The 52,577-nt window shown below is 34.3% G+C and overlaps 7 protein-coding genes across 8 annotated transcripts; 5 read left to right on the forward strand and 2 right to left on the reverse strand.

Annotated features, from left to right (window-relative positions):
• Window positions 1-707: 707 nt before the first annotated feature.
• LOC105970789 (ubiquitin carboxyl-terminal hydrolase) lies at window positions 708-3,473 on the forward strand. The gene is made up of 3 exons (XM_012995616.2): window positions 708-1,149; window positions 2,636-2,883; window positions 2,956-3,473. Exons 1-3 carry the CDS (start codon window positions 873-875, stop codon window positions 3,256-3,258), a joined length of 828 nt encoding a protein of 275 aa, XP_012851070.2. The 5' UTR covers window positions 708-872; the 3' UTR covers window positions 3,259-3,473.
• Window positions 3,474-4,127: 654 nt separating this feature from the next.
• UBP8 (ubiquitin-specific protease 8) lies at window positions 4,128-10,536 on the forward strand. The gene is made up of 13 exons (XM_012995617.2): window positions 4,128-4,487; window positions 4,953-5,198; window positions 5,652-5,793; window positions 6,199-6,258; window positions 6,337-6,432; window positions 7,220-7,534; window positions 7,784-7,924; window positions 8,061-8,231; window positions 8,478-8,735; window positions 8,841-8,989; window positions 9,084-9,611; window positions 9,702-9,975; window positions 10,073-10,536. Exons 1-13 carry the CDS (start codon window positions 4,318-4,320, stop codon window positions 10,187-10,189), a joined length of 2,667 nt encoding a protein of 888 aa, XP_012851071.2. The 5' UTR covers window positions 4,128-4,317; the 3' UTR covers window positions 10,190-10,536.
• A 2,571-nt stretch (window positions 10,537-13,107) lies between these two features.
• YAB2 (Plant-specific transcription factor YABBY family protein) lies at window positions 13,108-17,881 on the reverse strand. The gene is made up of 6 exons (XM_088817331.1): window positions 17,495-17,881; window positions 15,355-15,474; window positions 14,940-15,063; window positions 14,286-14,334; window positions 14,074-14,149; window positions 13,108-13,710 (listed from the first exon to the last, which is right to left on the reverse strand). Exons 1-6 carry the CDS (start codon window positions 17,561-17,563, stop codon window positions 13,609-13,611), a joined length of 540 nt encoding a protein of 179 aa, XP_088673457.1. The 5' UTR covers window positions 17,564-17,881; the 3' UTR covers window positions 13,108-13,608.
• A 7,054-nt stretch (window positions 17,882-24,935) lies between these two features.
• On the forward strand, window positions 24,936-27,715 carry LOC105975127 (protein STRICTOSIDINE SYNTHASE-LIKE 3). The gene is made up of 4 exons (XM_013000307.2): window positions 24,936-25,389; window positions 26,267-26,542; window positions 26,647-26,814; window positions 27,178-27,715. Exons 1-4 carry the CDS (start codon window positions 25,061-25,063, stop codon window positions 27,575-27,577), a joined length of 1,173 nt encoding a protein of 390 aa, XP_012855761.2. The 5' UTR covers window positions 24,936-25,060; the 3' UTR covers window positions 27,578-27,715.
• An 858-nt stretch (window positions 27,716-28,573) lies between these two features.
• On the forward strand, window positions 28,574-36,169 carry RFC1 (replication factor C1). The gene is made up of 22 exons (XM_013000308.2): window positions 28,574-28,752; window positions 29,048-29,105; window positions 29,253-29,363; window positions 29,859-30,449; window positions 30,524-30,591; window positions 30,831-30,906; window positions 30,993-31,054; window positions 31,156-31,301; window positions 31,551-31,696; window positions 31,783-31,971; window positions 32,065-32,186; window positions 32,266-32,473; window positions 33,098-33,151; window positions 33,368-33,537; window positions 33,818-33,908; window positions 34,083-34,264; window positions 34,358-34,397; window positions 34,724-34,921; window positions 35,030-35,122; window positions 35,221-35,446; window positions 35,651-35,716; window positions 35,823-36,169. The coding sequence occupies exons 2-22, from the start codon at window positions 29,103-29,105 to the stop codon at window positions 35,975-35,977; spliced, it is 2,997 nt and encodes a 998-aa protein (XP_012855762.2). The 5' UTR covers window positions 28,574-28,752; window positions 29,048-29,102; the 3' UTR covers window positions 35,978-36,169.
• Window positions 36,170-37,665: 1,496 nt separating this feature from the next.
• SDH6 (succinate dehydrogenase subunit) lies at window positions 37,666-40,145 on the forward strand. Its single transcript, XM_012999238.2, has 3 exons — window positions 37,666-37,990; window positions 38,790-38,892; window positions 39,764-40,145. Exons 1-3 carry the CDS (start codon window positions 37,802-37,804, stop codon window positions 39,904-39,906), a joined length of 435 nt encoding a protein of 144 aa, XP_012854692.2. The 5' UTR covers window positions 37,666-37,801; the 3' UTR covers window positions 39,907-40,145.
• A 5,356-nt stretch (window positions 40,146-45,501) lies between these two features.
• Window positions 45,502-48,472, reverse strand: LOC105970788 (E3 ubiquitin-protein ligase RHF2A). Of its 2 annotated transcripts, none has more exons than XM_088817332.1 (8): window positions 48,128-48,472; window positions 47,361-47,492; window positions 47,224-47,270; window positions 47,034-47,096; window positions 46,822-46,930; window positions 46,288-46,595; window positions 46,101-46,178; window positions 45,502-45,799 (listed from the first exon to the last, which is right to left on the reverse strand). In XM_088817332.1, the coding sequence occupies exons 2-8, from the start codon at window positions 47,490-47,492 to the stop codon at window positions 45,637-45,639; spliced, it is 900 nt and encodes a 299-aa protein (XP_088673458.1). In that variant the 5' UTR covers window positions 48,128-48,472; the 3' UTR covers window positions 45,502-45,636. The 2 variants fall into 2 exon arrangements, with proteins under 2 accessions (XP_088673458.1, XP_088673459.1); XM_088817333.1 differs by having other exon boundaries at window positions 47,224-47,283; window positions 48,128-48,361.
• Between the last annotated feature and the right edge of the window lie 4,105 nt (window positions 48,473-52,577).

A 52,577-nucleotide genomic window follows, 5' to 3' on the forward strand; every position in this document is an offset into this window, starting at 1 on the left:
TTCGGGTTTGTGTAATGGGCTGGCTAGCCAACATTTTGGTATTGTCTCAGGCCCAAATATAACGATTTTACGATGTTTTAATTATTTCTTGCAATTTTGTGCCGGGCTTGTTGACTCTTTTCATGTTTTAGTAATTACAATCATTCCCTTAACTATACTTTTTTATATGATCAAATTTGCGGTGCCAAATTTAGTAGAATTTTCTAGATTATGTGGAATATTCTTCAATTTGTACCATTTTTATCTCATTCGAGCTCCACATTTGAAACAAGATGATCATAAAATTTGTCTCTTGACTTGTAAATATCATATTGTGGTGCATCAAAAACTGCATTTTTACATAAAACAAGTACAATCTAGAGAACATTTCGCGGAACTAGAAGATTCTGCTGAACTGACACCATCAAAATGGACGTGTAAAAAGATTCATAGTCAAAGGGTGATTGTAATTACCCAATTTTATGGAGTTTTTTTCGTAATTTGACCTTACCTCAGTGGTCACCGTAATTTACCATAAGTACAAGTTTAAAATTCTTGTAACACTAAAAAAAATGGACTTTTTTTAATTTCAAGATGTGGGCTAGCATGATTACAAAATGAAATTCAGCCCATATTAGTTCAAACGTTTTGGCCCAAAATCATCTAACTTAAATATTCCATATGTATTGCATTTTCATTCACAGTATATATAAAATGAAATATAAATTACAATAATAAATAATCGAATAAAAGGCAACATATTTTCTGTTTTTTCCCCCTTTCAAATTCCCCAATTAATCTTCTCCTCCTACAAGTAGAGAGAGAGATACACTGTGAATCGGGGAAATAAAAATTCGAATAAGATTCATAATCATTTAGGGAAACTGTTACAGATGAGAAGGCAAGGCGCTCGTTACGGAGGTGATTCCGGCGGCGGAGGCAGCGGCGGCGGTGGGGGTCACCACGCATACGGTGGCGGTGGCGGTCAAATGCATCAGCACCACCAGAACAATAAGTCTGGGTATTACCAAGGCCGCCACCAGGAGGAGCAGCCGCTCCGGGAGAAGGAAGGAGGAGGCCAGCAGGATAACGACTGGCGGTGGGAAAGAGACGCCGCTCAGACCAAATTGCCTCAAACCGCTATGTCTCCCACGGCGCCGTTTTCCGAAGGCATGTTTCTTCGAAACTCTTTTTGCCCTATTTCGTTTGTTCAATTAGATTTTGGTGGTAATTGGTAAATTAAATTCATAGTTTTTCAGTAATATTTATTTATTAGAAACATATGATAGTATTTGTGTTTAACCGTGATTCTCCAAACACTAAAAAGTTATTCTAGACGAATTGTATAGGCAAATTGTATATTGCATGTCAACAGATCTCTCCGTGCTATGTGGAAATGGCTAGATAATTTCGTCTTTTTTTTTCCTGGAAAGTTAATGTGTTTTGTTGCTAACATTTAATCCGGAGCCTGCAAAAAGAGCTTATCTTGCTTCGGTGAACGAATTCGTACAAGATAATATTAGGACAGGCATTCTTAACACCTATAAGCATCATGTGATACTAGGTATGCGAAGCTGCTCGTGCAGTAACTATTTTGATCCGTTGGTTTCACTCTTATGTGCCATTTTTTCACCTCACATTGGCCGAAAATCAAGCTTTATACATTCCCTGTCCTTCTGCCATAACATTCATGAACATGGATAATTTCTTTAATCTAATTGGAGGGTCACTTTACTTTGATCATTTTTTTTTCGGTTTGATTGGTGTAATTAGGACTACGAAAATTTGGGAGTTTTAGCCTATAGTGACTGACACTATTGTGCGCACCCATGTTGCTGTTTGATTGGCACAAAGAAAACTGTGTCTCGTTTCCGATGCCAGGAAACTATACTATGGACCGACATTCAAAATGATTGCTGAGATGTAATTTCACCAGCTTGTTAACTGAATGTTGTATTTCTTAAAAGTTAATTTTGATCCTTTTATATGGTATTGTTTCATTTTAATAACTTGGTGTGTAACTGTGTATTGGAGGTATGAATATCAAATGATTCATCTCACTAAAACTAAGAGCTTAAAAAGCTTTTAGATAAAGTAGTCATCCAACACTGTGCATCCACGTTGTAGTAAGACTGACGCAGACACGAAATGTATAGACAAGTACGTGTTAAGATATATTGCCTGCTTAAAATCTTGAGATGCTTGGATCTACCATAAGCTCACCCGTAAGCTCTGTGAATAACCCCCTTCGTTTGTCTCGTAGTCAATAAAGACTCTCGTTGTAGCCAGATACTATTTTTATCAAGCAATATACTTACAGGTTTGATGCCAAGTTTGAATTTAGTGTCGATTGTTAGAAAGTCTATCCAGCATATAAGTCTTTATTGTTGAGATGTAGGAAAAAGAGACAAAATATCGTTCTGCTAACACGAACTGACCTTTTCCCATTAGGAATATGCTTGACGATCTTGAGAAAGTAGTCTAATCAATTGCATTTTTAATTTTTACTATGGTTGATAAGCATCTTGTGGTTCTCAAACAGATGTAGTAATCAACAAGAAAATAACTGAAATGGTGACATCATCAATGGAGAACTTAACTTGATGTGGCTGATTTTGGAATTTGAAAATGCATGAACGATTGCAATGATTTACAGGTCAAGGGCGCGAAGCACCTCGATCCTATTACCAGAACCAGAGGATGGATCCTAGGATGCCATCGGAGAGACAAGGTGGAGTAGATCCTAGGTCTCAGTCCCATGAAGATGACATGGATTTGGGCTATGAAGATAATCGTTCAGTTCAGACTTTCGAAAATCTCGAGCAGAGATTTCTTGACGACATCATGAAACTCAGCAAAGAACAAACCGATGCAGAGGACGCTGAAAATGTTAGGCACAGGGAGGTTCGGTTTCTCACCCCTCCAAATGTGTGTGTGTGTGTGTGTGTGTTTTTAATGTAATGTTGTGTTTTGCAGAGAATAAACACGATCAGCACTCAATACGAGGAGCAGTTATACGCCCTGCGGGCCCGCCACGCGAGTCGAAGAGACGAGTTCCTAAGGAGAGAATCTCAAGCAAGGCACGAGCAATACCAGCAGATTATTGTTGAAAACGACCCTCGAAGTTTCAATGCCAATAATGCCCCCGACTCATACGGCACTCACAGAGACCGTGCTCGATTTTCTGGCAACGGTGGTGGGGACCACCACCAGGGGTACGAGGGTAAAGTGCCTTACCCTAGGGGCCGTTCGTATGATACGGGTTCGCGGTACTATTGATTTTTATAGACTATTTTGTAGCATTAGATTTTCTACTTAAAATCTGCTTCTTTTTTTTTTTTTTTGAGAAAGTTAATATATGTTTGTAATGTGATTTATAATTTCCAGCTATGAATTGTCTGTAAACCGGGTATGAAATTAATTGGGCCATGGATTATATTATCCGGGTAGGATTCGGGTCGTTTGATTTTGTGGTATGGATTAATTTTATTGGATACAGTGGAGTTTCCTAATTTGACAAATTGCTGACTAAGTTGTTACAAAGGAATGTTACACAAAAATTATCCATAAGCTGGATTATATTTATTTAAAAAATAACAATAATGAAATATTTGATTTTGCAAATAACAAATTTATTCATTTTTTTCAAATAAACTTTTGTTTTGGAGGTGAAATTTTGACTGGGCATTTTCGTTAATACATCTTGGAATTTAATAATCTCGTCAGATCAGATCGGACGTTAGTAATTAGACAGTGCAGCACCAGCAAAGCACCTTTCAACCCCCCCCCCCCCCCCCCCCCCCCCCCCCCACCCCCAAAATAGTTTCTCAATTAGAAAAGTCTATTAAAATAATTCACTTATTTAAAAGTAAAATTTCTTAAATTTTGTACTATCTTCTTTAAAAAAATTGTCTCAAAATTAGTAACACTCGAAACATTGACACTATATATATATTTTTTTTAATAATAGATAAACTTTATTTATATTTAGACACTATTAAATTTTTGTTTCTCGTGTAAAATAAAAATAAATTAAACATGTTTGAATTGAATTTAATATATAATCAATCAAAAAATGTTAAAAATATGAAATTACACAAAATGAAAGACCGAGGGTATATACGGTATAATCCCATCTGTAAAATAGTAAATATAATTAATTTAATTTTTTTCTTTCTTCGCATGTAATATTTTTTTCTCTGCAAATCCGGCAATCTCTCTCATTCTTCTCTCTCTCTAAAACTGATGTGCACTTCTTCTGCAAATCTCCTCCGCCATTTCTGAACCCGTGTCTTTCTCATTCTATCGATACATATCTAGAGAGAGAGAGAGAGAATCATGGACGATGATGTTAAGAATGATTCCGCAGCAGAAATTTCGTCGAGCTGTTTGCCTTCTGAGCCACGTCAAAGAGAAGAAGAAAAGAAGGAGGAAGAAGAAGAAGAGGAAGAGAGAGAAGAGGCTTCTTCTTCAGATGAAGACCAGAGAGTCTATTTAGTCCCGTTTAGGTATAAAAATTTTCGAATGTCACTCCGAATTTCGAGTTTTTATTTCCTTTTTTAGGTGGAATTCCTTATTGAAGAGAGTGGACTAGCGAACAAATCTGATTTGAATCAAAAAACTCATTTCGGAATCGAATGTTGCTGCCAATTTAACTCGTATCAGCCGCAATCGAAGTTCAATTGAAACCCCAAATCGGGTAGAACTTCCAAAAAAAAATTGAAAGTAGAAAAAAAAACTGATCGCTGGATTTACTTGTGTGTTTACTTCGAAATTCGAACTGATTACGTCATAGATTTTGGTGAATTACTCACTTTTGAAATTGAATTTTGCTGCTGTGTTTGTTTTGCCTTTCGTTTGATTGTATTTTCATGTTATTAATGCTTTGTCATTTTGGGGATAGAAAACCTAGAAAAAATGGAGTGTGTAGATTGGATGTTACTGAGAGTTTTATTAACTTGGTTGTGGTTTAGATGGTGGAAGGAGGCACAAGACCCCTCTTTGTCGGAGGTGAAAAACGGAATTCCGTATGCAGCATGCCCTGCTCCTCCATACGGTGGTCCGATGAAGATATTCAACAATATATTCAATTCAGATATTTCGTTTAACCTAAAGAAAGAAGATGGCTCTTCCAGCAATGGGGAAAGTGGTGAAGTTGGGCTACCGAATCGAGATTATGCATTGGTCCCCGGTGATGTTTGGCTGCAGACACTCAAATGGTTAGTATAGTGAAGAACTCGAATTAGGTTTGCCTTTTTTTTTCAGCTGCATTGCTTAAAACTTTCCATTTTCATTTATATGATAGATTTCGACTTGCAATACACGCAAGACACGCAATATATTGCTGAAAATATAAATGCATTACGTAGTGTGCCACGTGGCTTGGGTATCTCTAGATATCTGCCATGATTCACCGCTTTGAGTTTTGTCGCTTCTCCGGTAATCTTGCTGGTCCAATGTTATCTAGCTTGAGGAATTGTGGACCCCATTTCATTTAATGCAATTACGTCCTCGGATTTGTCGTTCATCTTTCGATGTTTCATTTAATGCAATCACGTTCCTGTCATTAATGTGTTTAGTTATTTATTCGTTTGTGTTATTGCGACTTCTTATTGATGCCTTTGGAATTAAATAAAGTCGACTCATTTTCTATTAATTTATGTGCTTTCCAGGCACAGTGATTTCCGAAGTTCATCTAAGGACAAAAAAGGGTTTTCAGCTGTAGAAGAAGATATGTCAGATGTCTATCCATTGCAACTTAGGCTTTCCGTTTTGTGGGAAACCAATGTACTGGCGGTGAAAATAAGCAAAAAGGTTCGTAATTACTGAGGCGGTCTCATTGTATTGTCTTTTTTTATGATTTATTTCTTTTGGTTGTTTGGTTATTTGTCTTTAGGTTCCACGTAGCATGCCTCTCTCTCATTATTCTATTTAATGTAAGAAAGAACTGATTTTTTTTTAAACAATGATGTGTCGGTATTTTTTAAGGGAACAACCATAAAAGGAAAGTGTATATTTAGCAACTCCTGATCAATTAAAACTTGACAAGCTATCATGGGAAACAACCTATATGAGATCTTCCGTTGAATTCGGAAATTAACACATTGGAATAGGCTTCTTAGCGGAAGACCTATTATTGACGTGCATGCATTGAGATGTTCTTGATCTTCTTTTATTTTCTTTTCTTCCTAAAGTTTCTCGTTTGCCTTAATTTTTCAGGATAATTCAGTTGAGTGCTTTCGAAGAGCCTGCAAGATTTTTAATGTGGAAGCTGAGCCTGTGAGTATAGCTTTACTTTCTTGAATGTAACCTTCATATTCTTTCCACGAAACTGATGATTAACTCCACGCTGTGCAGTTACGGGTTTGGGATTTTTCTGGGCAGACAATGCTGCTTTTCTTGAACGAGAAAAATAAGATCTTAAAAGATTCCCAAAAGCTAACAGAGCAGGATGTAAGTAGATCTTTATGTACAATGCATCATGTGATGGTATACTTCTCAATATTGTTGTGCATCTTCGACTTATCGAGTCTGAAATTAGAAAACTATATTCGTTGAACTCTCCTATTTTGTCTGCTGTCTGCATGGTGAGGTTATCATATTTAATCTTTTGTTCTTGTGAAAAGGTCCATACCGAAGTCCATGATGTGTATAATTTGGTATTAATTGATATGTAACAGGTTGATAAAGATTACTCCTGTAACGAAACAAGGTAGTTAAAATCGGGACTTTAAGTAAAAACGGAAGGGGACTGTAAAAAGCGTAGTCGTAAAATCAGATCGTAAAAGCAGAGGGTTTTACATATCTTGTAAAATTAAATAAAATGCCAAATATCATGTCTCAAGGTATATGAAATATCTCCTAACATAAATAAAACATGTGGTATCTTGTTATCGATTGCTCTTTGGGCTAGGGTTCAGTTTTCCACGAATTTCAGACTTAGTTGTGTTCCTTGAATAAAATAAAACGTTCATTGGAGAGCTGAAAATGGTTGGGTTCACTTGTTTCGAAGAAAAACGATTGGGTTTGGCTCAACCAACTGAATTAATGCAAGTATGAAATCGTTAAAATCCCAATAAAATCATAGATTTTGAAGATTTGTCTCCTAATCTTGAAGGATTTTTGTTGGATTGGGATTCCACTAGCATTTAACAAGGTAGAGGGTAGTGAAATCGTAAAATGCCTTGAATTATGTACTTTTATCTTATTTAACTTCTTTCTATCTTGTTGATTTGTGCAGCTGCCGCTTGAGTTGCAAGTTTATGGATTGTCAGATTCTTTTAGAAATAAAGGACCTAAAAAAGACGATAATGGGCAACTTTCTAATGGTGCTTCATTTCTGATGAATGGTAATTCTGGTGGAAGCAAATCTTCGTATCTTCTCGGGAATTCATTTGAAGCTGGTAGTTTGGGCTTAACTGGATTACAAAACCTGGGGAACACTTGCTTTATGAACAGTGCTATTCAGTGTCTAGCACACACCCCAAAGCTTGTCGATTACTTCCTTGGAGACTACAGGAGAGAAATAAACCCGGACAATCCATTAGGCATGAAAGTACGTTCACATACTTATTAGGACTTAATAAATGACAGGGTCTGAGTAATTTTATCTTTTTATTTTCATCGATGGGCTGCTTTGTCTTTTGCTGTTCACCAAAGATTATCGCCTTTTCGGTCGAGTTAGATTACCACAAGATGTTAGTTGTAGGATGTTATAGATTTCATTCTTTCCATGTGTGTATGATATAGCTTGTGATCTTTATAACTCCATTTCTTAAACAATAGAATTATTTGCTTTTGACAGGGTGAGATTGCTTCGTCTTTCGGAGATCTGATGAAGAAATTATGGGCACCTGGAGCAACTCCACTGGCACCAAGAACATTCAAATTGAAGCTTGCTCATTTTGCCCCGCAATTCAGTGGCTTTAATCAGCACGATTCCCAAGTATTTACTATTCTCTAAGTGGAAATTTATAATTAATCTTCTGTTCCTCTTTTCGAAACTTAATTACCTGACTCCGTGTCTCGTCCATTGAAAGTGAGAGAAGTAAAAATATTCTCACCGTATTTACATACTGTAGGAGGTCCTGGCATTTCTTTTAGATGGTCTACATGAAGATTTGAATCGTGTGAAATGCAAACCGTACGTTGAAGCTAAAGATTCCGATGGGCGACCAGATGAAGAAGTAGCTGATGAATATTGGCGGAATCACCTTGCTCGTAATGACTCTATAATTGTCGATGTTTGCCAAGTAAGTCTCGTTTCTTTAGATTTATTTGCATGATCTGTCAATGTTTATTCCTTTTTTGGATCTTAAATATCTGAAAATAAGAGTTTATTCAAGCACATATCTTCATCGAAAATAATTATATTTGCGATTGGAGTGCTCTATGGTTTATTACACCGCAAACAAAATCTGGATTTTTTTTTTCCGGCAGTTTTTTGTCATCTTTACAGTTACCTTCGAACTATACCCTTACATCGGGTATTATTACAGGGTCAGTTCCGGTCCACATTAATATGTCCAGAGTGCAGAAAGTTGTCTGTTACTTTCGACCCATTCATGTATCTCTCGTTACCTCTGCCATCAACATCCACGCGGACAATGACGGTGACAGTTGTAAAATCTGATGGTAGTACTAAGCCATCCTCGTTCACTGTCACTGTACCCAAGAATGGGAAGCTTGAAGATCTCACTCAGGCTTTAAGCACAGCATGTTCGTTAGGAGTTGACGAAATGCTCTTAGTTGCTGAGGTAACTGCAGCAATTACAGTGCTACGTAAATTTTCCTTCGGGAGTTTCTAAATGTTATTCTATTTCGCCATATTGCTTACTTTTTTTTATGGTGAACATATACAGATTTACAACAACCGTATCATACGTTTTCTAGAAGAGCCGACTGATTCGTTATCTTTGATTAGAGACAATGACCAACTAATCGCATATAGGCTGTCGAAGGATGCTAAGGAAGCCCCGCTTTTTGTATTTATGCATCAGCAGATTGAAGAGTGAGTCCAACTAATCGCATAATTGCATGTCTTTCAGATGTCTCTTGCTAATTTTTTTAATATTTACGCTAATTTTTAAATTAATTATCTACAGAAAATTCATTTGTGGGAAGTTAACACCCAATTGGAAGGCATTCGGAGTTCCCCTCGTAGTAAGGGAAAACATTGCTAACGGATCTGATTTTCGTGAAGTGTATGCAAAGTTACTTTCTCCATTCCTGGTACCTGATGATGATTCTGTCGACAATATTGATTCCTCAAACAATAGTGCAACCGAAGTAGATTCTTTATTAAGTGAGTCGCCTCGGAAATCCGATGAAGAAAAGCCTGTGGAAGGACAATCTGTTGCAGATTTTCAGTTCTACTTCACAAACGAAAAAGGAGTAGAAAAAAAATCTGAAATCGGAATGGAAGAGCTGGTGAAACCCATGTCTGAAAGGCTTTACGTGCTTGTATCTTGGTCGGAAAAGATGGTCAAGCGTCACGACGTACAGCCTTTGACTTCGCTTCCGGAAGTTTTCAAATCCGGATTCTTCGCAAAAAGACCGCAGGAATCTGTATCTCTGTATAAATGCCTCGAAGCGTTTCTAAAAGAGGAGCCTCTTGGACCAGATGACATGTGGTCAGTAATCAGTATGCTAAGTCCTTAGTTTCTACAGATTATTTCTGTCGGACCACTTATTTACCAATCTGCCATTTTCGACTTTTTTAGGTATTGTCCGGTTTGCAAGAAGCACTGTCAAGCCGATAAGAAATTAGATCTCTGGAGATTGCCGGAAATCTTGGTCATCCATTTGAAAAGATTCTCCTACAACCGTTTTCTGAAGAATAAATTGGAGAGTTATGTTGACTTCCCCATCCGGGATCTTGACCTATCCGATTATATCGCCCAAAAAGGCGGAAAATCTTCTAACCGCTATTTGCTTTACGCAATAAGTAACCATTACGGAAGCATGGGAGGCGGTCACTACACAGCATTTGTTCATGTAAGTTAAGCTTAACATCGATCGAGATTTGTGCGTTAGTTGATGTTATATATTTTCTTGGAGTACGGAATTTGAATTATTACTTGTTTCGATGTAGCATGGCGGTGATAGGTGGTACGATTTTGACGACAGCCACGTGTCTCCGATTAGTGAGGACAAGATCAAAACCTCAGCTGCCTATGTTTTGTTTTACAGGAGAGTTGAAGATGCCTGAAAAAAGTTGAGATGAGTAAGTGATTATTGGAAAAGAGATTAATTAATTACTTAATTAATGTTTTTTTTTTAATTATTGGTTATGGATATGGGTACAATAATTTTTGTCTTGATATTTTGTTAGTCTTAGGTAGTGTTTTTTTTTAAGATTTAAAAACTGAAAGGGTGTTTGTTAGTATAGGATGATGATAATGATAATGCCGAAGAAAAAAAATCATTATATAAATTAAATATAGTGAAAGCTGAGGTGGCAGTTGAGAATCTTATATAGGATCATTTTGCTACAAAAAATGTAGCCATTAAATTATTGTAACTGGTCTATTTTATCAAATAGTGGGATTTTTTTTAGGTACTCTCTCTCTCTCTCTCTCTCTCTCTCTCTCTCTCTCTCTCTCTCTCTCTCTCTCTAAATACATATTTGTACCTTTTTAGTTTAAATTCATTTGGCATTTTGTAAGTGATTTGACTGCTGCAGCCTACATGCATCTCGACAAATATTTTTACTGAAATTCAAATAAATATCACTTTATTTTTAAAACTCATCTTTATCAGAATTAATACAAATAAAAATTGATTACTTTATTTCCAAAAAAAAAATCCAATATATATATGTGTGTGTGTGTGTGTGTAGTTTTGAATTGATAACGAATTGTACGAGCAAAGTGTGGTGAGCTTTGTGTTGGTGGAGGAGATGATGATGATGATGATGAAGATGACAGTGAATGAAATGACAGCTGATCATCTAAAGTTAAACCCTACCCCACCCCAACCCCTAAATTCCAATACTACCCCAACTACATGATTTGACATTACAGATTCTCCCTTTTTTTTTTTTTTTTTTATATATATATATTTTCAAGAAATATTTCGGTCTTTCTTTATCAAAAAAGATAATTGATAAAAGAAAATGCTCTTTACGGTTTAAAAAGTGCTATTTACCGTTCAAAACAAAAAAGTGTTTATCTCTCTAAAACCCCTAAAATTTTCGAAAAAAATGCACGAACGCCCAAGTCGGGCGCCGGCTGCATGAACGGACGCCCAAAGTGGGCGTCCGTTCATGCAGCCGGCGCCCGACTTGGGCGTGGAATCAATGTTTGGACGCCCGGTTTGGGCGTTTCCCGGGCGAACCGGCGCCCGGTCCAGGCGTCGGTTCGGCCGGGAAACGCCCAAACCGGGCGTTCGATTTAATTTTCTTTTTTTTTTTTTTTTTTTTTTTTTTTTTTTTTTTTTTTTTTTTTTTTTTTCTGAATTAAAATAAGTTAGTAAATTTAATATAAAATATGTTGTTCAAAACCTTATTATTATTATTATTATTATTATTATTATTATTATTATTATTATTATTATTATTATTATTATTATTATTATTATTATTATTATTAGAACATAATATAATAATAATAATAACATACTAATAACATTCATTATAACATCATAACATAATAATAATAACATACAATGTCAATAGTAATACATTCATTCCAATAAAAAAAAAACAAAACTAAATCAAACACTATTTAGAATATCCCACGTTTCACGTCGACTCCGCAACGCCTTTGGTAGACTACTCTGACCTCCCATATATTGGAAAATGATTATGCTTCCCGTATACTACTCTGACCTCCCATCTATCGTCCGACCGTAGCTCTCCGACAATTTGAAAACCACAGTTTCTTTTTTTGCTACCAGTCCTTCTCGGGCGCGCGTTTGGGTTAGTTGATGGACATTCTCGTTTCTCCCCGTATAGGTCACAAGTCAGAAAAATCTTTTTTTTAGAACAATTTTTTTTTAGCATTTTCACAAAAAGACCTCTGGCAACGAACCTCGCCCAAACCACTACCTCATCCTTCGAGTCAAACAACTGAGTTGTTGTAAAATAATCGGTATGATCAACTTCAATTGTAGACGTATCGTCCTAAAAAAAGCGTAAAAAATTGAAAAAAAAAAAAAAAAAAAAAAAAAAAAAAAAAAAAAACGTTTCAAAGCCAAAAGCCCAACTCGGGCGCCCGAAGGTGCAGTGCACGCCCATGTTGGGCGTGCAAGAGCCAACTGCACGCCCAACATGGGCGTGCACTGCACCTTCGGGCGCCCGAGTTGGGCTTTTAAACGTTTAGCCCATTTTTTTCGATCGAAAAGACGGAATTTTTACCTCGTTGTGTCCGCTATCCAGATCTTCATCCGATGAACTCATTTATGTTCGTATATCACACCAATAAGTATGATTTGTGATGAAATCGTCTTGAGAGCGAATTTTTTTAGAGAGAGAGAGAGAGGGAGTCTTTGAACGGTAAATAGCAATTTTCAAACGGTAAAAAGCAAATCCCTTGATAAAGCCAACTATTAAAGAAAAGTCCATCAAATATTTTTTGGAAGTTAACACTACTTTTACACTTTTTTTCTTTTTTCCATGCAAAGTTTCATACTTTTTTTTTTTTCTCTTTTTAATGAAATTAAGTTGAAATAAAAACATGTATCTATCTATATATATCCAAATGAATTAATACAATGGGTATATATATGAATCCATTTTAGCCTTCACTTTATTCATGGAGTTAAACGTTGAGATGCCATTATTTAATTTATTTTTGTGGGGGCTCAGTTTCTTGATTTGATATGTAACCTTCATCACTAGTACTGACTGTGACTCCTCATTTCTTGAATTGTTCCCATCGTTTCCCTACATACACACACACTCTCTCTCTCTCTCTCACACACACACACACACACACTGAAATATATACACACATTCACAGAGATATAGGCACTGGTCACATCCCTCCAGTATAAGGCAAATGTCTTTAGCAATATATATTTATACACTGAAATATATACACACATTCATAAATAAAAAATGCACATTTGTGTGTGTGTGTGTGTGTGTGAAAATTCAAGAAAGCTTAAAGCATGCACACAAAAATGTGAGGAATTAAACACATTTTATGGTATCATCATTTGCAATCCAATGGAATTTAACCAATAGCTAGGTCATGAATTCTTATACACATAAAAATTAAAGAACAACAATTATCAGGTTGATCATATATATTACATATATATAATATATAGATATAATCCAAACTTCGATCGTCCTCAAATCTCCGAAATTCTTTTACTCAAAATAAACTATAAATTTATTTTTTCCAGGGAAATAAAATTGCACGTTAGCAACCCTAGAGTTGAAGATATGTGGCATTCGGTCCCTCATATTTTTAGTCATTTATGAAAAAAACTATATGTATCGAATTTTGTAAAACTATTTTTTCGTAATTCTAAAATTAGGACAGCTCCAAATGCCACTATCTTCATACTCTTTTCGAACGACAAAATGCAATCTCTTTAGTTTTTTTAACCCTAATTATTATTATTATTATAAGATTATTATATTAATATTATAAATATTATTTGTAAGAATAAATCTTACTAGAAACTATTAGATTTCTTAGTGGCAGCTTCTCCAGAAACTTTAGCTTGCTTGTTGCCATCCAGCTTTAGTCCAAAATGGATATGAGGAAAATGTGCCCACTGCATCATCATCATACAGTACAAATTATTTACAAATTCTTCATCACTTACTGCTCGAAAAATATCGAAAATATAACATTAATTAGTAATTAACTTTCAATATATTAATTAATTTATGATTTAAATGATCACTTTGATCGAATATTAATTCCGATTAATTAAGGAATGCACGCTTCATATTTATAACCTAAAATCAGTACCTTTTCCTATCAACATGATTTTGTACAACCAAAATAATCTGATAGTTTTAACAAAATTTATGCCTATATATTTTTTTGCCTGAATATAATTATTGCTTTTAATTTAGTAATAAATAGCAGATTTAATATTAATTAAGATATATATTTTCATTAGCAGACTTACATTTTTGGCAGCAGTGCTGAAAGCTTCCCTGTGAGTAATCTCAGGGTTGCTTGCTTTTATCCTCTGGATCTCCTCTCTGTAAATATCATTCACATTAATTAATTAATTAATTAAATTATTTTCCTAATTAATATCACAACAAATTAAAATTTCTTCTACTGCAAACATATATAATACAACATAATCTGATAAATCATGAATATTAATCTTACTTTATAAAACGATTATACGCTGACGGAACACGTTGCCGTTTCTCCGGAGCTGTAAAATCACAAATCACATTAAAAAAAATTGATCGTTAACGGAATAAATTAAACAAAACTATTTAATTAACTAATTAATTAGAGGTTCATGTACATGAATTTTCTCTCACTAATAATTAATAAATACATTATTGACTAATTATAAAAAAAATAAAAAAAATAAAGCATTATTGAGTGATATATAATAGAAGTAGTGTAGGCCAATGTTTGAGAGTTAAATATTTTGATGAGATGAGTTGTATAGAAAAGTAAAGTCACAATCACAATATGTAACAGGTCAACAAATCAAGAAATATTGTCAGGTGCTCTTTTAGATAAATACCAGCATTAATTATTTTTTACTTTTGAACATTTCAAAAATAATTAATAAGTGTCTGTAGTAATGTACTAATTACACACAGGCCACTTATAAACAAAACTATGTTAATTGTATCAGTCCAACCAAAAGTCACAACATATTGTTTCCTTTTCTTTCTTTTTTAATTTCACTTTCTTTTACTCTAGTTATTAATTTATAAGAGATCTTTTTTATAGATTAATTTGTAGAGAGAGAGAGATGCATTGTTTTAGAGAGAGAGAGAGAGAGAGAGAGAGATTACGTACGGCGAATGGGAGGCAACTTAGGTTGTTCATGATCAGTATGGAGTAGTGGTCCGAATCTGTTGCACTTTGAAGAAGAGCCACTGTCTTTATTATTGTTAGCTTCTGCTACCAGAGATTGTTGTTTCTGTATGTATATATATTATTGAATCAAAATTTAAAAATTAAATTAAAAAATAAAAAAAAGATTGTAAAAAACTCATGATTCCATCATAAGCTCAGCAACATATATAAATATCAAGAGACAATAAGCAAATTAAATTAAGACATCACTACTAATTAATTAGTACAACAAGATTAACCAGATCTCATATATATATGTGTGTGTGTGTGTGTGTGTGTGTGTGTGTGTGTGTGTGTGTGTGTGTGTGTGTGTGTGTGTGTGTGTGTGTGTGTGTGTGTGTGTGTGTGTGTGTACCTGGAAATCTTGAAGTTGAACAGATTGAAGCAAAGCTCCCATATTAACAGACAGCAAATTGGCACAGTGTCCGCATCTAACAGTAACAATGTTGAACATGCTTCCATATGGAACACTAACCTGCACCCCCATTTAATAGTAATTAATATAATAGATAAAAAAATCCATTAAATTTGATCCGTCAACTGAAACACACAGCAAGATTAATTCAATCTTTATATATGAGCAAAACCCTAGACAAAAAACAAAAAAAAAAGGAAAAGAAAACCCTTGCCGTTGTTAATTTATCGATTAAAAACGACGACGACGACAAAGAAGAAGAAGAAAATTTCAGGGAGAAACTTCATTCAGATTAATTACCACAAGGAAGAAAAGTGTAAAGGGATAAAGGATCTAAGACAGCCTTAAAAAGTGTCAAAATAAAACAAGATGTATGTAATAATTATATGCAATTAGTACAATGTTTTATTTGTTGAATTAGCATATATTTTGGATTAATATATAAAAAACAAAGGAATTTCTTGGATATAAATATATATATATAAAACAAAATTAGCAGCCCTCGATATATCAGATGGGCAATAACCATACTACTCCTATTAACTGTGTTAAAACAAGTCTCCTTAATTATCTCTCTCTCTCTCTCTCTCTCTCTCTCTCTCTCTCTCTCTCTCTCTCTCTCTCTCTCTCTCTCTCTCTCTCTCTCTCTCTCGTCTTTTTTTTCAGTGCGTCTGTCATTTCTGCAGCTGGGTGATCTGACACCCTCACTGATCTATCTCTCTCTGAATGTGTGTGTGTTTTAGAGAGAGAGAGAGAGATAGAGATATGTGTATATATACACACATATATGTATTTGTAGAGAGAGAGAGAGGAGGGAGAAAACGACGTGACTGGAACGGAATTCATCAAAAGAGCATTATGAAGAAGAAACAAAATTTTCATCAATTAGAGATGATCAAATTAAACTACTCTTTTTTTTTAATTTTACAGACTCTATATATTCATCAATTGGATCATCAATTGTTAATCCCAATCAGATCATCATAACGAATTAAGTTTTTTACATTAAAATTTCATATTATATACTAAATAAAAAACCAATCTTGAATAATTAAATTCTTGAAAAAATAATCAAAGTACTTTTTTTTTTACAGACTCTGAATATTCATCAATTGGATCATCATTGTTAATCCCAATCAGATCATCAATCACAAAGAATTAGTTTCATATTAAAATTTCACATTATATACTAAATAAAAAACCAATCTTGAAATTTAAAATTCTTGAAAAAATAACAAAAAAAAGGGGGGGAACGAAGCACTTTTTTTGTGATGATTTTATTGAGATCCCACATAATAAAAAACCCAAAATAGTATAAATTAAAAGTAATGGTGTCAACAGAAGCACCCATTTTCTACACACATACACACACACACAGTGGAAAGAGATAGGTAAATAGTACACAGTGTTTAGTGGGCGTCAGTACGAACAAGAAGAAAGCTTTCATCCAGGGGCGGAAAAAAAAATGAGCAATAAATTGAGGGTTTTAATGTAATTAATTAATTAATTACATTACAGTAGAGACAAAGATAAGCATCAGAAATCCATTAGTATGAACTGATCACTGAAGAACCCTAAAAAGGAACAGCTATGTATTTAATTGGGTAGATCGAACACTAGGGTTCCCAATCTTTGAAATTTTTTAAAAAAATTAAAAAATTAAAAAAATTAAAAAAATTAAAAAAAGTATTTTTCCTTCCCAAAATTAAATGGGGTTTCTGAGATTTCGAATTCTTGAAATCACACAAAATTTCTTGTGTAAATTTTGAAGCTTTAACCTAATCATTTGAAAACAATTAGGGCAAAATAAAAGGACAAGGGTTCGTAAATTTCAACATAAAATATCAACTTGAGATAATTTTAAAGGTTTAATCTTTTGTCCAAATGGAACTAAAATATATAAATATATAGGTCAAAACAAATATAATATTCATTGCTAATTATACACCCAAAAATCCTTAAAATTATGTCCAAGAATTTACAGAAAAAATGGTACTAGATGACAGTAGTTCAATTAGACTTGATAAGTTCAATTATACATGCAAATGAGAATATATACATATACATATATTACATATACCGCTAGAATGGTGTTGCAGAAGTTGCAGTGAACATAACAGACACGTTCGGCGGTCAATTCCGACGACATTTTAGCCGGATCGAAAAACGGGTTGATCGGTGGCCGGAGATCGATCGACTACTGTAGGTTGTTTCTATATGTATAAATTAAATGTTCTCTTGAGGAAAAAGATGAGAAAAAAGGGCTAGCTTTTAAGTAATTAAGCTGGATATAGGTCAAGGAAACAAGCATAAAGCAGATCAAGAACCGAATATTAAGCGAATTCAGCTTCAACTTCAAGACAAGCTACAAACAAGAGAGAGAGAGAGAGAGAGGGGGCATAAAGAAAGAGAGATATATATAGTGCAAAGAGATTAAGGTATATTTCCGGGTGAGGTTATTAGATGTATAGAGATGGGACTGCTCTGGTCGGTATTTTGAGAGAGAGAGAGAGAAGTGGAGTACGAATTTTAGTGGTATTCGTAATGGGGTTTGTGAAAACTGCAAAAAGAAAAGAGGTTTTTCTTCTTTTTTTTTTCTTTTTTAATTCTAAATAATGGAAGTGTGTGTGTGTGTGTGTGTGTGTGTGTGTGTGTGTGTGTGTGTGTGTGTGTGTGTGTGTGTGTGTGTGTGAGAGAGAGAGAGAGAGAGAGAGAGATTATGATTGAGAGAATGAGTGGGTGGGATTGATCTGTTTTTATGCGCAACTATACATATTACTGCAATTTGTGCGCAGCGGACGAGGGGGGCGAGATATTATATTATATATTATTATTATTATTATTTAGTTTGGAATTTTTTTGGGATTAGAGTGCGTGACCTAACTCCCTAGCTAACAACAAAATAGTATACTACCACTCACTCACTTGTAAGCCCTAATTCTAGAGAGAGAAATTAGGTACACAATAAAATCTTGATTACCACATAATTCATTAATCATTTGTTCATTTAAAGTGGTTGTAAAAGGTTTTACTTGTAATAAGCCCTAATTCTAGAGAGAGAAGAAGCTAGAGCGTGATCACTATCTATATATTTGGCATTTAGAATGATTTTAAAAATCTGCCTAGTAAAAATTTGATCTGTAAAATATGTATGACTCCACGTATTTCAAAACTGAAACCGAAACCCGAAAAAAAAAACCAAGATTGTTAGTTAAATCCCATATTCGATATGGCATCATAGTTACGTTGCGACAACAATTGAAGCTAACATAATTGAAGTTACGATGCCACAACAATTTGTAATAAAGGAAAAAAAACCAAATTAATGCTAATTTACTTCAGTTTCATCCATCAAACCTTAAAATAACCCTAATTAGTCATTGTTGACCAGTGACACAATTTTGACCGTGATTTTGACCATCGTTTTGTTGTTGTTAATATGCATTGACCTTTTAATTAAAATTTTCAAAATATTTACGTTTAGTACAGTAATATTATTGTGTTGATCGGTCAACACATCAGAGAAAGAAAAAAACACTCCATCAATGATTGTTGTGTCAATCAAAATTAAAGTTAAATTGTGATTAAAAATCATAAATTGAGTGTGTTTAACGAGTTGAAGGTAATTTTTATTATATATATTAGAGTTGCATTTTCTATAAATATATTTAGGAAATATAAAAATAGATGTCCTTATTGAATTAAGTCTTTGTGTCATAAACCTTCACGTAATTAATCCTATAATTGAAGGATCTCTATAACATAATAAATACGGCGAAAGGTATATTTTGATTCTTGTTTGTGTGGGATTTTCTATTTAATTATTAATTTACATAAACTTTATAAATCAGCATAATTAATTAATATTAAAATGTCCTATAATACGTCAAATATTTTTGAGACGTGACAGATGAGACCCAACAGCGAGGAATTGTACAGATTTGACAGCATACACACTCGCACGTGATATGTTGCACTATATTTATATTAATTTCTTTTAAATCTAATTTATATTCTATTAAATAAATATCTATATATTATAACTGTATTTAATTATTTACAAGACCTATAATTATATTTACATAGATATAGAGAAGCAGCTGAAAACTGATCCGGGCCGTATACACTACAATAGATATAAATTAATTATATTAAATATTATTTATATACATTTATTTATTTTAAAAAGGGAAAGTTGATTTAATATCTGCAAGACCTAAAACTGCATTTTACATAGATATAGAGAAGCAACTGAACTGATTCCGGCCGTAGGCACTGTGCACTATTTCGGTGACTTAAATTCACTTTTTTTACTTATAAGTTGGTGTTTGCAAAAGCTTATTTACGAGCAGAAGTTATGAATTGTGAGTTAATTTCGTTTTAAGTGTTTATTTTTTGAAGTTGTGGGTGTTTACAATTTACTCGAAAATTAAATCAAAGAAAGTGACAACACGTCAATAATTTCAGAAACCATATGATACGTAATGCAACTAACGAAATTAATGCACCACTATTGAGTGATATTTAAGATTCTTCATCATCAAATTAAACAACAATGTTTAATTAAAATTAAAATTAAAATTCAATATTTAATTAAAAATTAAGACCTCGGCGCTAATTAAATTGAGAAATTGTCAATATATAAAAAAAAGGTTTTTATTTTATAATTTAATTAATCCATGTCGGTATGCTCTAATGGGCCTTGACCCAATAGATATAGTTGACGATCTCTTAAATTATTTCAAATGGACCATTTTGCAAATTATACTACGAATTAATGGGCCGTAATCAGTCTCATTAACAACCACCTTTTTAGTTATCCATTGAAAATCATATTTATTTTCCTTTTTTATATCACAATTAATGTTACTCAAAATTCGGAAAAGAAATTAATAAACCAAGTTTGATTCTGTTATGAAATTGCAGCAAGATGAGTGTGAGTTTGACACAAACACCAACAACAAAATCAATTTTCAATTTTTCTTTTTTGGTAGGGATGGCAATTTGCCCGGCCTCTATGGATCCCCGCCCTGACCCGAGATTCCCCGTGTGTATATATATATATATATATATATATATATATATCTTATATATATAAGAAAGAAACGCTGGGTAACCCTACAAAACTCTAATGGTATTTCTTTAATTATTTATTTTTAATATTTTCCTCTACTAATTTTCAACAATTATCAATCTCTTATTTTTCATTAATATATCTCAAATCTTAAGAGATAAAAATAGAAATTCAATTTGTTAAATCTAAATCTATATATTTGGATTATAAATCTTAATATGTAAAGTTTAAACAAACTAATGTTATATAAAATATGAATAATACTACATTATTAAATTTTACTATGTTCGTATACTATATTTTCTTATTATGTATTAAATTGAATTTTTTTTACTCTTGAAATAATATCCCGTGCATCGCACGGGGAAAAAATGCTAGTATTATGTTAAAATGTGATGCATATTTTAATTTATGGAATTTTGTATGAAATTTGAAATAAAATTGCACTTTTTTGGTTTGTTTGTTGAAATAAGTCCTTAAATTATAAATAGATTGTATATTTTTATTTTAAAAAAATGAAATTTTGCGTGACGGATACTTACGGTTACAGGAGGAATTCGAGGATTTCTAGAGCGGGGCGGTAACGGGGATTGCGAAACCCAGCGGATTTCTAGAGCGGGGCGGTAACGGGGATTGCGAAACCCAGCCCCATACGCGCACGATTGCCATCCCTATTTTTTTAAATGTCATTGAAATTAATTTTGCAACAACAAATAAAATAAGATTGTTTTTATTCGAAAAGTACTATTAATTATGATCCAATGACATTTGATGATGTAAAAGGTTTATTTGTTGCTATGAGGACTTTTTAAAATTTAAAGGGGCGAAACTACAATTCCTTATAACATTTGGGGTGTCCAACGCAATTATCCAAACCTTCAACGGACACTTTTCCACAGGGACCAAAATACAAACCCTTAATTCACAGAAACCCCTAACTATTAAAGCGCCTTCTCTTTCCCCAAATTTTTTGAAGGTCGGCGTTTCGAAAATGGAGGTTTCCGGCCGGTGAGAGAGATCGGAAAAGAAAGAAAGGGCTTGAAGCGGCGTCGTTTTGTCGGAAACATGTGGAAATGCGAAAAATCTGAGAAAAAAAAAATACCAATATGATGGTTTAATTATATAGTTTTCAATCTGAATTTCCGTTGCTTCGCTGCTCGCTCTTTCTCCGTTCAATTTCTCCGGTGGGCCTTCAGATTTCCGAACGCTTTCCTCCGCCCCTGATGATGAATGTTTCGCTGAAGGGGGTTTTCAATAATTTGTGTTATTTTTTTAATCATGATTTTTTTAATTCATTTTTTGGTTTATTTATTTATTTTTGTTTTTCCAACATTTTTGTGGTCTTCTTTATCATGGCATTGAATTAGAGATTTTAATTCTTATGATCGATTTTCGTTTGTATAGTCGATGTTTAGTGTAGAAGTCTTGCACCTTGAGAATTAGTGGTTTATTCTGAAACAATGCTTGTTTTAGGATATCGAGTTTTATTTTCCGACATTCGGAGAAAAAAAAGGAATTTGAGTGGAAATCGAGTTCCATGTTTGTTTGCATTGCGTGAAGTAGCCTTTAACTCCATTCATTCTTGTTTTGTCCGTGATATGTGTGATGAATTAGAGTAGAATCGTAGCTGATAATATAAATTAAGTTTCACGGGGAAGCTATGATCGAGTCCTCAAAACATGGATCTTTTGTTCGGTCTGCCACTTATGCATGAGATACTGTATTCAATTTATTCGTTTGAGTTGGTTAATTGGATTCTCCGATAATCAACATTCCGTTTTTTATTTTATTTTTTTGTTAAATAGCTATCCATATTATGATCTGCCACTTTTACGCACTCGAATGAATATCGATGTTGTAATGTATTTGTCGAAACTTATTGTTCATTGTTTTGCCGATGCAGAGTGATTTTGATATTGCAGAGAAGCACACGGAGAAAAGGTTACCTTGTAGAACAAGATATGCCGAGTGTTTGTTTTTTGACACTCGAAAGTTTTGCATAATCGTTCTTTTTGAGCTTTTGTGCGAAGCCAAAGTAAATATAGTCTATACTCTATAGTTGATGTTATATTAGGAATGACAAATTTCGGCCTTCGCATTGGGCTTTCTCATTCGATGGGCCGATTCGGGCCTCTTTTTTTACTGAAAGCCCGTTCAGACACATCACCGTCTCTTATGTGCAAGGTTCTAAATATCGGTTATCGGGTCCGAGGCGGTTAGGGACCGCCGCACGATAAATCGGTGCGGCGGTGATTAATCGGAGATATATCGGAAATAAATCGGTTTTTAGATTTAGTGTAGTATATTTCTAAATATTATTTTTTAATACTTAAAACGTATAAAAAAATTGAACTTGATTCTCTCCTCATCGTTTATATAATCTAATCACATAACAAAAATTTAATATTTAGAATTTGATTCTCTCCTCATCGTTCTAAATGTTTTTATTTTTAGGCCAGGTTCTTCTTACGGGGTCGGTGAATTTGGGTTTGATTGAAAGAGATAATGGGTTGGAATTGAAAAAAATAAAAAATAAAAAATAAACACCCTATTTTCCTTGTAATAAAAAAATAAAAAATAAAAAATAGAAAAAATATTTTTCCGATATACCCTCGATTTGACCTGATATATCGATTTGACCCGCGACAGACCGCCTCGAACCGCCTCACCGTCAAAAAACCGATTTTCAAAACCGCCACACAAATATCATAAAGGTTTATGCCCGCCACTGATATGGCGGTCGATGTATCGGCCGCCACAACCAATATTTAGAACACTGCTTATGTGTAAATTAATTATACGAATGATATATTTGATGTATTTTACCAATGTATAATAGAGTTGAAGTTCGATAAATTAATAATCTTGTTTAAGTAATAATTTCTTCGGGTACTGACTCTCAGTAAACATATTAAATTATTAGTTCGATAATTTAATATTTCACTAAATTAATAGAATTTTGCTAACGTAGTAGTAACTCATGATGCTTTGTTTCTAACTTTGCTTAGAGAACATCGCCCAAGTTGTAATATATACTTCGGATCTTTCTTGTTTTAATCTCCAATATTAATGTATATAAATTATTTATTTTATTTTTTAACAAAAATAATATTTAATAATGCTTTTTTTCATTAGTTTCCCAACAAAAATATAAAATATGGTTTCATTTTCAATATATTTCTGGATCCTATTATCAATCACTTTGGAGATGATAATCAATTGATGCACATTCGGACGATCTATGAGATGCTACACCAGGTGAAAAATATTGGGAGAGTTTGATCATAAATATATACAAATAACCATCCACCAAGTACACACACATACGTGTGTGTGTGTTATTATGTGTAGATGATGGTTGAGAATCATTTGGTGAATTTCACCGAGTGTAACATCTACAAAACCTCGCTCACAACTAACGTCATTCCGAGTCTTGAGGTCAATTATGGAAGAAAAAAACGACAATAATAATAAATAACTAACAGAGTAAACTGCAAAAACTACCCCTGTGTTATCTCGAAATAGCAAAAACCCCCCTGTGATAAATAAACTAGCAAAAACCCCCCTGTGAAATTTAGTCAAAGGCAGAATCCCCCCTAGCTGATTTTTTAGACTTGAAATGACAAAATTGTCCCTCAAAATGTATTTATATATATACATATTATATGTATATTTATTCTTTTTAATTTATTTGTTTAGAAATTAAAAAAAATAGTAAACAACTAAATTGATTATTTTTTAAATAAAATAATTAAAATATTTATAAAATATAAGAATTTATTAATTGCAAGACTCCAGGGGTATTTGTGTCTTTTTATATCAAGTCAACCCTCAAATAGTTCCATAGGGGGGTTTTTGCTATTAAAATAATTTCACAGGGGGGGTTTTTGCTAGTTTATTTATCACAGGGGGGTTTTTGCTATTTTGGGATTACACAGGGGTAGTTTTTGCAGTTTACTCTAACTAACATAATTAGAAAATTTATTTTTCAACGAACAAAAGTATATGGGATTTAAAAATTTCAGATATTGGAAGAAAAAAATATTTCCATTTTTCAATTATCTTAGATTGTAATTGGAATATATAATAATAAAAAAAGTAATTTATGAATGAGAAATGCACTGTTTTCATCCCTCAAGTTTACAATGAGTTCACATTTGGTCCCTCATGTTTCAATATTTGATACTTTTGGTCATTTTCGTCACTTTACCTTTAGTCCGTCAGTTACGGTAGTGATGGACACATGTTTAATTCTGCCAGTTTTAACAGAAAATCGACGGAAATGACTAAGAGTGTTGAATTTTTGAAACATGAGGGACCAAATGTGTTTTTTTTTTAACATGGGGACCAAATGTGGAATCAATTCACAATTTAAGGGGTGAAAACTGTATTTATTTTTCCCAATTATGAATTGATAATATATATGGTACTACAGAGCAGTAGGCAGAAGGTAGTTGTGTTGCAATATGCACCGCACTAATGTGTGTGTGAGAGTTAGGTAACATAAACCCCATTTCCATGCATTTAAATCCTACTAAATAATCCATCAAACCAAACCTCAAACCAAACACTATGAAACCCGCCGGAATATTCGCCGCCGTCTGCCTCCTCCTGGCAGTGTACTGCGCCGTCGACCCGTTCGACCACTCCGCCATTTCCGAATTCCCGGAATTCGAGTCGGTTAAGATTGAAATGCCTGCGTGGTCTTCAATTCCGGTTGATAAAGACCCAGAAAACATGCTCCAGAAATCTGAAATCAAATTCCTGAACCAAATACAAGGGCCCGAAAGCATGGCGTTCGACCCGAATGGCCGCGGCCCGTATACTGGGGTTGCTGATGGGCGGATTCTCTTCTGGGATGGTCAGAAATGGACGGATTTTGCTTACACTTCAGCTAATCGGTGAGTCGGAAAAAGGGGATTTTTTTTTTTTTTTTTTTTGGTTTTGATTTTGTGTATATTTTATTTCCTCGTATTTGATGGTTTAAGGTTTGAAGTTTGAACTACATTAAATGAATTTTTCTAATATGTGTATATAATGTTCTGTTAGTGGTGTTTGGGATTCTGAATCTTAGTGCCATTTGTCATCTGTTTATAATTACTGCCTAATTCTGTTAACGTAGTCGATTTTGAGTGGTTATAATTGTTTCTACGTCGTCTTGTTTTGTTGAAATGATTCAAGTATTTAAATCTGACCAAGAAACAACTGAAATTCGAAAACCCGAAACCGGATACCAAATGAAAACGAGATTCTCTTTCCAATTGCTCTGTTTGCCAAGACTTCTACTCGCAATCGTTTACGTTTCTTGGAGATTTGTGAATTGGAAAAAATGATTTCAAGCAAGTGGAGATGTAAAATCCATCAACGAATGATATGATTCCGAAGTAATATTTCGAATGAATTTGCTAATGATTGCTCTTGTATCTGTACGAGTAAATTATTACGCGTCCTCGATTTCTTGATTGCGTTGGGCTTCTGCGTTTTGTTGATATTTAATATGTGACGAAAGTTTGCTTCGCACGTTTGAGCCTTTCTTGTCGAACCAAGTTGATTGATTGAAATAGAATGTCAAGATTCTATAATTTTATTATCTTCGCTAGTTTCCTCGTAGATTGGTATCCGTATCACTGTGTATATATATATATAAGCATCTTCTTCTCTCTCTATTTTTGTTTCGAAATTGTAGAATCACTTCTTTGTAATTATAGCGAGCGAACCCTATATATATTACTCAAATTCGATTTAAGCATATTTTCCTCGTCCGTAACATTATTTCAGGTCAGGCCTTTGTGATCCAAAACCATCACCGATGAGCTATTTGAAAAACGAGCACATATGTGGCAGACCGTTAGGCCTAAGATTTGACAAAACAAACGGCGATTTGTACATAGCAGATGCTTATTTGGGGCTGATGAAAGTGGGGCCCGAAGGCGGTTTGGCGACATCACTGTCGACCGAGGCCGACGGAGTTCCATTAGGATTTACGAATGATTTAGACATTGATGTCGATGGGAATGTTTATTTCACCGACAGCAGTATAAAGTACCAACGAAGGTAGATAATTTATTTTTTTATAATCTTGAAACTTATGCATTTTAATTAAAAAAATTAAAAAATTATACGAGCGTTTTGAAGTTTGATATGCTGCTTGTTTTCAGAAACTTTCTGCAGTTGGTTTTCTCGGGAGACGATAGTGGAAGGTTGCTGAAGTACGATCCGAGCAAGAAAGAAACGACCGTTCTAATTCGAAATCTCCAGTTTCCTAACGGTGTTTCGTTAAGTAAGGATGGTTCGTTCTTTGTGTTCTGTGAGGGTTCGTTGGGCAGGTAGATATATATAACTCTCTCTCTCTCTCTCTCTCTCTCTCTCTCTCTCTCACACACACACACACACACACACACACACACACACACACACACACACTGTGTGTGTGTGTTTTGCAGTTATACATAGATATGAATCTAAACTTAAGGCCTCGTTTGGTTGGTAAGATTAGCCATAAGTAGTTGGACCTTATTGGATGGTTGATCAGTCCGATAACTTTTCGGAACCTTATCTTAGTAACCAAACGAGACCTTAGAGTATAATACATGGTCTTAGAATCGGGATATGAAGCTAAGCTAAAGAACACATATGTCATAACTTGAGATCATCATATACGTCATAATTTTTGTCCGATTTTTTTAAAGGTTGAGTAAGTACTGGTTGAAGGGCGAAAAGGCGGGGTCCACAGAAGTTATGGCGGTGCTATCTGGACACCCGGACAATGTCCGAACGAACAAAGATGGGGATTTCTGGGTGGCGATTCACTGCAGAAGGTATATGTACTCACATTTCTTGGGGCTGTACCCTAAAATCAGACAAGTGTGGCTAAAGCTTCCGATTTCTGCGAGGCTGCATTATATGATGCAAATCGGAGGGCGACTACACGCAGTGGTGGTGAAATACAACGCGGAAGGGGAGCTTCTGAAGATATTGGAGGATAGTAGTGGGAAAGTGGTGAAGGCAGTGAGTGAGGTGGAGGAGAAAGATGGTAGGCTTTGGATTGGGAGTGTTTTGATGCCTTTTCTTGCTGTTTATCAGTTGTAATATTGTTGGTGAGTTTGGAATTAATTAGGATGATAATTATTTATTTTCGTGTGTGTGTGTGTGTGTGTGTGTGTGTGTGTGTGTGTGTGTGTGTGTGTGTGTGTGTGTGTGTGTTTTAATAAAATTAAATGCTCATAATATTCTAGTTATTGCTAACATTAGGAGTGTGAACGGTTCGTTTCGATCCGGTTGTTGCCTAAAATCGAACTACGAACTAAATGTGTCGCTTTTCGTAAAACTAAAAACCAAATATATCATTTTTTGTTTATCATAATTCGATATAATTCACTTAACATGAATCATCGATACATGACAACATCTGAATCGTGCACATACACACGACTACTCAAATTTGATTCGCTTAACATGAATTGTGGATACATCACGAAATCCGAATTGTGCACTTATATATGACTCCACAACGGCCGACATCTTGAAAAAGAAGTGCGACTCATCCAACACCAATTGTTTAGCTGCTCTGGTGTCACGACCTTGCGGGATTACATCAATTGACATTTATATTGATCATCGAGCCGCTCACAGTCTCACGAGTTGGCGAGCCAACAATCGCCATTCGACTAATCTTCGAGCGGTCCACGGTCTCCATATAAATACCAGGAACCTTCACAATCAACGGTACGCAATTCATAACTCCCGAGCAGTCTCTTGAATGCTCTGAATTCTTTCTCCATCTTAAGCGTCATATAGTTTTCGCTGAGACCAAGCCTCGATGCCCTAACGGCGACATATGTAGTGCTCACACGCGGAATCAGTAGTGCGATGGAGGAATTGCGAGACGTGACGTAGAATTGAACCACATCACCTTCATTAATTGTTACTCCACTTAATTCATTTACAACAAATTCGGTTTTATTCGTTTCAAAAATAAAAGGAAGGAAGTAGTGTTGGGCCAAGCCCGCGTCTAAAGCCCGGCCCATTAGGCTTCACAAGTTTGCGGCCCAAGTTTTAATCTACCAAAAATCAAATTTCACGTCCACGGCAGTAAGTGGGTCCCACCTCTTATTTCCATTGGTGAAGTGGCGCGCGTTTCTTTACAAGCCCTTATTCTCTCTCTCTCTCTCTCACACACACACACTTTTACACGGTGATGTTCCGGGGTTTTGTGTTCGCAGACAACATTGAAGAAATATTTTGATATAATATGCAGTGATTCAGTAATTCATCTCTCTTCTCTCTCACGGAATGAATTTTCTTTGTGTATAATTTAATTTTCGGCCTGTGTATTGGTTGACATTGTAATTCGGTCTGGTTGTGTTCGATGTTTTTCAGTTCATCGAACACAACCATAAACCCTAATCCTTTTCAGTATTTCTCGACATACTGAACCATAAACCCTAATCCTTTTGTGGAAGATCAATTTGATTTGTTCCACCCATGCTCTTGTATCTCCAATTTTGTGCCGTTTTGTGTATTTTTTATGCAAGAATTTTGTGTTGTTTCTTGTTTCAGATGGTACACTGAAGGTAAGAAACTCGCAGGGTGAGGCCAATTTCAAGAATTAGAGATGGTATGTTGGAGATTAATTTCAGCGTCAATCACAAATTGCACATGCAACTGCTTTGTTTGCATATTCATAGTCATAATTGTGTCTTGGTTATCAATAAAGCCATTTTGTTTGTGTTTCCTAATTTTTGATATATATTCTGGACTGCAGTCACAAGATATAAGAAAATGGTTCATGAAGAAACACGAAAAAGACAGTGGGAACGGCAGTGCATCAAATCAGGCAAAGCCCTCGACACCAGAGAAAAGGCCTGGGAAAATGGTTTGTTCATGCAGACCTGATTTCTCGATTTTTGTTCTGCTCATAAAATTCAATTATCCATTCCTAGATTGTTGATATTTTCTTATGGTAGATGTAGAAACTTGACATATATGCATTTGTAATTCGTTCTATTTCTGCTTTTAGAAAGAGTTAGGTCAGTTTTGTAACGAGTGTGTTTCAAATGATTACCTCGAAAATATAATTTGCAGATGAGATAAAATAATTAATTGTAAAAGAAGTATTGACAACGTCCCCTTCCTTTTAAATATTTTGAACTGGTATTGTCGGACTTTCTGGTGTCCCTGGTTTACTTAGCTTTGTATCTGAGGAATGCAAACATTTGGGTGGTAACATGGACACTGCATGAAAATAAAGAATGTCAGATGTTGCTGCCAATTTTTATTTTTATTTATTTTTTATTTGGTTAACATAGAGAAATTAAAGGCTTAGATTAATTTTTTTTTCTTTCTATTTATGGGGAATCCTAATTGCTAGGTAGAAGAAGTTCAAGAATTATCTGGCAGGAGGAAAACAAGCAAATATTTTGCTAAAGATGGACAAGGTGTAAAAGATGAGATGGACGTTGAAGAAGCTCCTGCAAAAAAGACGGCAAAGGAGTTGGTCAGTAATGTGAAGCCCCCAACTGGAAAAAGAACCCTCAAACTTGAGAATGATGACGATGATGATGATTTTGCCCCTACTTCAAGAAAGAGTTCAGTTTCTATTACTCCAAACAAAAAGCTGAAAAGTGGTTCTGGTAAAGGAGTAGCTCAAAAAATTGCTGATGAAACTAATGAAGATGATGGTGAAAAAATAAAATCTAATTCAAAATCCGGTGGAAGTGGTAGGGGTCGTGGTGCAAAAGGTTCTTCCAAAACTTCAAGTATGGCAGAGAGTATGGATGTTGATGAAGTTGATGCAGAGGATGTGGATAATAAGGATGCTGAATCGATGAAACCTGCCGGAAGAGGCCGTGGTGGAAGAGGGGCAGGGGCGGCAGCTGGTGGGAGAGGCAGAGGTGGTGGAGGGAGGGGTGGATTCATGAACTTTGGTGAGAGGAAAGATCCTCCTCACAAAGGAGAGAAGGTAAGAACATTACGGAATTTAAATCTTTCTATGAAATTCCACATGTTGATAATTGTTCATTTTTTCGGTGGCAGGAAGTTCCTGAAGGTGCTGCTAATTGCTTAGATGGTTTGACTTTTGTGATTAGCGGAACACTTGACAGGTGATCCTTCTATCTCATATGGGTTTGTATGGATACTGAATAGTGCTCAGATGTTTGTATTTTAATTGCATATACTCTTTTTACTGCATTAGCTCATACAGTTCCATAAGCATATGTTGGATGTATATCTGAATAGTATATTCTAATTATATGGTGATGTGGTGTCTTCCTATCTTTGTTTGCTTTACCTCTTTTTTGATTCAGTTTAGGGTTGCCATTTCTTTGTTCTGTTCTTTCAGTTTAGAAAGAGAAGAAGCTGAAGATTTGATCAAACGCCATGGTGGACGTGTTACAGGATCCATCAGCAAAAAGACGGTGACTATTTTATTGATTCATATATCTTAATAATGCTATATCCTTGGGTTATTTTATCAGTTTATAGCTTACACAGTTTCTTGCAGAATTATCTTCTATGTGATGAAGATATTGGTGGAAGGAAGTCTGAGAAGGCAAAGGAGCTTGGGCAAGTTCTTCATGTTCATCTTTATGTCGTTTTTGGTGATACTAAGAGCATTCTATTTTTGGTCTTTTGTTGTTAATATTTATCTCTTATCTCCTCTGCAGTACTGCTTTCCTTACAGAGGATGGTCTGTTTGATATCATTCGTTCATCAAATAAATCAAAACCTGCTGCACAAGTTCCAAATAAGCGGGTGGATAAGGTTGCAACACCTGCTCCTAAAAAGAGCCCTCAAAAGTCGGAAAAAACTAGTATGTTTCAATGAATCATAGTCTGGTCTTTTCACGTAGCTGACATTGGGGTTTAAATTATATGTCAAGGCCTTATGAGGTTAAAATACATTATCAAAGTATTCAATCCAAGCAAATTCAATGAATTTGTTCTTATGGTGATTTGAAATCCTTCCCTCAAATCACCCTATCCGAATGCAACCTTAGTTTATTCTGCTTTACAGTGTATTTTCAAAATAAAACTACTGGTTGACTCCATTTCTTTTCTAGAACAAGCTGGATCAGATACAAAAGGACCAGTCTCTGTAGCAGCTTCTCCCAAGCGAAAAAATCAGCCTGCTGCACAAACTTCGCTGCCATGGACTGAAAAATATAGGCCAAAGGTTCCAAATGATATTGTTGGGAATCAGTCATTGGTATGTGTTCAGAATATCCTTTTGGGAATTGAACTTTACGGAGATTCATCGTAAATGCTTTAGTGACAGTATGAGGCTGAATGCAGGTGAAACAGCTCCATGATTGGCTAGTAAGTTGGAATGAACAATTCCTTAACACAGGAAAAAAAGAAAAGGGAAAGAAGCAGAGTGATTCTGGTCCTAAGAAAGCTGTGCTGTTGAGTGGGACACCTGGCATTGGGAAGACCACTTCAGCAAAGTTGATTAGTCAGATGCTTGGGTTTCAGGCTATTGAGGTAAGGCTTTATATTTACCGCCCTCCACCCCCTCCTTTGAAATTATATATGTTTTACCATTCTTGATCTAAGAATTACATTCTTTTTGTTTAGGTTAATGCTAGTGATAGTCGTGGAAAGGCTGATGCTAAAATTCAGAAAGGAATTGGTGGGAGCACTTCTAATTCTGTCAAAGAACTTGTTAGCAATGAATCCCTGAGTCATAAAATGGAACGGTTGGAATTGACTCTTTCCTTTGCATTAGATAGCAACTCAGTAGTGTATTCATGTATTTTTATTTGACTAATGTTGCAGCACTCAACAACAAAAGACTGTTCTTATTATGGATGAAGTTGATGGTATGTCTGCTGGAGACAGAGGTGGAGTGGCTGATCTTATTGCCAGCATAAAAATCTCAAAAGTTCCTATAATATGCATCTGTAATGATCGCTACAGTCAGAAACTTAAGAGCCTTATGAACTACTGCCTACTTCTTAGCTTCCGAAAGCCAACAAAGCAGCAGGTCCGTTCTGATTTTTTGTTCTAGATATGATCTACAAACTCAAGAGTAGAAATGCTTCATATTCGTATGTTCCTGCATTATGGTGTTGGGGCTCGGTGTGATACAATTATTGAAGATTTTGATATGTATATATGCTCCAATTAAAATAGAACACCGTTTTTTCTAGTAAGAGAGGATACACCAGAGTGTCTATCCATTGCACTTTCAGATTTCCATATACCTGAGTCTTGAATGTGTTCTGTGGCCTGGAGAACTCAACATGTTATCTTCGGATCCAGATAATTTGAAAACGCGTCTGATGGTTATCATTGGTTTCATGCTATTTTAATATTTCACCTTAAATAGTATGTCGTTCAACTCAATGAATCAGTTAAAATTACGTCTCCAGGTCTCCAGTTTCTAGTAAAAATGTCATTTTCGTCTTTACTAAAAGTTAGGTGTAATTTGAACTTTGTCTGTTGGTAATTTGCTTCAACCTTTGACATGTGAACGTTTTGGTTGACGTGGAAATGAAGTAAGTGCTCTTGAATTGCTATTTTTGTTTAACTCTGTTGTTGCATATTAAGCACGATGGTTATTATTTTTAGTTAAATCATTAACTTGATATCTCCATGGCAATGGCAGATGGCTAAAAGGTTATCACATATAGCAAAAGCCGAAGGCATTCAAGTGAACGAGGTACTTCCGCTTTCAGGATTTTTTTTCTTGGACCATAACTTTTCTATGAATAATTTTGTTGGCTTCGTAAATAATCTACTTCAGTGTTATTCGTATATCTTCAGATTTTTCTTGTTTTATTTTCTTCCGTCTTGGATTATGAATAGAATGACTATTTGTCCCATTTCATTGTATTTCGATGCATATACTGATCACTATGGTGCGTTCTTATCATAGATTGCACTTGAGGAACTCGCTGAAAGATCTAATGGAGATATTCGTATGGCCATCAACCAACTGCAGTATATGAGTCTCTCGATGTCAGTAATTAAATTTGATGACATTAAACAACGCCTTCAAAGCAGTTCAAAGGATGAAGATATTTCCCCCTTCACAGCTGTTGACAAGTATGATACCTTCAGATGTTTGTATATTTTTGTCAATACTATTGTCATCTGTGTGTAGCTCTTTTGTTCAGGTTTTATTTTATGTCCATATTTTTGGTCTTACATGCTAATTTTAGGGCCCCTAGCTGGGAGTTTGTTTTTGCTTTACGAGTGTGTATATGGAAAAAATGTTTTTGATATGCTAATTTTATCAAGTCATTTGTTAATTTGAGGCGGTTCTCTTGATATGTAAGTTTCTCATTTGAAACTGCTATTTTACAAAGTCATCTTCTTGTTACAGACTATTTGGCTTCAATGCTGGAAAGTTGCGAATGGATGAGAGAATCGACCTCAGCATGAGTGATCCTGATCTTGTTCCTCTTCTTATACAGGTATTGCTTGTACCAACATTAGTGAGCTTATTGGTTAAATACTGTGGAAGAATGACGAGGATGAGAATTTCTGCCATATAATATATTAGTAATAGTGTGTGTCAGATGCATCAAGTTCATGCGATGTTACCGTATGCATTTTAACATCTTAGGTTACTTCACCCTTGATTTCAGGAAAACTACATTAATTATAGACCAAGTTCAGCTGGTAAAGATGATAATGGAATGAAAAGGATGAGCTTAATTGCTCGGGCTGCTGAGTCAATTGGGGATGGTGATATTATCAATGTCCAGATTCGAAGATACCGGCAGTGGCAGCTCTCTCAGTTTGGTTCTCTTACGTCTTGCATAATTCCGTAAGTTCTCTAGATTCAGTTCTGGAACTGGTTATTTTTCTTACTGACGATGCTGATTGTTAACCACCTTTTTTGATTTTTTTTTTAACTCAGTGCGGCTTTGTTGCATGGGTCACGGGAAATACTTGAGCAGGTGATTTGTGATACTATTACATTATTTATGCTCATTGCATATTACACTACAGTTTTTATTCTTTTTTTGTTCCTTTTTGTGGTTTAACTAACTAATGGTATTCATTCAACCACTGCTAAGAAAATAGATTAGTTACAGTAGATGAAACAGCTTGGAAATAATCATGTAGTGATTAGCATTGAGGAATTAGAGATAGCTTCCGGCTTTTGTATACGTGGTTCTCTTTTGTACATTATCTTATTTCACACCTTCTGCTTGCATAGCTCGAACTTACTTAGCTAACTAAAGGTGCATGGTTTTTATTGGAAATTGTTTGAACTTTGTAGGGGGAACGAAATTTCAATAGATTTGGTGGTTGGCTGGGAAAGAACTCTACCATGGGGAAGAACTACAGACTATTGGAGGATCTGCATGTTCATCTTCTCACTTCTCGTGAATCTGATTTAGGAAGGGCGACAATTCGACTCGACTGCCTTACTCTTCTTCTAAAACGGTTGACCGATCCTTTAAGGGTGCTACCCAAGGTTGGTTTTAATTGTATTCCATGTTGATATCAGCCTCCCTAAGTTTGATTTGTGTTCTTTTTTCTGAACTTTCCTATCTTTTCTTTTTCTTTGGAATAAATTTGCTAGGATGAAGCTGTTGAGACTGTTGTGAAGTTCATGGATTCATACTCCATTAGCATGGAGGACTATGATACGATCGTCGAGATGTCGAAATTTAAGGTGCATTTTGACATTTTACTTTTGTGACCTAAGTCACGTTTTTTTTAAAGTTTTTTTTTTAAATTTATTCTGATTTGCTTCTTCTTACAATGCTTTAGGGGCATCCAAATCCATTGGACGGCATACAACCGGCAGTAAAAGCTGCTCTGACCAGAGCTTATAACAAAGGCAGTTCACTGCGTGTGGTCAGGGCTGCAGACTTGGTCACAATTAGTAATTTCAAAAAAGCTCCAAAGAAACGAATCGCAGCTATGCTAGAACCTCTTGAAGGCAGTTTAGCCGAAGAAAATGAAGAAGAAACTCCATCTGATGACGAGAACCAGGGTGGGTATATTCTTACGTTTACTCATTGTGATTGCTTCTTTTTGTTATGACCTACTACGGATCAGTTACATATCGAGATTTCTGCCGTAACTTTTGTGAGCTATTCTGCATGTTTCGTTGGTATTATTGTATTGTATGCATTTTATCCACCATTGAAATAGTTATGATGGTGAATTTTATTTTTTACCCTGGGGTTTGTTTCAGATGATGATTTGGATGATTTGAAGAAGAAGAGCGTGGAATCGAATCTCGAGAGCCTAAATTCAAAGGGTTTGTACTTACACACAATGCGAAATTATATGTAGTTTTATATTAAACATTTAATACAATTGTATTTCTGTCTATGTTTTGATTAATATTTGTTGTGATTTCTCAGCCATTAAAGTAGAACTTGAGTTGAAGGGTTCTGGAAGTTCTGGCGCCAAAAAGGCGCCTGCAGGCAGAGGGAAGGGAAGTGCTGCAACCGCAACCTCAAATCAGAAAGCGGGTCGTGGATCCGGATCCGGATCCGCTTCCAAGAGAAAGAGATGACCCGCATAGTTAAGTGGGTTTTTTTTCTGCCCCTATTTTGGTTGTTTATTGGGTGCAGATTTATGGAACTGTTATTTGTGAAGCAGATTCTGTTGTTTTATTGATCTGTTTTTTTGGGCCCTTTTTTTAATTTTGGGTAAATACAAGGATTTGAATTGTATTTGTTTTATAAAATCTACGTATTTGGTAAAATTAACGTTTCAAATGATACACTATAGATTTAGTTGAGAATGGATTTGAAAATTATTTAAAGTGGGGTAATTTGAAATTCTTCTTCTAAGTTCTCATTGAATTAAAAAATTTCAATTCATGGCAAGGTAAATTGATTAAGATGGCTAACTTAGGAAAACTATTTATACGGCTGTCTTATTTTTATTTAGGGTAAACTTCATTTTGCCTACCTGAACTATACCCAACGTATAAAATACCCCCCTGAACTTCGAAATGAATCAAAACAGCCCCTCCGTTTAGAATCTGTTTGGTCGTGCTGACGTGGCACTTTGACTTTTGCATATAAAATTATGTTTATAATTTCTGCATTTGCTTTGACATTTTTACCCCTTAGTTTAATATATATATATATATAAATTCCGATGGAATATATACAATATTTCTACTGGAACACGTAAGCTTCGCCGGAATCCGCGAGCTCCGTCGCCAAAGTACAATTCTCCACCGGAAATGTGAAAATGAAATTGGGGGTTCGGGAAAAAACTGGGTTTCTAAACGATTAAACTATTTTTTGCAATAATCCTAATAGATGAGTACTTTCCTACCCACACACACACACGCACACACACACAAAAAAAAAAAAAAAAAAAAAAAACAGAAAAAAAAGCTCTGGAACTTGTAGTTAAATATAGCAATTGAATTCAACCCAGTAGCCCAATATTCAAGAAAATGGTCAGAATCTAATTTGACCCCATCCAATTTGAGCACACCCAAATTCCACCCAGTTGAAAATAAATCCAATTTGATCTTATTATAAGATTGAAGCTCGTTTCTTGACAGAGACGAGGTTGTGGAGGTCGTGGAGGCTGATCTTTTATTTTGCTGTGAGAATCTTTTTTCTTTTTTTTTCTTAAATGAAGTTTGGGAAGAAACCTTTGTGAGAAGAAGGAAGAAAAGTAGAAATGGGGAAAAAGAAAGGCCGGAGGAAGAAGAAAGGAGGAAGAAGATTTTAGGGACAAAAATGTAAAAACCTTTAAAATTAACGGATTTATTAAAAAACTGACGGTGTTAACATTTTTAACGTTGACCATAAAAAATGTGGGCTGTTTTGATGCATTTTGAAGTTCAGGGGGGTATTTTATACGTTGGGTATAGTTCAGGTAGGTAAAATGAAGTTTACCCTTTTATTTATATTTAATTAGATTAATAAAATTTGAATATGTTATATGTTTTTATCTACTATGTACTAATTCAATTTAAAAAAATATAAACCCCACCATTTATTTAGATTTCGTGGGGCTACTTAGATAACAATGTTTGGAGACAATAAAAATTAAAAAGAAAAAAAATTATGAATTATAATTATATATATATAAAGTTAAACCTTTATAAATTAATTAATTGACGTAATGAAATAATTATGTATAAGGTTATGATTACGTGACGTGGCAGAAAAATACTGGTTGAGCCAGGTCTCCACCACAGTGGACCGTAGACTCGTTTCAGAGAATCACATCACCTGATCGTGTAAAAAACACCATCGACACAGTCGTACACTCAGAAAATCGATGAAAAGCTTCTCTTCTCCGTTTATTATACAATCCTGAAATTCAAATCCCTAAAACCAATCGCTTCAACAAGTAAATAAGAAAAATGGGCGAAAATCAGGGGCCGATATCGTTCTTCAAAAATCACTGGCAGGGTTACAAGGAATTTTGGGGCGAGAGATTCTCGTTTCTGGATAATTATTCCAAAATCATTTACTCAGAGAAGCCTTTGCCCCATTGGGATAGCTCCGTCGTTGAAGATTTCATCGCATCCGATCCCGTCCACGGACCCACTGTATATTTTCTCATATCCTACATCTCTGTAATTTTTTGTTTTATTTTATTTTGTGTTATTTGTTTGTTTGTTGTGTTTTTCCGATTAATGATGGGAAATTTATTGGGTCTTCTTCTATTTTGTGTTTGCCAATCAATCTGTGTGTGTTTTATTTGGGTGTTTTAGGGATTTCGTTTTTTTCATTATATCCTATGGAATATGATTAGTGCCCAGTTGTTGTTCATCTGATACACAGATGCTTCGTCTTTAGTAATTTTAATGGAAGAACAGCTGTCGAGGAATAGATTTAATTACAAATTTGATGTGTATGTCTGTGAAATCTTGATTGTTTGATCTATGTTATAAAAGAAAAAAAAGGCATTGGGTTTTTTTGAGTATTGCAGCTCTTGGTCACTCCTTACATCAAGAGTATGTAAGGTCAAAGCTTATTCCGTTCATTTTTTCCGATTATTCACATCTAACTCACCTGCTTGCTCGATTGGATTTTGGTTTTCCGAGCCACGTGTGTAATACTGAGTCATTTGTTTGGGTGGAGTTCTATTTCCATCTTTTGCTCTTCTATTTTCGTCTCGTTACTTGTGTAGCCTCTTTGGGACTCTGCTATCGGATTAGGTAATGACGAAAATTGTGTGAACACTGGATTTCGAAAGTTCAGCTGAGGGCTTTCTCGTTATTTTTTCTTTATTTTTGGGGTTAAGAAGTATGATAATTAAATCTATTTTTTAGTAACTTCTTTATTCCTTTTGATATTCTCGTAATTCCCTGTATCTCTTATCTCGTTTCTTGCCACCTCGTTCAGCTGAAGACTGCGAGGGAAGCAGCACAGTTCGGTATGGTAGGTGCTGCTGTTGGAGCAATTACAACTGCTGGATATGCTTGGAAGTGGTCAAAGAGCCCTCATGGTACGGTTGATTTTTTTTTTTTCGTGTTACATACATTTATGAACTTCTCCTAGTTCCTACTTCCCTGTATGTGGATAAATACGTCTCGTTAAAGAGCTCCCCTAGCAAGTGCAACTACTTGACCATTGTTGTTAAACGATTAATCACAAGTAATAAACAGGAAATAATGTAATGTCTGCAGTTATCTGATAACATAAGACTAATGAGCTCCCGTTTCCACTTAGTGGCACCATTAGTTATTAACCCTTTTTTTCCTTTTTCCCCGTTTACGCCGTTTTCGTTTTGCTTACAACTCCAGTGTGCAGTTTTTGAGATTTGAACGAACATGAGCTTGGGATGGCATTGTATTTTTATTTTATTTTACGTAAATGAACGAACTTGCTCTAGTTCTTTCTATGTGGCTAAATGCAACTTGTCAAAGAGCTCCTAGCAAGTGTGACTACTTGAGTCTTGAATACTGTCTTCAGTCATTAGTAAAAGAAATAAACGTAAAAACAACGAGAACTAACCGTGTTCCTGTGCTATGTAACCGCTTTTACTTTATGTTATTGGATAACATAAGTCCAATAAGCTCCCATTACATTGTGCTTCCGTTAGTTATTAATTTTTCTTTTCAGTTAACACCATTTGCTTTTTGTTTAATCTCCGGTGTGCACTTTTTGAGATTTGCATGGAACATAGGCTTTATTGTTTCTCCTGCTTACACATGTTCACATATGTATATATCATGTAGTAATATATAGCAATCATAAATATTGGAGAAAAAACATTTAATTTCGTTGAAAATGGTCTTTTTGAGCGGTCCTAACGCAAACAATTTGTATTGGATGTGAATAGACTTGGTAGTTAATATAGTGTATTAATTTGGCAGGTGCTGCACTTTCGTTTGCTTTCGGAGCAGCAGTAGGTGGAACTTTTGGAATTGAAGTGGCTAACCACTGGTACCAGTTGTATAGGCTCGACACAATGGCTTCACAGGTTAAATTCTTCGAGTGGCTGCAGAAGAGAGCTTGAGGAGAAATTCTCGATTTTTCGGTAATTTGACAATAATAATAGTTTAATTGTGTTTGTGTGACGGATTGTACTTCCCTTCGTTATCTTTTTTTCTTTCTTTTCTTTACTTCGGTTTGGATTTACCGGTGGTTTTTTGAGTTGAAGCTTTGTTATGAATAAAGATAAAAGACCGAATTCTGCAGAAAATTGTATCATGCTGGAATTGTTTACAAATAGTTGAATGGCATATGTTACTCTAACACTTGACTACGATGCTAAAATTAGCCAGTATGACAGAGATATAAATGATCAAAATAATCCCGGTGAATTGCGAACCTCTAAATATTTCGGGAAATAATCGAGACCGGGATTAATTGAATCCCTAAATAATCCCTAAATATTTACTCTAATGGAATTAATCGTGAATTCGGGATCGAAACCGGGAAATCCCAAATTTCGCCTAAGAAATAGAGCAATTCTTTTTCATTCTTTAAAAATAGAAAAATATTTTATGCAACAAAATAAAATCCCACAATTTTGCAGAAAACAAAAACATGAACTTGTACTGGATTTTTGTTCGGGTCGGTCGGTTTACCGACCGCATGAACACCCCTTTATAAATTTTAACGACGTAATAGTGAACGTGTAAGGAAATACATAGTTGATGAGTGACTATAATTACGCAAAATACAAAATATTTTTTTTGGTAATTTGACTTTACCTTAGGGGGTGACCGCAATTTGCCCTTAATCGTAAAGCGGGATAGAAAAAAGAATGGGAAAATTACTGTCTTCACCTCTCAAGTTTGCATCGATTCCACGTTTGGTCCCTCATGTATACAAAAAAACACATTTGGTCACACATGTTTCAATAATTTCACATTTTTGGTCATTTCCGTTAATTTACCGTTAGTTGTCAGTTAAAGTAGTGACGGGAAAACACTTGATTCCGTTAGTACTAACGGAAAATTGATGGAAATGACTAAAAATGTTGAATTTTGGAAACATGAGGGACCAATTGTGTTTTTTTGTGAACATAGAAGGCCAAATTTGTAATTAGTGAAAACTTGAGGGACGGACAAAAGAGAATAAATAAGAGAAATGGAGGAGCGAAACTCATTTGAAACCAACTGTTTGTGGAGAAGCGAAAGAGGGCGGGGCGAATTCCACCGGAATAAAACTTGCACCTGTCCGTTCATTCATTGTAAACCCTCAAAACGAAGTGCAAAACCATCGCAAACCGAAGCGCAAACGGTTAACGACGGTGAGTGAAGTATTTCTTTCACCTACGGTAGATTCATGCTTAAGTATCTGATTATTCTGTTGTTCTTCTGGATTTAGGTCGTTTATGTAAAAAAAATGTTTATTGATTACTATGATATATTCTTGTCGTATAATTTGGTTGCGGACTGAATCTGTATATTATGAATCGGAGGTGCTATTATTCTGAAAAATCAGCCATTATTCTGAATCAATCGAAAACTTATTTAAAATCCACTCGTAATCCTGAATTCTATATATATATATATATACACACACACACACACTTTTTGGTTCAGTTGGATTCTTGACTTCCCCTTTTTTTTTAGTGAAATACCAATCTTAGTTGATTTTTGTTAGGTAATACAAATGCCGATTTATTTAGGACTCTTTCCTGTTCCTTTTCCATTTGAATTGTAATTCATATTGTTTTCGGGGGAAATTCTTCAGTTCTTTGAAATACAACGAGAGGTGTTTTTTCGCATGTTTTGCGGTAGTATTGGTGCCCTATAATTGGGGAAATTTCGTTGTTGTAAATCGATTATTTTGTGTTTTTTTATCACCGAAGTATAGAATAATGTTAGAAGATTATTTGAAACTGCAAGATTGAAAAAGAAAGCCTTCTAGGATTAGCATCTTGGCGGACTTTAGCTTGAAAGTCACATCGATTTTGTACGTTTTGTAGATTAACCTTTGCATTTTTCAAGAATGAATGTGGATTTGTCGCTGATCTCTCTTGGTTTTTTCTATGCCCTAATCGTGTTTTGATAATCTGGATGTTAAGTGGTCTTCCATTTAGTTTTGAACTATATATGCAGTCCTTTTTTAGAGTTACGGATGTCAATTTTGGCTCCATTTTTTAAATTCTCTAGAGCATTTCATCTTATACAATAGATTTTTATGCTCTGCTATTTCTCTTAAATATTACTTGTTGTTGTCTGTTATTACTCAACATCAATGTGGTAGAAATTATAATCCACTGAAACAACTATTCTTTGGATTCTAGGAACAAACTTTTGATTTGAGAATTTCATGTTACCCTTCTAATATATTTCTTAGTTTCTATATCTCTTCATTTAAGAATGGACTTGGGCAGAAATCCACTATTTCTTAAAACCATATACTCAGGGCATTCATCTTAAAACAAGATTTTGAGACTCACGGATCATCCGCTTCTTTTGATTGTATATAAAATCATTGTTGAATTTAGGGTAAACGGCAAATAAGCCCATAACAAGGGCACTTAATTAAAAGAGGGCATCGAACTTTTTTGTCTTCAAATAAATCCAGCCCATTCAAACTTATTTGCAAATAAGGAAAATCCCTTTATATATACTAAAATTATCTCTAATTCATTCAAACCCAATTCTACTCCAATTTCATGATTTACACCCCAATTTAGCTCAATTTCAAAAATTAACCAATTTTAACCCGCCACCACCGGAGACCGCCGGCCGCCGCCGTTGACTTTATTTTTTTTTCGAAAAACTTTTTTTCCCCAAAAATTTTTTTCCGGCCGGTCAACTTGACCGCCGGGTCTCCAGTGTTGATTTTTTTTTTTTTTTTTTTTTTTTTTTTTTTTTTTTAATTTTGTTTTTTCTTAAAAAAAATATTTTAATTAATATTACTGTCTTGGCTGCTAAATTACTGTCTCCGGCAGTTATTTAACTGTCAGAAACAGTAACTTAACTCTAAATCATTTTTTTTTTCTTCAAAATATTTTAATTAATATTATTGTCTTTGCTACTAATTTACTGTCTCCAGCAGTTATTTAACTATCGGAGACAGTAATTTAACTATTAATTGATTTTTTTAAAACATATATTAATTAATATTACTGTATTCGTTGCTAAATTACTGTCTCCAGCAGTTATTTAACTGTCGGAGACAGTTATTTAACTGTTAATTGACTTTTTTATTCTAAAAAAAATGTTTAATTAATATTACTGTATTCATTGCTAAATTACTGTCTACAGCAGTTATTTAACTATCGGAGACAGTAATTTAACTGTTAACTGATTTTTTTTTTTTAAGTTATATATATATATATATATATATATATATATATATATATATAAATATAAAATAAAAAAAATTATTATTAAGAACCGGTTCTAACCGGGAACCGAACCAGAACCGGTTAGGAATCGAACCGCAAGGAACCGAATTTTTTCGGTTCGGTTCCGATTCCTCCAAAACTGGAACCGGAACCGAAACCGAACCAAACCATGGTCAGGTCTACTCGTGGCTGCTTATGATACACTTGCAATTTTTTCAGGTTCGTCTGTTCTTATTCTCTCTTAAGGACTCGTGCTCACCTTTCACATCACCTGGTTTAATTATTTTCACTCAAAAATAATTTGGACCCTCTAGAACGATCGGTCAAGCACACAACATAAGCAAAGTAGTAATTTTCACCTAAAACAAGTACAATGGGCCAGGAGTACGTAATTTCAAAGTGGATTAGCAGATTCGTTGGCCAACCAACCATATGTTAGATTCTATATGTACTCTATATTTAAAGTCAATTTTTTGTTGGAATATAGGCAATTTTTTGTTGGTCTTCCAGATGGCTAAGAGGTGGGCTCGAATCCGTAGGTCTACCAATTACAAGATGTACTTGGATTCACAAATCCTAAGAGGTGAATTAAACCGGATGATTCTACATGATAGACAAGAGGAACGAAGACTAGCTAGGGAAGAGTGCAACGTCTACAAATGGATTAGGAAACAATTGGAGGATGAAAAACAAGATTTGAATGCTGAAATCATAGCGTGTTCGAGTCCGACGCCATTTTACAGCAACGGATTGTCACGGCCCGCCAGTTTTGGCCCAACCCTTTGTCAGTTTTACTTGGGTCGGGAGGTTAAGGAAGCCCAAAACTTAACCCAAATAGGGTTAGATCCAAGTTGGCCCAAATGTATAGGGAAGTAGAGATTATTGGAGGATTCTAGAAAATATTATAGAACACTCCAATTGTAGATATTTTGTAGGAATTCTTTGGAGTGTTCTAGTGAACAACTCCCAACCATTAGATCAAATAGATCTCCACCGTCCATTAAGAAGGTGACCTAGTATAAATAGGTCCTCATTTGTAACCATCCAACAAAAATCCAACATCCAAGCATTTAAGCAATAAAAGTACTTTCCTACGAACTCTCTTATTTTCTTAAGTTATCTGAAAAACTATTTTAATGGACTCATTCTGAAAAACTACTTTAATGGACTGATTGTAGAAATGGAAGAACAACTACACGTGTTGGAGGAAGGGCAAGTCGAGGCCCAAAGAGAGGATCTTGTTACGAACATCGAACAACTACTCACTGAATATAGAACTCGAAAATGAGTTACAGTTTTAGAAATAGCAGATTTTCATGCTATTGATATGTTGTCCAATTTAGGTGGACAACTTTTGTTCACAATTGGGAGATCTGTGACAGCTGTCCAACTAGTGTTCTTGACTCCCCTAGCAAACCGACTAGGTATTCAGGAGTTATCTGCAGATTCACTATATGAACTTTCGAATAGGCAAGTGAATGTACTCTCTCAAAATGAGGCATTTGAGAGAGTTGGATTTGAGCCACGAGGACCGCCTCCGCCTCCTGCCTAGGTTGCTGCTTCAATAATATTCATTCTCTTCTTTTTTTTTCTTTATCTAGTGGTTCAAGTACTTTGTTCTCCTCTTCTTACTACTTGTGTATATTCCACTTGTAATGTGTTTCTGAAATAGAGAACTACCCGTGTTAGATTCTTCTGTTTCCAATTTTACTGCCTGTTTCAATACTAAAGACTTGTAACATGGAGTCCTCCCTTTCTTATTAGTGCTTTGCTCTCCCTTTACTCGTCCCTCGTTTTTTTTTTTGAATTTTGATAAAGGGGTCTTTACAAATAAGTCCATTAATGGGTACTTATTCATAAATAAATTCAGATAAAAAAAGCCTTTACAAAAATGAGTCTTTACAAATAAGCACATCAATGGGTACTTATTCATAGAGAGATCCAGACAAAAAACTCTTTTACAAATAAGTCCACACTCTTTTACAAATAAGTTCACACATGGTCCAGATTTTTGTAAAAAACTAAAATAGTATCTCATACTTTAATATGCTCCAATTTCATCATTAATTTAATTTAACCTCAATTTGACCCCAAATTTCACAACTTATTCAATTTTGACCCAAAACTTTTTTTTCCGCCGGATTCTGGCGTTGACTTTTCGATTTTTTTTCTCCTGATTTTTCCGCCACCGGTTTCCGGCGGTCATCGCCGGACTTTTTCGATTTTTTTTTAACATTTTTTTTCTTCGTTTAAACAACAATATTGCTGTACACCTCAAGAAATCAGAAAAGAATAAAATGACAGGTCGAAAGAGAATCCACTCGGCAAGTAACAAAGAGACGAACATTTGAAACTCGAGTAAATCTTACAACTAAATATAATTCAAACATCAAACCATTCGACGAATATATAATTTACAGAAAAACACAAGCGCTACAAATTTGATGCAGTTGAAGAATGCTGAGTAGGGTTAGGAGTTGACAAATGAAGATGGTCCATCATTCGAGATACACTAACTTGTTCGGGATTTGAATTATTACGAGTAAAAAGTTTCTCTTTCCAACCCCTTGTGCTCTTTGTTATCGAATCTTTGTATCTGGAAAATCGACAACATTAAAAGTCATGTATATGCCCTTGTTCGGTTGGTTGATTGATTAAATAGTCGAACTATTTTTATTTTATTTTTCGATGTTTTGGTCTTGGTTTATCGATTTCATTTGAGAAATTGTGTACTAGACTCTCCTAAAATCGATAAACCAAGGCAAACATTAATCTTGATCTTAACTAATCTTACATTGGCAACCAAACAACGCCGATAAAATAATTTATGAGAAATATAAATTAGAGCCTATGATAAAAAAAAAAAAAAAAAGCACATAAAATTTCCGTTGTTGTACCTTGTCGACAGTGCACTAAGGCGGGATTTCAGAGTCTCGGGGAATGACTGGGAATCTGATGGTCCAGCTATATCCTCACTGCCAAGAGAAAAATAAATAAATAAATAAATAAATTATGAGCTCACAATGAAACCCCCCCCAAAAAAAATAGAAATAAAAAATAAAAAATGACGTAATAAAATAAAACCTATCGGTCGAGGATGTTCGAGTTTCATTTACAACATGGTCAGCTAGTGCAGAAGAGGGCCGTGCAATAAGCTGTGCGGAATCTTCCGGAACGGTAATAAAAGGAGCATTCGAGCCAGATGTCACGTTATTTGCATGAGTTGAGAAGACCAAAAACTGCGGACGACTTTGACTTTGACTTGAACTTGAAGACCTGTTTCGTTGACTTTCTCTTCTAGCAAGGTGACGAGCCCTTCCCATAGCAGCTGCAGCTGCTAAGTGCTGAATAATTCGCTCTTCCAGTTCGGATTCACTTCCACTAACCGGCAACTGCATCAAAATTCGATATAAATTAAATATATATATATATATATATATATATATATATATATATATATATATATATATATATATATATATATATATATATATATATATATATATATATACATAATAAAATTAAAATTCGATCAAGACAATCATAATTCACAAACAATGCTTAAAAGGGAATTTTGACAATGAAAACGAGGCATGCGTAAATAAGTAGCTAACTCACGTGTTGTAACTCGAAATCTCCGAGAGTTGGGTGGTGAAATATTGTGGTATTTATAGGTGGATTCATACGTATATTCTTTTCCTTCTCCACAACGTCTAGCAATTCCTGGCTGTAAAACAAGCGAAGCATAACAAATAAAATAAAATAAATAAATAAATAATTTTTTTAAAAAAGAAAAAAAAAACGATGATGTGCGAAAGAAATCGATATACCTGGTGGAGTCCTTGAAGCTGATAAGCTGCCAACACATTGGACACTGCGAGCTTCTCTGGCACCTGAGGAATTGTTTTATTTTTTTTTAACAAAATAATCAAGAAAAACGGAATAATACGAGTACAAATAATTTACTTTTGTAAATACATTTTTGCCAGAAAAAAATAAAAAAATTATGTCGTTTTATACCATTCGAGGATGCACTGAAGATGAAATTCGTGCTTGCAACTAGTCACCTGCAATTGGCAACTTTTAATGAAATGATAATATTATTAAGGTCAATTTTAAATCGACAATAATCGGAAATAATAACCGTTTATACGTACTGTGGAAGGATCGTTATTGGAAAAAGATTCCAAGCATATACTGCAAGCATCTTCACATGGTTCTTGAACTCCTCCTTCTACAAAAGCTGCTGCTGAATTCAAACTCTTATCGAGCACGTTTCTCTCTTCCATCTGTCACACAAACATACATATAAATTCTAAATCCCGACATTGTTCAGCTGAAAACAAACAAACGAAGGGGAAGGATTCAAACAAATCAAAGTGGCGATAAATAAGACGAAAGACAGAAGACATTTTTATTATCGGACGAATAAATCTAGTAACAAAAATTTAATCTTACAAAATCATGCTTAATTTTGAAACATCATACTGAAACCGGAAACCGAAAACGAAGCATCTATCTACTTTAAAACCTTCGACAAAACCAGGTCCCGAATAAAATTTTCTATATATTTCAGTAACATTCAATAGGGAATTCGACATCGAAATCTGTATAAGCTATCAAAGATTAATGCATAATTATTTAAACAAACGAAAAACTGAACCTTTAGCATCAACTAATTAACTCGAGCACCACAAATATACCGTAAACGAAATTCAACGAAATCTAAAGAGACAAAAAAAAAAAAAAAGAACCACTGGCAAATTAGCAAGAGAAAATTCCCATAGGAGAAAATATGAAACTTCAGAGCAAGGTTACAGAAAACATGAACATATGCAGAATTTGTAAGAAGGGGAAGAACAATTGTAGCTATAACCCCACAAAATTACATGGTTAGATAACTAAAAACAAGAATTAATTATACCTCAAAGAAAATTCTAAAGAAAAGAGGACTTCTTTTCTGGGTTTATAAATCCAAGCTCACAACGACTGAAGAAACGGTTTTTTATATAGGAGAGAGAGAGAGAGAGAGAGAGAGAGAGAGAGAGAGAGAGAGAGAGTGTAAAATTTTGAGGAGGAAGAAGAAGAAGAAGAAGAATGAGAAGCAGAGGCAAAGTCTAGTGAGAGAGAGAGATGGAATTATTTTTCTTGTTTTATTAACTTTAATGGAGGTGAGGAGAGTGAGGGCCACGCACAAAGAAAACACAGACGCGCGCGCACTGATACAGAGACACGGCTTTGGAGGACGAAAGAAGCAAATGCTGATTTCTTTTTCTTGGTCTTCCCCCACTCTAACTACACCACACGTGGCTCATCCACACACCATTTCAGAATTCAGATTCAAAAGAAAGTAAAACTAAATAAACCTATGCGCACTTGTCAGAAAGATATTTACTAAAGATGGTGTCTTTGATTTATTTATTCAACTTATTTTACATTGATCTTTTTAATGTAGATTTCCTTTTTCTTTTTCTTTTTTTAATTTCTTGACAATTCAAAAATTAGTGAAGCAATTTTAGATGAAATATTTATCGACTTTTTATAGATAAACATCTTATATATTATAGATTAGATTTGAGTGCTAAAAAATACTAAAAATGATTTCAACATTTTAATAATTTTTAGGAAAAAAACCGGTGCTATAGTATACGATTTTTTGTGATTTTTCTTGACTATTCAAAAATTAGTGCAGCAATGTTAGATGAAATAGTTCTTGATTTTTTATTGATAAACATCTTAACTACTATATATTAGAGTGCTAAATAATATTAAAAAATATTTCAACGTTTGAGTCATTTGTAGGAAAAAAAGCATGTGCTATAGTATACGATTTTTTGTGATTTTTCTTGACGATTCAAAAATTAGAAAAGCAATATAAGATGAAATATTTTTCTGAATTTTTATGGATAAACATCTCATATACTAATGTTTGAGTATTAAACAATATTAAAAATGATTTCAACATTTTATTGATTTTTAGAAAAAACCGTGTGAAATAGTCTATAGTGGTCAATAGCGCCCTAGTTGATGTCATTCCTCTCTGCGACTCGCACTCGAGGAACCACGGGACACTCCATACAGAGCATTAGAGCAAGCAAGTCTTAGGAATGAGATGCCCGCGCAAGGACCTCAATTCTCATTAGGAGATCAAATCAAGGACCTAGTGTGTATATATTCGGTGTAGCGTGTGTATTTTTTTTAGTGTGTGTTTTTCTTGTAGTGTTTGTATATTTATTAGTGTGTGTTTTCGGTGAAATGTGTATATATTTTTAGCATGTGTTTTCGGTGTAGTGTGTGTAATTGTTTTTAGTGTTTGTTTTCGGTGTAGTGTGTGTAGTTCTTTTTAGTGTCTGTTTTCGGTGTAGTGTGTGTAATTTTTTTAGGTTGTGTTTTCGGTGTAGTGTGTGTAAAAAAAATTTCACAATCAAAATCACAAAAAACTGTATACTATAATAATCCAATTTTAGTTAAAATTGGTGCAACGTTCAAAAACTATTTCACGATCTAAATCACCAAAAACTGTATACTATAGTATGCAAATTTTTGATAAAATTGGAATCAGGTTTAGGTGATTTTGATCGTGAATTTTTTTTTTTGACGTTCCACAAATTTTACCCAAAATTTGTGTACTATAGTATACAATTATTGGTAATTTTGATCGTGAAATAGTTTTTTGGACGTTCTACCAATTTTACCCAAAATATGTATACTATATAGTACACAGTTTTTGGTGATTTTGATCGTGAATTTTTTTTTGGCCGTTCCACCAATTTTACCGAAAATTTGTGTTCTATAGCATACAATTTTTTGTGATTTTGAACGTGAAATAGTTTTTTGCACGTTCCACCAATTTTAACCTAAATCTCTGTACTACACCGTACAGTTTTTCGAGATTTTGATCGTAAAAATTTTTTTTGGACGGTACAAAAATTTTATAAAAAAATAGTGTACTATAGCATAAAGTTTATGGAGATTTTGATCGTGAATTTTTTTTTTGGACGTTCTACAGATTTTACCCAAAATTTGTGTACTATAATATACAGTTTTTTGTAATTTTTATCGTGAAATAGTTTTTTGGACGTTCCACTAATTTTACCCAAAATCTGTGTACTATAGTATACAGTTTTTGGTGATTTTGATCGTGATTTTTTTTAAACATTCCACAATTAATACCAAAAATTTATGTACTATAGCATACATTTTTAGGTGATTTCGATTGTGGAAAAGTTTTTTGGACTTTCCACCAATTTTATCCAAAATCTGTGTACTATAGCATACAGTCTTTTGTGATTTTGATCGTGAAATAGTTTTTTGGACGTTCCAACAATTTTACCCTAAATCTGTGTACTAGCATACAGTTTTTGGTGATTTTGATCGTGAAATTATTTTTGGGACGTTCCACCAATTTTACCCAAAATTTGTGTACTATAGCATACAGTTTTTGATGATTTTGATCGTGAAATAGGTTTTTGGATGCTCCACCAATTTTGGTGATTTTGAACGTGAAATAGTTATTTGGACGTTCCACCAATTTTAACTAAAACTTGTGTGCTATAGTATACGGTTTTCGGTGATTTTGATCGTGAAATATTTTTTTGGATTGCACCAATTTTAACTAAAATTTGTGTACTATATAGCATATAATTTGTGGTGATTTTGATCGTGATAAAATTTTTTGGACGTTCCACCAATTTTACCTAAAATCTGTGTACTTATACACTTTTTGGTGATTTTGATCGTGAAAAGTTTTTGGCCGTTCCACCAATTTTATTCAAAATATGTGTACTATAGTATACTATTTTTGGTGATTTTGATCGTACAAAAGTTTTTTGGACGTTCCACCAATTTTACAAAAAATCTGTGTACTAGCTAGCATATAGATTTGGTGATTTTTTATCGTGAAAAAGTTTTTGGGACGTTCCACCAATTTTACCCAAAATCTGTGTACTATATATAGTATACAGTTTTTGGTGATTTTTATCTTGAAAGAGTTTTTTGCACGTTCCACCATTTTAATAAAAAATATGTGTAATATAGTATATAGTTTTTAGTAATTTTGATCGTGAAAAAGTTTTTTGGACGATCCACCAAATTTACCCAAAATATGTACTATATATAGTAAACAATTTTTGGTGATTTTGATCGTGAAATTTTTTTTTGGGACGATCCACCAATTTTATCAAAAAAACCTGTACTGTGAATTGTAGCATACAGTTTTTGGTGATTTTGATCGTGAAATAGTTTCTTTGACATTCTGCCAATTTTACCCAAAATATGTGTACTTAAAGTACAACGTTTTTTGTGATTTTGATCGTGAAATAGTTTTTTTTGACGTTCCACCAATTTTAACTAAAATTTGTATACTAAATAGTGTACAGTTTTTGGTGATTTTGATCGTGAAATAATTTTTTGGACGTTGCACCAATATTAACTAAACTATGTGTACTATTAGTATACAGTTTTTGGTGATTTTGATCGTGAAAAAGTTTTTTGTACGTTCCACCAATTTTACTTAAAATTTGTATATTATAGCATACAGTTTTTGGTGATTTCGATCGTCAATTTTTTTTTAGACGATCCACCAATTTTACCCAAAATTTGTATACTACAATTTTTGGTAATTTTGATCGTGGAATAGTTTTTTGGATGGTCTACCAATTTTACCAAAATCTGTATACTATAGTATACAGCTTTTGGTAATTTTGACCGTGAAATATTATTTTGGACGTCCCACCAATTTTAACTAAAATTTTTATACTATAGTATATAGTTTTTTGCAATTTTGATCGTGAAATAGCTTTTTGAACGTTGAACTAATTTTGACTAAAACCTGTGTACTATAGTATAAAAAATTTTGGTAGCGTGTGTTTAAAAAGTTTTGTGTTTAATTCTTTTTAGTGTGTGTTTTCGGTGTAGCGTGTGTTTTTTTTTAGTGTGTGCTTTCGGTGTAGTGTGTGTTTTCGGTGTAGTGTGCGTATATTTTTTGTATGTTTTTCTGTGTAGTGTGTGTATTTTTTTTAGTGTGTGTTTTCAGTTGTGTGTGTGTAATTCTTTTTAGTGTGTGTTTTTGGTGTAGTGTATGGATTTTTGTTTAATTTGTGTTTTCCGTGTAATATGTGTAATTCTTTTGAGTGTGTTATTCGTTGTATTGTGTGTATTTTTTTCTTTAGTGTGTGTTTTTGGTGTATTGTGTCTAAATATTTTTTTTCACGATCAAAATCACCAAAAAATGTATACTATATAGTACACTAAAAACACACACTAAAAAAATACACACACACTACACCGAAAATACACACGAAAAAAAATACCCACACTACACCAAAACACACAATAAAAAAAATACACGCACTACATTGAAAACACACACTAAA

The sequence above is a fragment of the Erythranthe guttata genome, chromosome 4, assembly GCF_056151865.1.
Source record: "Erythranthe guttata isolate IM_541 chromosome 4, IM_541, whole genome shotgun sequence".
Lineage (NCBI taxonomy): Eukaryota > Viridiplantae > Streptophyta > Magnoliopsida > Lamiales > Phrymaceae > Erythranthe > Erythranthe guttata.

Bases quoted from the DNA above. Each gene is read 5' to 3' on its own strand.
- LOC105970789 (XM_012995616.2), top strand. From the start codon at position 873: ATGAGAAGGCAAGGCGCTCGTTACGGAGGTGATTCCGGCGGCGGAGGC. The intron at 1,150-2,635 runs GCATGTTTCTTC...AATGATTTACAG, and splicing joins CACGGCGCCGTTTTCCGAAG to GTCAAGGGCGCGAAGCACCT. The intron at 2,884-2,955 runs GTTCGGTTTCTC...TGTGTTTTGCAG, and splicing joins AAAATGTTAGGCACAGGGAG to AGAATAAACACGATCAGCAC.
- UBP8 (XM_012995617.2), top strand. From the start codon at position 4,318: ATGGACGATGATGTTAAGAATGATTCCGCAGCAGAAATTTCGTCGAGC. The intron at 5,199-5,651 runs GTTAGTATAGTG...TGTGCTTTCCAG, and splicing joins TGGCTGCAGACACTCAAATG to GCACAGTGATTTCCGAAGTT. The intron at 9,612-9,701 runs GTCAGTAATCAG...CGACTTTTTTAG, and splicing joins CTTGGACCAGATGACATGTG to GTATTGTCCGGTTTGCAAGA.
- YAB2 (XM_088817331.1), bottom strand. From the start codon at position 17,563: ATGTCGTCGGAATTGACCGCCGAACGTGTCTGTTATGTTCACTGCAAC. The intron at 14,150-14,285 runs GTAAGATTAATA...TGATATTTACAG, and splicing joins GCGTATAATCGTTTTATAAA to AGAGGAGATCCAGAGGATAA. The intron at 13,711-14,073 runs GTAAGTCTGCTA...ATGATGATGCAG, and splicing joins TCAGCACTGCTGCCAAAAAT to TGGGCACATTTTCCTCATAT.
- LOC105975127 (XM_013000307.2), top strand. From the start codon at position 25,061: ATGAAACCCGCCGGAATATTCGCCGCCGTCTGCCTCCTCCTGGCAGTG. The intron at 26,543-26,646 runs GTAGATAATTTA...GCTTGTTTTCAG, and splicing joins AGTATAAAGTACCAACGAAG to AAACTTTCTGCAGTTGGTTT. The intron at 26,815-27,177 runs GTAGATATATAT...ATTTTTTTAAAG, and splicing joins TGTGAGGGTTCGTTGGGCAG to GTTGAGTAAGTACTGGTTGA.
- RFC1 (XM_013000308.2), top strand. The intron at 33,538-33,817 runs GTATGATACCTT...TTCTTGTTACAG, and splicing joins CCCTTCACAGCTGTTGACAA to ACTATTTGGCTTCAATGCTG. The intron at 34,398-34,723 runs GTGATTTGTGAT...TGAACTTTGTAG, and splicing joins CACGGGAAATACTTGAGCAG to GGGGAACGAAATTTCAATAG.
- SDH6 (XM_012999238.2), top strand. From the start codon at position 37,802: ATGGGCGAAAATCAGGGGCCGATATCGTTCTTCAAAAATCACTGGCAG. The intron at 37,991-38,789 runs GTATATTTTCTC...CACCTCGTTCAG, and splicing joins ATCCCGTCCACGGACCCACT to CTGAAGACTGCGAGGGAAGC. The intron at 38,893-39,763 runs GTACGGTTGATT...TTAATTTGGCAG, and splicing joins GTGGTCAAAGAGCCCTCATG to GTGCTGCACTTTCGTTTGCT.
- LOC105970788 (XM_088817332.1), bottom strand. From the start codon at position 47,492: ATGGAAGAGAGAAACGTGCTCGATAAGAGTTTGAATTCAGCAGCAGCT. The intron at 47,271-47,360 runs GTACGTATAAAC...TGCCAATTGCAG, and splicing joins CCAATAACGATCCTTCCACA to GTGACTAGTTGCAAGCACGA. The intron at 46,596-46,821 runs GTGAGTTAGCTA...ATTTTGATGCAG, and splicing joins GAGATTTCGAGTTACAACAC to TTGCCGGTTAGTGGAAGTGA.